We start from the raw sequence: 72,089 nt of genomic DNA on the forward strand, positions 1-72,089 counted from the left end.
GAGCCTGCTCCGCCATTCAATAAGATCTTTTCATGGACTCAGCTCCACTTACCTGCCCGCTCACCATAACCCTTAATTCCTTTACTGTTCAAAAATTTATCTATCCCTGCCTTAAAAACATTCAGTGAGGGAGCCTCAACTGCTTCACTGGGCAGGGAATTCCACAGATTCACAACCCTTTGTGTGAAGAATTTCCTCCTCAGCTCAGTCCTAAATCTGCTCCCCGTTATTTTGAGGCATGCCCCTTAGTTCTAGTATGTTTTTGGACAGTTACCCACGTGACAGTCTAAAAGCTTTTTAAAAGACAAAATTGTACCCCCCTCTAATACTGCCTCTGGCAACTTGTTCCACTCACCATCCTCTGTATGAAAAAATTGCCCCTCTGGACACTTTTGTATCTCTCACCTCTCACCTTCAACCTATGCCCTCTAGTTTAGACTCCCCTACGTTTGGGAAAAGATCGTAAATATCTAGCTGATCTGTGCCCCTCATTATTTTATAGATTTCTATAAGATCACCCCTCAGCCTCCTACGCTGCAGAGAAAAAAGTCCCAGTCTATCCAGCCTCTCAAAACTCCAACCATCAAATCCCAATAGCATCCAAGTAAATTTTTTCTGCATTCTTTCCAGTTTAATAATATCCTTTGTATAATACGGTGACCAGAACTGTACACATTACTCCAACTGTGTCCTTACCAATTAACAAGATGTCCCACTTCCTGTATTCAGTGTTCTGACCAATGAAGCCAAGCATGCCGAATGCCTTCTTCACCACTCTGTCCACCTGTGACTCCACTTTCAAGGAACTGTGAACCTGTACCCCTGGATCTCTTTGTTCCATAACTCTTCCCAATGCCCTACTATTAACTGAGTAAGTCCTGGCCATCACCTCACATTTATCTAAATTAAACTCCATCTGCCATTCATCAGCCCACTGTCCCAATTGATCAACACCTTGTTGCAATCTGAGATAACTTTCTTCACTGTCCACATTGCTACCAATCTTGGTGTCATCTGCTAACTTACTAACCATGCCTCCTAAATTCTCATCCAAATCATTAATATAAATGACAAATAACAGTGGGCCCAGCACCAATCCCTGAGGCACACCGCTAGTCACAGGCCTCCAGTTTGAAAAGCCATCCTCTACAACCACCCGCTGTCTTCTGTCATCAAGATAATTTTGTATCCATTTAGATACCACACCCTGGATCCCGTGAAATTTAACCTTATGCAACAACTTACCATGAGGTACCTTATCAAAGGCCTTGCCCTAGTCCATGTAGACAACATCAACTGCACTGCCCTCATCTACCTTTATCATTACCCCTTCAGAAAATTCAAATACGTGAGACATGATTTTCCACTCACAAAGCCATGCTGACTGTCCCTAATCAGTCCTTGCATATCTAAATGCTTGTAGATCCTGTCTCTCAAAATACCTTCCAACAATTTACCCACCACAGATGTGAGACTCACTGGCCTGTAGTTCCCAGGCTTTTCCCTGCAGCCCTTTTCAGAGGAGATTTACAAGGATGTTGCCTGGATTGGGAGGCATGCCTTATGAGGATAGGCTGAGGGAGCTAGGGCTCTTCCCCCTGGAGAGACGAAGGTTGAGAGGCGACCTGATAGAGGTTTATAAAATGCTGAAAGGAATAGATAGGGTGGATTCTCAGAGGCTATTTCCCAAGGCTGAAATGGTCACTACAAGAGGACACAGGTTTAAGGTGCTGGGAAGCAAGTACAGAGGAGATGTTAGGGGTAAGTTTTTCACTCAGAGGGTGGTGAGTGAGTGGAATCGGCTGCTGTCGGTGATGGTAGAGCCAAACTCGCTGGGGTCTTTGCAAAGACTTCTGGATGAGTATATGGGATCTGATGGGATTGGAAGTTACAGTTAGTTCTATGGCTTGGTAGGTATAGATGTGATCGGCGCAACTTGTGGGCCGAAGGGCCTGTTTGTGCTTTAGTGTTCTATCTTCTATGTTCTCTGTTCTATAGAGAGGTCTGGTGCAAAAGTTAAAGTTCTAAATTGGGGCAAGACCAATTTTGATGGTATCAGGCAGTTAATTGGGAGAGTCTATGAGAAGACAAAGGGGTATCTGGTAAGTGGGAGGCTTTCAAGAGTGAGTTAACCAGGGTTTAGGGCAAGCAGATTCCACTTAAGAGTGAAGGGCAAGGCTGGTAGAAGTAGGAAACCCTGGATGACTTGGGATATTTGAGGCCCTGGTCAAGAAGAAGAAGGAGGCACATGATGTGCATAGGCAGCTGGGATCAAGTGGATCCCTTGAAGAGTACAGAGGGTGAAGGAGTAGAGTTAAGAGAAAAATCATGAGCGCAAAAAGGGGACACGAGATTGTTTTGGCAGATAAAGCAAAGGAGAATCCAAAGAGCTTCTACAAATGCATAAAGGGCAAAAGAGTAACAAGGAAGAGAGGAGGGCCTGTTAAGGATCAACAAGGTTATTTATGTGTGGATCCACAAGAAATGGGTGAGATTCTAAATGAATATTTCTCATGAGTGTTTTACTGTTGAGAAAAGCATGGATGTTAGGGAACTTGGGGAAATAAATGGTGATGTCTTGAGAAGTGAGCATACCACAGAGAAGGAGATGCTGGAAGTCTTAAAGTGCAACAAGGTAGATAAATTCCCGAGATCTGATGAAGTGTATCCCAGAACACTGTGGGAGGCTAGGGAGGAAATTACGGGTCTCTAGCAGAGATCTTGATCAATTGGGCCAGTGGTCTGTCAAATGGCAGATGGCGTCTAATTTAGATAATTGTGAGGTGATACATTTTGGTCGATTGAACCAGGGCAGGACTTACTCGCTTAATGGTAGGGCGTTGGGGAGAGTTATAGAACAAAGAGATCGAGGAGTACACATTCATAGCTCCTTGAAAGTGGAGTCACAGGTGGACAGAGTGGTGAAGAAGGCATTCGGCATGCTTGGTTTCATTGGTCAGAACATTGAATACAGGAGGTGGGACGTCTTGTTGAAGTTGTACAAGACATTGGCAAGGCTACACTTGGAATACTGTGTACAGTTCTGATCACCTTATTATAGAAAGGATATTATTAAAGAGTCCAGAAAAAATGTACTAGGATGCTACCAGGACGTGATAACTTGAGTTATAAGGAGAGACTGGATAGACTGGGGCTTTTTTCTCTGGAGCATAAGAGGCTTAGGGGTGACCTTACAGAGGTCTGTAAAATAGTGGGGGGCATAGATCAGCTGGACAGTCAATATCTTTTCCCAAAGGTAGGGGAGTCTAAAACTAGAGGGCATAGGTTTAAGGTGAGAGGGGAGAGATAAAAGGGTTCAGGGGAGGCAATATTTTTCACACAGAGGGTGGTAAATGTTTGGAACCAGCTGCCAGAGGTAATAGTAGAGGCGGGTACAATTTTGTCTTTTAAAAAGCATTTAGACAGTTACATGGGTAAGATGGATATAGAGTGATATGGGCCAAATGTGGGCAATTGGGATTAATTTAGGGGTTAAAAAAAGGGCAGCATGGACAAGTTGAGCCAAAGGGCCTGTTTCCTGTAAACCTCTATGACTGTATGACTGTCGCCTGCCCTTCCTTATTTCCCAGGAGGAGGTCAAGTTTTGCCCCCTCACTAGTTGGGCCATCCACATACTGAATGAGAAATTCCTCTTGAATACATTCAACAAATTTCTCTCCATCCAACCCTTTAATGCTATGACTGTCCCAGTCAATGCTGGGAAAGTTAAAATCCCCTACAATTACCGCCATTTTTTGAAGCTATCTGTAATTTCCTTATATTTTGCTTCTCAATTTCCGGCTGATTATTTGGGGGCCGACAGTACAACCCTATCAATGTGATCGCTCCCTTTTTATTTCTCAGTTCTATCCATATAGACTCAGTGGGCGAACCCTCAAAAACATCCCCTCTCAGAACTGCCACGATGTTTTTCTTAATCAAAAGGTTAATTCCCCCTTCTCTCTTACCTCCTGTTCTATCTTTCCTGGAACATTGAGCTGCCAGTCCTGTCCCTCTCTTAGCCATGTTTCAATAATTGCTATAATATCCCAGTACCACATACCCATCCGTACACTGAGTTCATCTGCCTTGCCCGTCAGGCTCTTGCACTGAAATAAATGCAGATTAATCGAGAATTCTTTTGCTCTCTGCCCTGTTTTTGCCTGATCTGTCTGATTACGAGGATTACTGACACTGCCTTTACTACTTGGTTGGACTATGAGATTACAGGGACTGGGAACGTCCGAAATGTGGAATTTTTTCAAGGAACAGCTACTGCGGGTCTGCAATAGGTATGTCCCTGTCAGGCAAGGAGGATTTGGTAGGGCTAGGGAACCGTGGTGTACTAAAAAAGTTGATTCGTTGGTTAGGAAGAAAAAGGAGGCTTATGTTCGGATGAGGCTTGAGGGCTCAGGTAGTGCATTAGAAAGTTTTAGATTGGCTAGGAGGGAGTTGAAGAGGGAGTTAAGAAGGGCTAAAAGAGGACATGAGATGACTTTGGCTGATAGGATTAAGGAGAACCCTAAGGCGTTTTACAGGTATGTCAAGAACAGAAGGTTGGTTAGGGCAAGATTAGGGCCAGTTACAGACAGTAGAAGGAAGTTGTGTGTGGAACCGGAGAAGATTGGAGAGGCGTTGAACCAATATTTCTCTTCGGTGTTCACGCAAGGGGACATGAATGTAGCTGAGGAGGACACTGGGGTGCAGGGGTGTAAAATAGATAGTATTGCAGTTGATACGGGGGATGTGCTAGATATTTTAGAGGGTTTGAAAATAGATAAGTCCCCTGGTCCGGATGGGATTTACCCTAGGATTCTCTGGGAGGCAAGAGAGGTGATTGCGGAGCCTCTGGCTCTGATCTTCAGGTTGTCGTTGGTCTCTGGTATAGTACCGGAAGATTGGAGGACAGCAAATGTTGTCCCATTGTTTAAGAAGGGGAGCAGAGACTTCCCTGGGAATTATAGACCGGTGAGTCTTACTTCTGTGGTGGGTAAGGTTTTGGAAAGGATTATTAGAGACAGGATTTATAGTTATTTGGAGAGTAATGAATTGATTAGAGACAGTCAGCATGGTTTTGTAGCGGGTAGGTCGTGCCTTACTAACCTTATCGAGTTCTTTGAGAAAGTGACCAAAGAGGTGGATAGGGGTAAGGCAGTTGACGTGGTGTATATGGATTTTAGTAAGGCGTTTGATAAGGTTCACCATGGTAGGCTTCTGCAGAAAATGCAGATGTATGGGATTGGGGGTGATCTAGGTAATTGGATCAGGAATTGGCTAGCAGATAGGAGACAGAGGGTGGTGGTTGATGGTAAATATTCGTCATGGAGTTCGGTTACGAGTGGTGTGCCTCAGGGATCTGTTTTGGGGCCACTGCTGTTTGTAATTTTTATTAATGATCTGGATGAGGGTATAGTTGGGTGGATTAGTAAGTTTGCTGATGACACCAAAGTCGGAGGTGTGGTAGATTGTGAGGAAGGGTGTCATAGTTTGCAGGGTGACTTAGAAAGGTTGCAGAGCTGGGCCGCGAGGTGGCGGATGGAGTTTAATGTGGAGAAGTGTGAGGTAATTCATTTCGGTAGGAATAACAGATGTGTTGAGTATAGGGCTAACGGGAGGACTTTGAATAGTGTGGAGGAGCAGAGGGATCTAGGTGTATGTGTACATAGATCCCTGAAAGTTGGGAATCAAGTAGATAAGGTAGTTAAGAAGGCATACGGTGTCTTGGCGTTTATTGGTAGGGGGATTGAATTTAGGAGTCGCAGCGTCATGATGCAACTGTACACAACTCTGGTGCGGCCGCACTTGGAGTACTGTGTGCAGTTCTGGTCCCCACATTACAGGAAGGACGTTGAGGCTTTGGAGAGGGTGCAGAGGAGCTTTACCAGGATGTTGCCTGGTATGGAGGGGAGGTCATATGAGGAGAGACTGAGGGATTTGAGGTTGTTTTCGCTGGAAAGAAGGAGGCTAAGAGGGGATCTTATTGAAACATATAAGATGATTAGAGGTTTAGATAGGGTGGATAGTGATAGCCTTTTTCCTCGGATGGAGAATGCTAGCACGAGGGGGCATGGCTTTAAATTAAGGGGTGGTAGTTATAGGACGGATGTCAGGGGTAGGTTCTTTACCCAGAGGGTGGTGAGGGATTGGAATGCCCTGCCTGCTGCAGTTGTAAATGCACCTAGTTTGGGGGCGTTTAAGAGATCTATGGATAGTTTTATGGACGAAAAGGGATTGGTTTAGATTAGTGGGTCAGTGTTTTTTTTAAAAAAAACTGGTCAGCGCAACATCGTGGGCCGAAGGGCCTGTTCTGCGCTGTAATGTTCTATGTTCTATGTTCTACTTAATGTATTCCCTTTAACTCCTGTGTTGTTCTCAACCTTTTCTTCTGTGTCCCTACTACTTTGGGTCCCACCCACCCCTGCCAAACTCATTTAAACCCTCTTGAGTGGCTCTAGCAAATCTCCCCGCCAGGATGTTAGTCTGCTTCTAGTTCAGGTATAACCCATCCCTCTTAAACAGGTCATCCCTTCCCCAGAAGAGATCCCAAAGATCCACAAATCTAAATCCATGCCTCCTGCACCAGCTCTCAAGCCAGGCATTCATCTGCCTAATCTTCCTATTCCTACTTTCATTAGCAAGTGGCAGCAGTACTAGTCCAGAAATTACTATCCTCAAGGTTCTGCACTTCAGCCTTCTACCTAATTCTCCATATTCACACTTCAGGACCTCATCCCTTTTCTTACCTATGTCGTTGGTACCAATATGTACAATGACCTGTGGCTGCTCACCCTCTTCCTTAAGAATAGAACATAGAACATTACAGCGCAGAACAGGCCCTTCGGCCCACGATGTTGCGCCGACCAGTTAAAAAAAACAATGACCCTCTAACCTAAACCAATCCCCTTTCGTCCATAAACCTATCCACATATCTCTTAAACGCCCCCAAACAAGGCGCATTTACAACCGCAGCAGGCAGGGCATTCCAATCCCTCACCACCCTCTGGGTAAAGAATGTCCGACAACCGCTCAGTGACGTCCTTGATTCTGGCAACAGAGAGGCAACACACCATCCTGGAGTATTGATCGCAGCCACCGAACTGCTTGTTTATTGCCCATTCGTTGCCCACCCCTAATTGCCCTTGGACTAAGTGGCTTGTTAAGCCATTTTCAGAGCAGCAGTTAAGAGTCAGCCTCATTGCTGTGTGTCTGGACTCACCTGTACGCCAGACCGGGTAAGGATGGTAGATTTCCATCCCTGAAGGACATTAGTGAATTAATGAGTTTTTATGAAATCAGTGATAGCTATATTACTGAGACCAGTTTTCAATGCCAGATTTATTCATTAAATTTAAATTCCATCAGTTGCTATGATGGGACTTGAACCTGGGTCCTCCTAGCATTAAACTGGGCCTCTGGATTATCGTCCAGTGACATTACCAGTATGCCACTGACTTCCTAATTTACAGCAATTATACTTTGAATTCTATCGACTTTGCACAGATTTGAGAATATCACACAGAAATAGCATATCTGATCTCCCTCTTAAAAAGTACAAAAATATGGACATAAAGATCCAGATATGTAAATATTATGTAAATGGGAGACTTGTCTTTTCTACTGAAGTGTCAGTAACTGGGTTACCAAGGCGTTTTCTGGATGTAATTAAAATTATAGAGATATGTTTGTATTTCATGGACTTGTTCAATTTGTTACTCACCATACATTTATTTTCCAAGGATACTGAACAAATTAAAACAGCATAAAGGGCAAGTCACTGTGTGGCTTCTAAAGGAACCCATTTACCCACAGAATTGTAAGCATTTGCTGCAATTGCTGCTGGGGTAATATCATATAACCTTTAAAAGGTGGATGTAAAATGACTCACCAACCACTATAAATAGCAGCATCCTGTCAGCTATTGGTTTTCATGTACAGATTGTTTCTTTTTAAATATACAGCATTTTGGTTTTGCTGCAGTTACAATGGAGGAGAGGAAAATGATTTGCTGGGCTGACAGAGTTCCATTTACCAGAACTTTAGTAGGCCAGAATACGAGAGAGTTTATTCACTGTGATGTTCGTAGTATTCAAGAGATTTTCATTGGCAATAAAACCCAAAGCTGGGAAAATGATATTTCTCATAACTGCAAGTTCTGTGGTAACATGAGCCACCAGTGAGATACTTGATCATTTGTGGGTTTTAAACACTTTTATCAGCTGTGTGATTATTTAAAGGGAAATTCCACCCTCAGGCACATTTTATGTTAAAAACTCAATTCTGCTAATTCCCACTTCCTAAACTAAGTTATAATTTTACCTACAAAGCTAACATAATTGCTAATGTCGATCTTTTTCATTTACCTGCAAGCAACCATCATTAAAGATAAGGGCGAACCAGTGGATGTGGTATACTTGGATTTCCAGAAAGGTTTTGATAAGGTCTCGCATAAGAGGTTAGTGTGTAAAATTAAAGCATATGGGATTGAGGGCAATATATTGGCATGGATTGAGAATTGGTTAGCAGGCAGGAACAGCGAGTAGGAATAAATGGGTCTTTTTTGAAAGCGCAGACAGTGACTAGTGAGGTCCCACAGGGGTCAGTGCTTGAGCCCCAGCTATTCACAATATACATTAACAGCTTGGGTGAGGAAACCAAATGTAATATTTCCAAGTTTTCTGGTGATGCAAAACTTGGTGGGGCATGAGTAGTGAAGAAGAAGTTTAGAAGTTTCAAGGTGACTTAAACAAGTTGAGTGAGCCAGCAAGTACGTGGCAGCTCCAGTATAACGTGAATAAGCATGAAATTATCCATCTCAGTGGGAATGGCAGTGAATTACTTAAATGATGATAGATTGGGAAATGTTGATCTGTAAAGATAAAGGTTTATGAGTGTCCTTGTACACCAGTCACTGAAAGCAAGCATGTAGGTACAGCAAGCAGTTATAGATAGAATCATAGAATCCTACAGTGCAGAAAGAGGCCCTTCAGCCCATCAAGTCTGCACCGAACACAATCCCACCCAGGCCCCACCCCCATACCCCTACATATTAAACCCACTAATCCCTCTAACCTACGCATCCGTGGACACCAAGGGGCAATTTCTTAGATGGCCAATCAACCTAACCCGCACATCTTTGGACCATGGGAGGAAACCGGAGTACCCGGAGGAAACCCATACGGACACAAGGAGAATGTGCAAACTCCACACAGACAGTTACCTGAGCTGGGAATGGAACCCAGGATCCTGGAGCTGTGAAGCAGCAGTGCTAACCATTGTGCTACTGTGCCAGTTAGGTAGGCAAATGGTATGTTGGCCTTCATTACAAGAGAACTTGAAAACAGGAGCAAGAATGTCTTACTGCAGCCAAACAGGGTCTCAGTGAGACCACTCCTGGAGTATTGTGTGCAATTTTGGTCTCTTAATCGAAGAAAGGATATATAGAGGGAGCGCAACAAAGGTTCACCAGACCGATTCCTGGGATGGCAGGATTGTTGTGTGAGGAGAGATAGGGCCTGTATTCACTGGAGTTTAGAAGAATGAGAGGGGATCTAATTGAAACATATAAAATTCTGACTGGGTTGGACAAACTGGATGCAAGGATATTGTTTCCTCTGGCTGGGGGGGTCACAGTCTCAGGATACAGGGTAGGACATTTAGGACTGAGGTGAGGAGAAATTCTTTCACTCAGAGGATAGTGAGCCTTCGGAATTCTCTACCACAGAAAGCTTTGGAGGCCAAATCAGTGAATCTATTTAAGAAGGAAATGGATTTCTAGACTTTAAAGGTGTCAACTGTTATGGGGAGAATGGTGATAGAGGATCAGCCATGGTCATATTGAATGGTGGAGCAGCCTCGAAGGGCTGAATGGCCTAACTGCTGCTCCTATTTTCTATGTTTCTATTAGGAAGAATAGCAGAAAATTTATTTTCATTTAAAGATGGTCAGACTGCAAATTCCTCATTTAAACCATTGAAACATTAGAAATGTTCTATTCCAGATAGTCAGCAGGTGAAGAATACAAGTGAAACCTCAACTTTACTTGTAAGCTTTTATTTACAAAGGCAGAGGAAATGGGCGAGGTATTAAATGAGTACTTTGTGTCAGTATTCACCAAAGAGAACATAAGAACATAAGAAATAGGAGCAGGAGTAGGCCATCCAGCCCCTCGAGCCTGCCCCGCCATTCAATAAGATCATGGCTGATCTGTCGTGTCTCAGTTCCACATTCCCGCCCTCTCCCCATAACCCTTAATCCCCTCGCCTATCAAAAACCTATCAACCCGCGTCTTAAATATATTTAGCGAGGCAGCCTCCACCACTTCAACGGGCAGAGAATTCCAGAGATTCACCACCCTTTGAGTGAAGAAGTTCCTCCTCAACTCCGTTCTAAACCGCCCCCCTTTTATCTTGAGGCTGTGCCCCCTAGTCCTACTGTCTTTTTTGAGCGGGAAGAGTCTCTCCACCTCTATCCTATCCATCCCATTCATCATCTTATACGTCTCAATGAGATCTCCCCTCATTCTCCTAAACTCTAACGAGTACAAGCCCAGTTTATTCAGCCTCTCCTCATAGCAGCGAGGGGGATTGAATATAAAAGTAGGGAGGTCTTGCTGCAGCTGTATAGGGCACTGGTGAGGCCGCAGCTGGAGTACTGTGTGCAGTTTTGGTCGCTGCACTTATGCAAGGATATTTTGGCCTTGGAGGGAGTGCAGAGGAGGTTTACTAGGCTGATACTGGAGTTGAGGGGGTTGAGCTATGAGGAGAGGCTGGATAAACTAGGCTTGTACTCGTTAGAGTTTAGAAGAATGAGGGGAGATCTCATTGAGACGTATAAGATGATGAATGGGATGGATAGGATAGAGGTGGAGAGGCTCTTCCCGCTCAGAAAAGATAGTAGGACTAGAGGGCACAGCCTCAAGATAAAGGGGGGGCGGTTTAGAACAGAGTTGAGGAGGAACTTCTTCACCCAAAGGGTGGTGAATCTCTGGAATTCTCTGCCCGTTGAAGTGGTGGAGGCTGCCTCGCTAAATATTTTTAAGACGCGGGTTGATGGGTTTTTGATAAGAGAGGGGATTAAGGGTTATGGGGAGAGGGCGGGAAAGTGGAACTGAGCAGCGACAGATCAGCCATGATCTTATTGAATGGCGGGGCAGGCTCGAAGGGCTAGATGGCCTACTCCTGCTCCTATTTCTTATGTTCTTATGTAATGAAGGCCAGCATCCCATTCGCCTTCCTGACCACCTGCTGCACCTGCAGGCTGGGTTTTTGCGACTCATGCACAAGGACCCCAAGGTCCCTCTGCACCACTGCCTGCTGCAGTTTTTCGCCACATAAGTAATAGTCCTTCCTACCATTATTCCTACCAAAGTGGACCACCTCACACTTGCCAACATTAAATTCCATTCGCCAGTTCCTGGCCCATTCGCCCAGCCTATCTAGATCCCTCTGCAGACTCTCCACACCCTCCACGCAATTTGCCGTTCCACCAATCTTGGTGTCATCAGCAAATTTCGACACCATACACTCGGTTCCCTCCTCCAGATCATCTATATAAATGGTAAATAGCTGAGGCCCCAGCACCGACCCCTGGGGCACTCCACTAGTCACCAACCTCCAATCTGAATAGCACCCATTGACTCCCACTCTCTGCCTCCTATTTGACAGCCAATCCCCTATCCACGCTAACACCCTACCCCCAACTCCATGCCCCCTGACCTTCTGCAATAACCTCTTGTGAGGCACCTTGTCAAACACCTTCAGAAAATCAAGAAACACCACATCCACCGGCTCTCCTCTATCCACCGCCTAGACACATCCTCATAGAACTGCAATAAATTCGTCAGACACAACTTCCCCTTAACGAAACCGTGCTGCGTCTGCTCTATCAAACAATTCTCCTCAAGATGCTTCGCTATTTTCTCCTTGATCACGGATTCTAACATTTTACCTACAACAGACGTTAAACTAACCGGCCTATAATTCCCTGTCTTTTGCCTGCCACCCTTCTTAAACAATGGCGTAACATTAGCCGTTTTCCAATCTAGAGGGACTTGGTGGATGATGAGTCTGGGAAAGGATGTGTAGACAGTTTGAGTCATGTTGAGATCGAAAAGGAGGAGGTATTGGGGTTCTTGAGAAACATTAAGGTAGACAAGTCCCCAGGGCCTGATGGATATACCCCAGAATACTGAGAGAGGCAAGGGAGGAAATTGCTGGGGCCTTGAGAGAAATCTTTGTATCCTCACTGGCTACAGGGGAGGTCCCAAAAGATCGGAGAATAGCTAATGTTGTTCCTTTGTTTAAGAAGGATAGCAAGAATAATCCAGGTAATTACAGGTCGGTGAGCCTTATATCAGTGGTAGGGAAATTATTGGAAAGGATTCTTTGAGACAGGATTTATTCCCACTTGGAAATAAGTGGACGTTTTAGTGAGAGGCAGCATGGTTTTGTGAAGAGGAGGGGGTCGTGTCTCACAAGCTTGATTGAGTGTTTTGAGGAAGTGACGAAGATGATTGATGAGAGTAGGGTAGTGGAAATTGTCTACATGGACTTCAGTAAGGCCTTTGACCAGGTCCCTCATGGCAGACTGGTGCAGAAGGTGAAGTTGCATGGGATCAGAGGTGAGCTGGCAAGGTAGATACAAAACTGGCTCGGTCAAAGAAGACAGAGGGTAGCAGTGGAAGGGTGTGTTTCTGAATGGAGGGCTGTGACAAGTGGTGTTCCTCAGGAACCAGTGCTGGGACCGAGATCAGTTGGAGACTTGGGCAGAGAGATGGCAGATGGAGTTTAATCTCGACAAATATGAGGTAATGCATTTTGGAAGGTCTAATACAGATAGGAAATATACGGTAAATGGCAGAATCCTTAAGAGTATTGATAGGCAAAGGGATCTGGGTGTAAGCAGTGGCAATGCGGGTAGAGAAGGTAGTCAAGAAAGCATACGGCATGCTTGCCTTCATTGGCTAGGGTATTGAGTTTAAAAATTGACAAGTCATGCTGCAGCTTTATAGAACCTTAGTTAGGCTGCACTTGGAATATAGTGTTCAATTTTGGTCGCCACACTACCAGAAGGATGTGGAGGCTTTGTAGAAAGTACAGAAAAGATTTACCAGGATGTTGCCTGGTATGGAGGACTTCAGCTATGAGGAGAGGTTGGAGAAACTTGGTTTGTTCTCACTGGACTGATGGAAGTTGAGGGGAGACCTGATAGAAGTCTACAAAATTATGAGAGGCATGGGCAGAGTGGATAGTCAGAAGCTTTTTCTAATTATCTGAGGGTGGAAGAGTCAACTACTAGGAGGCATAGGTTTAAGGTGTGAGGGGTAAGTTTTGAAAGAGATGTACAAGGCAGATCTTTTACACAGAGAGTGGTAGGGGCCTGGAACACATTGCCATGGGAGGTAATGGAAGCAGATACGATAGTGACTTTTAAGGAGCATCTTGACAAATACATGAATAGGATGGGAATAGAGGGCTATGTCCTCAGAAGGGTAGAGGGTTTTAGTTGAATCACAATCACAAAGAAGAACAGTACAGCACAGAAACAGGCCCTTTGGCCCACCAAGTCTGTGCCAACACAAACGCCTCTCTAATGTAATATTTTCTTGCCTCTATGTGGTCCATATCCCTCTAATCCCTACCTGTTGATTTATCTATCCAGATGTCTCTGGATAGATACATGTTTCCACCACCACCTCCAGCAGTGCGTTCCAGGCATTCTCCACCCTCTGTGTGAAAAATTTGCCCCATACATTTCTTTTTCCCCTCTCACTTTCAACCTATGCCCCTGTGTAATTGACCCTTCAAATCTGGGAAAAAGACTGACTATCCATCTATCCAAGCTTGTCATAATCTTGTAAACCTCTAGTTAAGTCAGGCAGTATGGTCAGTGCAGGCTTGGAGGGCCGAAGGGCCTGTTCCTGTGTTGTAATTTTCTTTGCTCTTTGTTCTTTGTACATATGTTACAAACATGCACCTCTAAGCCCAACAACCAGTTTTGCTCTGCTCCTGTGTACACTGAATAATATGCACCACCCTCACCCCCACCCCATCCCCTACCCACACCCTCACCTCCACCCATATCCCCACCCCCATGCAATGGGTGGGTGCCCAGGTGGGTATCCGGGTGGGTGTCTGGGTGGGTGCCCCAGTGGGTGCCTGAGTCAGTGCCCACACTCTATTACAGGCCTCCATAAGGGAGGCATATCCGCTGGAGGACACTTGAAATGTCGCCTAGGGGCACAAGTGACTCCCCTGTTAATATCCACCTCCTAAATACAACCAAATGTTCAATTAATATACAAATATAGGGTTCTTAAAAATCACCCTCTGTAAAACTTCCTTCCTTTGCAAGGCAACGAAGAAGGTTAATTTCTGTGTTGATTAGAATCCTGTGCACTACTTGAAAACAAAACACTTGTAAAGGTGCTGAATATTTTGTTTATACGCAGTTACTGAGAGATGTCCGGGTGGAAGCTCACTGGCAATATCATACTTGCTGCTGGAATTAGAATAGTAAAAAGTCTGACAACACCAGGTTTTAGTCCAACCTATTTATTTGATAATATTCTCACTAGCTTTCGAGGGGACAGCCTCTTCGTCAGGTGAATGGAACTCTCCATTCACCTGACGAAGAGGCTGTCCCCTCGAAAGCTAGTGAGAATATTATCAAATAAATAGGTTGGACTAAAACCTGGTGTTGTCAGACTTTTTACTGTGTTTACGCCAGTCCAACGCCGGCATACCCACATCATGACTACTATCGGAATTAGAATAGGCCAGAATAACACTGGGTACATTCCTGGCCTCACTTGACACTGTCTCTCACCCACTGTTTAAATACCTGAACGTTTATACAGTTTAAATTGAAATGAGCTGGCTTATAGAATGCTGGGACCCAAAGAGTGGGGGCTCTGCTCCAAACCCTTCTCTGCTTATCGTTCTGGAAGTGGGGGGAGAGGAACACAGCTCCTCGAGATGGTAGTATGGTGCCTGTGTTTATTTAGACTAAAAGCCACAATAGACTGGATCAAGAATCAGGTTACCCTGTTTATCGAGGTCCCTAAATAAACTGACTAACATTGCATCCGGCTGCCTGTCTCTGCTCTCAGTATCTATAGTAAGAAGTCTCACAGCACCAGGTTAAAGTCCAACAGGTTTACTTGTAGCAAATGCCACTAGCTTTCGGAACTGGCTGTTCTTTCATCAAAAAAGCGAGTGGCGTTTGCTACAACCTGTTGAACTTCAGCCTGGTGTTGTGAGACTTCTTGCTGTGTTTACCCCAGTCCAACGCCAGCATCTCCACACCATGACTACCATCAACTCAGTATCTATGACAGACAGGTGGCATTGTAGGATTTGGAGGAAGATCAGGCAAAAGGAGAAAAATTACCATCAGAATGTTGCTGTATTGACCAGTAAACTGCTGTGATACTCGCGATTTACACCCTGGGCAGCTGGCAGCTGTGTGAGTTTACTCCTCTAGTGACTGTTTCATTGCATTAGCAATTCAGACGCCTAGACAAATACTCCAGAGAGTTTGATTATAAATTCCTCCCTACAGCTTCAGTTAAAAAATTGGTTACCAAGCTGTAAAAGTGACTGTGAAACTTTCAAGTATTGTTACAACCCACCATGTTGACATGACAGGCTGAGTGGCCTCCTTCTGCACTGTAAAGGGCCTATGATTTTGTTTTATAATGTTCTCTTGAAGGAGCTGTAACGCTTCCCCTGCCTGGTCAATATATAACCCCACCTCAGCATCAGTGTGAGGTGATGCAACACTGCCCCTGGATTTTACCTAGCGGTTATTAATTATAGATGTCCCAGCCAGCCATCCTCCCCATCCCTAATACGATTCTAAAATACTGCTACTTCCCCAGCCACAGTACCGGCACCTCGCTTTTGAATTACTGACCTGTTCGAGAGGGATGGGTTACATCTGAACTGGTGGGGAGATTTGCTAGAGCCACTTGGGAGGGTTTAAACTAGTTGGCAGGGGTGTGGGATCCAAAGCAGTAGGGAGACAGAAGAAACGTTTGAGGATAGCACAGAAGTTAAGGAGAACATATTAAGTAGTAAAGTCAGTGTCAGTAACCTTAGTACCAGACAGATCAGGCAAAAGCAGGGCAGAGAGCAAGGGGAGTCATAAGAACATAAGAAATAGGAGCAGGAGTAGGCCATCCAGCCCCTCGAGCCTGCCCCGCCATTCAATAAGATCATGGCTGATCGGCCGTGTCTCAGTTCCACATTCCCGCCCTCTCCCCCTAACCCTTAATCCCCTCTCTTATCAAAAACCTATCAACCCGCGTCTTAAAAATATTTAGCGAGGCAGTCTCCACCACTTCAACGGGCAGAGAATTCCAGAGATTCACCACCCTTTGAGTGAAGAAGTTCCTCCTCAACTCCATTCTAAACCGCCCCCCCTTTATCTTGAGGCTGTGCCCTCTAGTCCTACTGTCCTTTCTGAGCGGGAAGAGCCTCTCCACCTCTATCCTATCCAACCCATTCACCATCTTATATGTCTCAATGAGATCTCCCCTCATTCTTGTAAACTCTAAGGAGTACAAGCCTAGTTTATTCAGCCTCTCCTCATAGTTCAACCCCCTCAACTCCGGTATCAGCCTAGTAAACCTCCTCTGCACTCCCTCCAAGGCCAAAATATCCTTGCGTAAGTGTGGCGACCAAAACTGCACACAGTACTCCAGCTGCGGCCTCACCAGTGCCTAGAGTCCAGATTAAACTGCATTTATTTCAATACAAGAGGCCTGACAGGCAAAGCAGATGAACTCAGGGCATGGATGGGTACATGGGATTGGGATATTATAGCAATGACTGAAACATGGCTAAGAGAGGGACAGGACTGGCAGCTCAATGTTCCAGGGTATAGATGCTATAGGAAAAATAGAACACAAGGTAAGAGAGGGGGGAGTTGCACTTTTGATTAGGGAAAGCATCACGGCCTTACCGAGGGGGGAGTATCTGAGAGTTTGGCCACTGAGTCTATATGGGTAGAACTGAGAAATAAGAAAGGGGAAATCACTTTGATAGGGTTGTACTATAGGCCCACAAATAGTTGGCGGAAATTGAGGAGCAAATATGTAAGGAGATTACAGGTAGCTCCAAGAAAAATAGCGTATTTTGAAAGACAGGATCTAGAGGCATTTAGAGATGCAAGACTGATTAGGGACAGTCAGCGTGGCTTTGTGAGTGGAAAATCATGTCTCACATATTTGATTGAGTTTTTTGAAGGGGTAGCCAAGAAGGTAGATGAGGGCAGTGCAGTTGATGTTGTCTACATGGACTTTATCAAGGCCTTTGACAAGTTAACTCATGGTAGGTTGTTTGCATAAGATTAAATCTCATGGGATCCAGGATGAGATATCTAAATGGATACAAAATTGCCCTCTTGACAGAAGCCAGAGTGGGGCTGTAGAGAGTTGTTTTTCAAACTGGAGGCCTGTGACCAGCGGTGTGCCTCAGGGATCAGTGCTGGGTCCACTGTTATTTGTCGTTTACATTAATGATTTGGATGAGAATATAGGAGGCATGGTTAGTAAGTTTGCAGATGACACCAAGGTTCGTGGCATAGTGGACAGTGAAGAAAGTTATCTCCAATTGCAATGGGATCTTGGTCAATTGGGCCAGCGGGCTGACAAATGGCAGGTAGAGTTTAATTTAGACAAATGCGAGGTGATGCATTTTGGTAGATTGAGCCAGGGCAGGATTATTCAGTTAATGGTAGGGTGATAGAGTTACAGAACAAAGAGATCTAGGAGTATGTGTTCACAGTTCCTTGAAAGTGGAGTCGTGGGTAGACAGAGTGGTGAAGAAGGCATTCAGCATGCTTGGTTTCATTGGTCAGAACATTGAATACAGGAGTTGGAATGTCTTGTTGAAGTTGTACAGGACATTGGTAAGGCCACACTTGGAATACTGTGTGCAATTCTGGTCACCCTATTATAGAAAGGATATTATTAACTAGAAAGAGTACAGAAAAGATTTACTAGGATGCTACCGGGACTTGATGGATTGAGTTATAAGGAGAGGCTGGATAGAGTGGGACTTTTTTCTCTGGAGCGTAGGAGGCTGAGGGGTGATCTTATAGAGGTCTATAAAATAATGAGGGGCAAAGATTAGACACATAGTCATTGTCTTTTCCTACAAGTTGGGGAGTCTAAAACTAGAGAGCATAGGTTTAAGGTGAGAGGGGAGAGATACAAAAGTATCCAGAGGGGCAATTTTTCACAGGGCATGGTGAGTGTCCAGAACAAGCTGCCCGAGGTAGTAGTGGAGGTGAATACAATTTTGCGTTTAAAAAACATTTAGACAGTTACATGGGTACAGTGGGTATAGAGGGATATGGGTCAAATGTGGGCAATTGGGATTAGCTTAGAGGTTTTAAAAAAAAAGCACAGCATGGACAAGTTGGGCTGAAGAGCCTGTTTCCATGCTGTAAACCTCTATTTATTCTATGACTAATTCAGAAAATTATATATTTCATAAACTTTTGTCGTCAGTGAATGGGTCAAATCTTTGGAGCATTTTCATTGGATGATGCTGCACACCAACCGATGCCATAATGTTGATTTGATTTTTTGTGTTTCTGAAACAAGAAAAACCTTGTCTTTAAGTCAGCAGCCTTCTTAACACTTGTAATAGCCGGAAGAATTGGAGTTATGATCAGAACCTTTCAATGAGGAAGTGCAGCTGAGAGCCAGCTCTCACCACAGACATCAATTACAAGCTTTGCAGTCCTGAATGTCTCAATGACATTTCAAATTTATCTTCTGGCCTCAATATTTCTCCTTGGAATTATATTAAATACAATCGGACCTGGGTCAGAGGGAGAGCTAAAAATGGAAAATAAATATTTCTACAATATTTAAATATGTAATAACAAAGTAAAATGATCTGTGAACAGTGTCAATACATTATTGAGCCATAGAGTTTTAAATTCCAGAAAAAGGCCCTTTGCTCCATGTGTCTGCACTGGTTATTAAGCTCCAATCTATTCTAATGCCATTTTCCAGCATTTGCTCCATAGCCTTGCACGCTTTGGCATTTCAAATGCTCATCTAAATGCTTCTTAAATGTGAGGGTTCCTGTCGCTACCACCCTTTCAGGCAGTGAGTTCCAGATTCCCACCACCCTCTGGGGGGAAAAGGCTTTTCCTCACATCTCCGATAAACCTCCTACTCCTTACCTGAAATCTACACCCCCGGGTTATCGACCGTTCTAATAAAGGGAAATGTTTCTTCCTGTTTACCCTATCTATATCCCTCATAATTCTGTACACCTCAATCCGGTCCACCCTCAGCCTTCTCTGCTCTAAGGAAAACAGCCCCAGCCCAACCAGCCTCTCTTCATAGCTGAAACTCTCCAGCCCAGGCAACATCCTGGTGAATCTCCTCTGCACCTTCTCAACTGCAATCACATCCTTCCCTTAGTGTGGTGACCAGAACTGCACACAGTACTCTTGCTGTGGCCTCAGCAGCATTTTATACAGCTCCATCATAACCTCCCTGCTCTTATATTCTCTGTTATGATGTGGATATGCCGGCGTTGGACTGGGGTAAACACAGTAAAAAGTCTGACAACACCAGGTTTCATATGCTTTTGTCTGAGGCCAGAACTCTCCATTCACCTGACGAAGGGGCTAACCCGAAAGCTAGTGAATTTACTATCAAATAAATCGGTTGGACTGAAACCTGGTGTTGTCAGACTTTTTACTTATATTCTCTGCCATGGCTAATAAAGGCACATATCCCGTATGCCTTCTTATCATTCTCTTAGTAGGAATTGCTAGCTGAAATATTTTGGCTGCAACATTCCCTCTTCAGGGTATCAGAATTTGACAAATGCAGCAAGTCCCTGCTCCACTTTAAAGGAGCAGTATCCTGTAGCACCAGCCTCTGGTGACACTGGACTCTGTTAATACTGGACTAAGAATACACTGGACTGAGATAACACAGGAATCTGTGAACACTGGGCTCTGTTAACACTGGGCTGAGCTAACACTGGAGTCTGTTAACACTGGGCTGAGCTAACACTGGAGTCTGTTAACACTGGGCTGAGCTAACACTGGAGTCTGTTAACACTGGGCTGAGCTAACACTGGAGTCTGTTAACACTGGGCTGAGATAACACTGGAGTCTGTTAACACTGGGCTAAGATAACACTGGAGTCTGTTAACACTGGGCTGAGATAACACTGGAGTCTGTTAACACTGGGCTGAGCTAACACTGGGCTGAGCTAACACTGGGCTCTGCCCATACCTGTGCAGCCCATTTTATAATTTTAATCGGAAATTTTTGAAGAATTCATTATTTGAGTCAAAATTGAGCATTTAAACATTTTTAGATTGGTTGATGTATTTTGAGTACCACTTAAATTGAGCTCAGTGTTTTGACTGTAGCATTATCATATCAATGATCTGTTTGACATTAGCATCAAGTTATTTCAACATCCCAGCTGCCAAATTCACTGCTGAATAAAATTGATGTCTCATTTTAACATTAACTTCCTGTGAATGTTTGTGGGAGATTCCTGTCATTATAAGGCCAAGACTTTCCTCCATATTTATCGAAAAGCATTATCATATAATAACCGTAAAACGGTCATAACTTAATGACATATTTAGAGGTTTTGGATCAGAATGAGTTGGTTAAAGGATTATGGACATATTGAGAGACTTTTATAAGACCTTTCTGCTGTTCAGCCACAAGTCAATGTTTCACAAAGTCAAATTGGGACTTTCAGCACTGTCTGTCAAACCTTTATCAACCTGACCTTTTAATAAGATTCCTGGGATCCCTGAGAATGGCTAAGAGAATTTTTCAAATGAATTTTACAGTAAATGCCAAAATAGTTCCATGTAACCCCTCTGTCTGCCAGAGAGTCCCTGTACTTGGGAAATGGACAACACTGTTATTCACTGGCCATACCCATTGCTCTAAGGAGGTGGGGATGGACCTTGTCCTTGGCTAACTGCAGATGGAGTTCCCATGATAGTAAGGAATCCCAGGACAGTGGCCCAGTGACAATGAAGCATGGTGATATACACTCGAATCAGATGCTACGTGACTTGGAAAGGAAATGTCGTTGCTGGTACTCTGAGCTGTGACCTGATCCTTCTCATCCTTCGCAATGGTAGAGATCACCGGTAGAGCTGAAGTGGTGAGTTGCTGCTTTGCATCTCGTAGATTGTTCTTCAGCTGTTGTGTGCTGGTGACAGCTGAAAGGAATATCCAGCTCATTGAAAGGGCTTTGTTGTACAGTGTTAGTTAAGCTCATTAAGCCAATGAGACTTCAATGGAGGACTCTTTATAGTCATATGTAAGTTAACTGTAAGTCTTTATTGACTTGGTTGGCTGTTTTCTAAGTGGCCAAAGTAATCTATTTAGGCTACTGAATAGATGGCAAGTGGTTACGTCCAGTAGGGGATAAAGTAAAAGCCATCAAGGAAGCATCAACCCTTAGGAACAACACAGAGTTAAAATCCTTTTTGGGATTCTTCAACTATTATGGAAAATGTATCCTGAATTAGGCTCCCATGCTGGCCTCCTTGCAATATCCTACCATGAAAATACCAGAGATGATCCTGGGAAGCTCAGAGTTTGTACATTTGTAATAATAATGTTCATGAGTTCCTCCCTCTCTTTACTTGCCATTATTAATCGAGGCATAGAGTATACGATCAGGGAGGTTACGATGCAGCAGTACAAAATACCCGTTAAGCCACAGTTAGAATACTGTGTGCAGTTCCGGTTGCCAAACTAAAAGAAGAATGTGATGCACTGGAGAGGGTGCAGAGGAGATTCACCAGGATGCTGCCTGGGCTGGAGAGTTTCAGCTATGAAGAGAGGCTGGTTGGGCTGAAGCGGTTTTCCTTAGAGCAGAGAAGGCTGAGGGGGGGGGGACCTGATTGAGGTGTACAGAATTATGAAGGATTTGGATTGGATAGATAGGAAGGAATATTTCCCCTTATTAGAGGGTCAATAACCAGGGGGCATAGATTGACGGTAAGGAGCTGGAGATTTAGAGGAGATTGAAAGAAAATCCTTTTCGCCCAGTGGGTGGTGGGAATCTGGAACTCGCTGCTTGAAAGGGTGGTAGAGGCAGGAACCCTCACAACATTTAAGAAGCATTTAGATGGGCACTTGAAACGCAATAGCATACAAGCCTATGGACCAAGTGCTGAAAAATGGGATTAGAATAGATAGGCTTTTGATGGCTGACACAGACATGATGGACCGAAGGGTCTCATTTTATACTGAAGACCTCTATGACTTTATGACTTAACTGAATTTGTGGGTTCATGTGAGTCACTTCAGATTTCCATGCCCTCATAATTGCCCCCATTTAATTTTTCTCCCTCAAATGATTCTGAGATACAGCCATAACTTAGTCTCTGCTATCTAGGAGCACCTTCACTCTGAGATCATGAATTAATCCTATCTCATTGCATAATGCCAGGTCTAGTATAGGCTGCTCTCTGATTGGCTCCAGAACATGTTGTTTATAGAAACTATCCCCAAAGACGTGCTGTGAATTCCTCAGGTATGCTACCTTTGCACACCTGACTTTTCCGGTCTATATGCAAATTTAAACCCCCCCACCCATGATTATCGCCGTGCCCTTCTAATAAGTTCCAATGATTTATTTTCCTTTATGCTCCACCTTACCATGTGGTTACTGCTAGGGGATTGATACACAACTCCCAGCTGATTCCTTGTCTTTGCCATTTCTCATCTCTACCCAAACTGTTCCCACATCCATTGTTTTTGTTTCTGTCTTCACGGAGGAGGACGTGAATAATTTGCCGGGTGTTAGTGATGGAAAGGTGGTAGGACTGGAGGGTCTTAATGACATTACTGTTACTAGAGAGGCGATGCTCGACAGACTGGAGGGGCTGATTGTGGACAAGTCCCCAGGACCGGATGGAATGCATCCGAGGGTCCTGAAAGAAATGGCAGAGGTGATAGTGGATGCCTTGGTGGTTATTTTCCAGACGTCGCTGGATTCCGGGGAAGTGCCGGAGGATTGGAAAACGGCTAATGTTACGCCGTTGTTTAAGAAGGGTGCCAGGCAAAAGGCGGGGAATTATAGGCTGGTTAGTTTAACGTCTGTGGTAGGTAAAATGTTAGAATCCGTCATTAAGGAGGAAATAGCGAGGCATCTTGAGGGGAATTGCTTGATAGAGCAGACGCAGCACGGTTTCATTAAAGGGAAGTCGTGTCTGACAAATTTACTGGAGTTCTATGAGGATGTGTCTAGGGCGGTGGATAGAGGAGAGCCGGTGGATGTGGTCTTTCTGGATTTTCAGAAGGCGTTTGACAAAGTACCTCACAAGAGGTTATTACAGAAGGTCGAGGGACATGGAGTTGGGGGTAGGGTGTTAGCGTGGATAGAGGATTGGTTGTCAAATAGGAGGCAGAGAGTGGGGGTCAACGGGTGCTATTCGGATTGGCGGATGGTGACTAGTGGGGTGCCCCAGGGGTCGGTGCTGGGGCCTCAGCTTTTTACCATTTATATAGATGATCTGGAGGAGGGAACCGAGTGTAGGGTGTCGAAATTTGCTGATGACACCAAGATTGGGGGAACGGCAAATTGTGCGGAGGGTGGGGAGAGTCTGCAGAAGGATCTAGATAGGCTGGGCGAATGGGCCAGGAAATGGCAAATGGAATTTAATGTTGGCAAGTGTGAGGTGGTCCACTTTGGTAGGAATAATGGTAGGAAGGACTATTACTTACGTGGCGAAAAACTGAAGCAGGCGATGGTGCAGAGGGACCTCGGGGTCCTTGTGCATGAGTCGCAAAAACCCAGCTTGCAGGTGCAGCAGGTGGTCAGGAAGGCGAATGGGATGCTGGCCTTCATAGCGAGGGGGATTGAATATAAAAGTAGGGAGGTCTTGCTGCAGCTGTATAGGGCATTGGTGAGGCCGCAGCTGGAGTACTGTGTGCAGTTTTGGGCGCCGCACCTGCGCAAAGATATTTTGGCCTTGGAGGGAGTGCAGAGGAGGTTTACTAGGCTGATACCAGAGTTGAGGGGGTTGAGCTATGAGGAGAGGCTGAATAAACTGGGCTTGTACTCGTTAGAGTCTAGAAGAATGAGGGGAGATCTCATTGAGACGTATAAGATGATGAATGGGATGGATAGGATAGAGGTGGAGAGACTCTTCCCGCTCAAAAAAGACAGTAGGACTAGGGGGCACAGCCTCAACATAAAGGGGGTGCGGTTTAGAACGGAGTTGAGGAGGAACTTCTTCACTCAAAGGGTGGTGAATCTCTGGAATTCTCTGCCCGTTGAAGTGGTGGAGGCTGCCTCGCTAAATATTTTTAAGACGCGGGTTGATGGGTTTTTGATAAGAGAGGGGATTAAGGGTTATGGGGAGAGGGCGGGAAAGTGGAACTGAGCAGCGACAGATCAGCCATGATCTTATTGAATGGCGGGCCAGGCTCGAAGGGCTAGATGGCCTACTCCTGCTCCTATTTCTTATGTTCTTATGTTCTTATCCTGATTTCTGGGACTTAAGGCAATCTGTTGTATTGTGTTAATACCATCATAAGTTAACAGAGCCGTTCCTTCACCTTTTCCTCGCTGTCTGTCCTAAGTATTCTTCAATATTCAGGCACCAATCCATGTCCTCCTGCAGCCATATCTCCATAATCACGATCAAATCAAACATTTCTATTTGCACTCTCAGTTCAACTGTTTGGTTTTAAATTCTTCATGTATTCAGATACAGAGTTTTTAACTTTATCCTTTTATTCTTTTTGTAACTTCTATTCACATCTGTTGATTTATTGTTAGATTTGTGATCATTGTCCCTTCCTGTAATGGGCTGTTTTTCATTTCCCGTATTAATGCCTTTATCTTTTGAATGTTCTTTGTTCTTTGATTTACCCCACTATCCCAATTTAATCCCTTGTCCCCACTATTTAGTTTAAAAGCATTTCTGCTTCCTGATATAGATCCCACTTTCCCAATACTGGTGCCAGCATCCCACAAACCAGCACCCACATCCCCCATACCAGTCAATTAGCCACACGTTCATCTCTCAAGTCTGCTTTGTTTACGTTTAGAACTTTAGTGTTTGATGAAAATCCTGAAACGATGTTTAAAGACACATCTCCAGCACAGTGCTGCCACCATTAGTTGTCTGGCAATTTGCCTTAAAGCCCCGCAGAGGTTTTTCTTATTTGTGATGCTGGGTGAAACACAAGGGAGACCCAAGTAGAATCTATAGAATTTGATCTGTTTTTAAAAGGAATTTTTTTAAAGAAGTACAGGGAATAGCGAATGAAGAAACTGCCATAGTAAAGAGACATTTGGCCATCTCTTGGCTAAACATCAGATTATAACAGTGCTCAGAGTCTTCCACATTGGCAAGTGGAATTGAAAGCTCAGGAAGTTTTGGAGCACACAGTCAGGTGGTGCCGATCATTGGTAAAAGGATTGCAATCTCTGCGCCTTCATCAGACACATCATTAGGATTTGAGGCCACAGCAACTGGACAGAGCTACGGACATGAAATGTAACTGATGGACATGTAGGTGGCGATAAACCTGAGAACCATAGAATCCCTACAAGCAAAAGGAGGCCATTTAGCCCATCGAGTCTGCAGCAATTCTCCAAAAGAGCATCTTACCCAGGCTCACGACCCCCCGCCCTATCCCCATAATCCCACGCATTTAAACAAAACACTTTAGTCTTGTAATGGATGTAAATGGTAGACTCATTGAAGAGTTCTGACTAATGGAAGTGTTGTATGTGCATGGTGATGTATTGCACAGCACTCCACATCATAACGAATTGGTTTAACTATTGCTCCTGCATCTTTGAATCGATTTGAATCTTTGTCAGGGAGCACACAAGATTTGTGTGAGATACTAAATACAATGTGCAGCAAATCCTATTTACAATATTGTGAATAGACTAAGAAGTAACTTTAACCTTTAGATTAGTAATGCCGTTACACTTCATTTGTAGTCATGCTGTGTTCTGTTGCTTCTGCTTGCAAATATAACAGCTTTTATATAAACAACCACATCTCACCAACACAGAAGTCCAAATTCTTGCTGCAGCAAAACATTTAATACTTGAAAGAACTTTTAATAATTTATCATTAATGTGAGAAGCTTCAACATGATTAAATTTCATAAAGGCCTTAATAGCACATACAAATTAAAGCAAGGTCTTTGTTGTGTCAATTAGTTGATTAACTATCAGATGGTCTGTGAGCTGAAGCAATTTGATCTGTTTTTAAAAGGGATTTCTTTAATGAAGTACAGGGAATAGAGAATGAGAGAATTTCAATTAAATATTGGCATGCATTGAATGACAGTATATATTAGATATTAAAGCTTTTAGTCTAATTACATGCAGTTTCATTAAGGGATGTATTTAACAAGAGGATTCTACACTTGTCAAACAGCCAACAGTATATCATCTGCTGGTGCGATCTTTCTCCAGTATTTTTTGGAGAATTGTCGTGCTCATTAATGCAAGTCTTGTCCATCACAGAGCCAAGTGCAAAGGAAAAACCCACTTCACAATGTATCCAGAATTCCTCTTTTAATGAAAAATATTGGAATGTTTTACTTTCTATGTAGTTATAAAATAAGTCACAGTAACAGGTTGTTTTGAAAGGGCAATTTCTCAGCAGAATTTCATTAGCAAATCAATAAATGCAGAGAAGGTTATGCATTTTCCTGCATCCATGAGAACTTTCACTCTGAATATGTGTTAGTATCACCCCCAAAAGAGAAGCCTCCATTGCATTCTGTAACATTTCCTGTACACACACCATCTGCCATGTGACTTCTCTGAATGAGATTGACAACTTGGTGTTCTAGCGCTATCAACAACACTTAAGAAGTTTGACACCATCTGAGTCAAAGCTCTGTCAGAACTCCACCAACCACACTGAGCATTCACTTCATCCTTCACCAATGCCCACTGGCAGTGGTGTATGCCATCTATAAGATGCACTGCAGCAACTTGCCAACATCTTTTGACTGCACTTCCCAAACCCATGACCACCACCATCTAGAAGGACAAGAGCAGCAGATACAGGAACACCACAACCTACAAGTTCCCTACAAGTTACTCACTGTTCTTACTTGGAAGTACATCGCCATTTCTTTACTGTCGCAGAGTCAAAATCTTTCCTAACAGCACTGTGGATGTACCTACACCACATCAACTGCTGCAAATGAAGAAGGTGGCTCACCACCACTTCCTGAAGGGCAATAAATCCTGCCTTGCCTCAAATGCTATGAACAAATGAAGAAAACCACTCAAATTTGGCATAAATATAAGGTTCATAGTGGGAGATATAGGAGGGATGTCCAAGGTAGGTCCTTTACTCAGAGAGTGGTTGGGATGTGGAATGGACTACCTTTTGTGATAGTGGAGTTGGACACTTTAGGAACTTTCAAGCGGTTATTGGATAGACACATGGAGCACACTAGAATGATAGGAGTGGGATAGCTTGATCTTGGATTTGGACATAGCTCGGCACAACATCGAGGACTGAAGGGCCTGTACTGTGCTGTACTCTTCTATGTTCTATGTTCTAAATTGTAGGTTCACCAAAATGATGCCAGACCTGGCACCTTGTAGATGGTGCACAAGGCTGTCACTGTGCGTTGCTGGTGGAGGGAGTGAGTGTGTCAGGTGGTGAATTGGGCTGTTTTGTCCTGGATGGTGTTGAGTTTCTTGAGTGTTGTTGGAGCTGCACTCATCCAGACAAATAGTGGGTATTCCAACACACTCCTGACTTGTGCCTTGTAGATGGTGGACAGGCTTTGGGGAGTCAGGAGGTGAATTACTCGCCGCAGTATTCACAGTTTCTGATCTGCTTTTGTAGTCACAGCATTTATGTAGTTAATCCAGTTCAGTTTCTGGTCAGTGGGTGAATCCCACAATAATGACGATGAGAGATTCAGTGATGGTAATGCCAAGGGGTGGTGGTTAGATTCTTTCTTGTTGGAGATGGTCATTGTGTGGCACAAATATTACTTGCCACTTATCATTTGAAGCCAGGGTGTTGTCCAGGTTTCCCCCAACTCACCTGACTTCCAACACACCAGTTTTTCAGGGTTAATACTGCCCCCAACATCTCAATAAAATTCCAAAATTGAAACCATCCTTTCAAAGATAATATTAAAATCCTGACAGACTTTAGTGTGTTCCAACTTCAGACTTGTTTCCTGTTATCAGTTAACTAATCAAGCTGATTTGTAAAAACATTGTCCTTTTTAAATTTTACGATTAGAAAACCTATGGGTGGGACAGGCAAAAGGCAGTAAAATTCCAGCCTATTGCTTGCATGTAGGCCTGATCGGAGCTCTGCATTAGTGAATGGAGAAATTCGATCTCCACCATCACCATCTATAGCTCCAGGCTTTACAAGTGGGGTATAGAATATAAAAGCAGGGAGGTCTTGCTACAACTGTACAGGGTACTGGTGAGGCCGCAGCTGGAGTACTGTGTGCAGTTTTGGTCGCTGCACTTGCGGAAGGATATATTGGCCTTGGAGGGAGTGCAGAGGAGGTTCACTTGGCTGATACCGGAGATGAGGAGGTTAGCCTATGAAGAGAGACTAAATAGACTGGGTCTGTACTCGTTGGAGTTTAGAAGGCTGAGGGGGGATCTTATAGAGACGAATAAGATAATGAAGGGGATAGATAGGGTAGAGGTAGAGAGATTCTTCCCGCTTAGAAAGGATAGCAGGACTAGAGGGCATAGCCTCAAGATAAGCGGGGGACAGTTTAGATCAGAGTTGAGGAGGAACTTCTTCACTCAAAGGGTGGTGAATCTCTGGAATTCTCTGCCCATTGAAGTGGTGGAGGCTACCTCGCTAAATATATTTCTGATATATATAGATTTCTGATAGACAAGGGAATTAAGGGTTATGGGGAGAAAGCTGGAAAGTGGGACTGATCCACTTCAGATCAGCCATGATCTTATTGAATGGCGGGGCAGGCTCGAAGGGCTAGATGGCCTACTCCTGCTCCTATTTCTTGGCTTCTTATGTTCTTAAGTGTGTAAAGGTGCATCTTGCCACAGTAACTCAGACTCCTTGGAGGAATGGTTGATTCATTTGGCTGGACAGCTGGAGTGGGTCTAGTTGATGCGAACGGTATGTTCTATCTGGTGGATTCAGGACCTTTAGCCTTGCTCTACTCGGGGTGGAGACTGTGATGCTCGGGGTCAGCCCTGACTTCAGACAGAGACTTCCAGAAGAAATGAGTGGGTTTCCAGTGTATTAAAATCCCGTCCAAGAGGGTCACGAGATGTGAGTGCAGGATTGGCTCTGGCTCTTCTCCGCCTGAAATCCCTTCATTTATTGCATTTACACATACTTACCTAATCCTGGTGTGAGAACTCCATATTGTGTTCCTGGAAGATTTCTGGTTAAACGTTGGTGACAAAATGCTGAGAAGTATCAAGAAAATTACAAAAATACTAAAATTAAAGTCGATAAAGGAGAGTAGTCAGGAGTAACTGGGGTGGAGCTGACACCTTCCACATGGTGACTGAGTGAATGAACAGGCTCTCAATCCAGCACTCTCACTCAACTGGCAAAGGCATGGGCATCGATATGCGAGCAAGTGGGCTCCTTGGATGTTTGAAGAACATGGTATCAAATTCACCTTCTTCTTCACTCCCCACCAATGCAATACTGGAATTGATTATTGTTTCATTCCAAAAACAGTATTACACTCAGTGAACAAAGAACAAAAAGTAGTTAAGCACAAGAACAGATCCTTTGGCCCTCCAAGCCTGCGCCGATCACGAAGTCCTAACTAAATTAAAACTATATGCACTTACAGAGTCCACATCCTGCAATTCCTGTTCATGTATTCCTCTAGATGCCCCTTAAATGCCACTATCGTACCTGTTCCCATACAGAGAGGGGGTATGGTAAGAATCTCGAGAGAAAGTTTGAGGGAGAAAGAGAGGGAGTGTGGTAAGAATCCTAGCCATTCAATGCTAAAAGAAATAAATGCAATCCAAATGGCACTGGACTCCTTGCCAACTCAATGTGCTGAGAGGAGTATAAAATCCGCCATCAAAAACTATACGAGTTTGGAAATAAACCGAGTAGGTATTTGACTCTCTTTACGAAGAAGAAGGCAGACTCTAGCATTATTTCCTAGATTCTAAGGGTAATAGGATGATTAAGACAGGGGATATTAAGGCAGTTAATGGCTTTCATGCCGATTTATATGAAACAGATCAGTCTGGAGATACACTAGTATATATGGAACATTTCTTATCTTCCTTTAAACATGCAACAATTTCTAAAGATCAAAAGTTGACCCAAAATGCCTCCATTTCACAGGAGGATGTGGTTTTTGCATTGAAGAATCTACAGTAAGGTTCTGGGGCCTGATGGTTTTGGGAGTGAATTTTATAAGGTATTTAAAGACTTGCTAGCAGATCAGCTGGTTGGTGTGTAAAACCATTCATTCAAATCAGGTCGGCTGTCTCAGTCACCTTGAGAAGCAAATATTTCCTTAATTTTGAAGGCAGACAAGAACCGTGAGGAATGTACATCCTATTGGCCAATTTCACTCCTGGACGTAGATTGAAATTGTTGTCTAAAAACTGGCATTATGTCCAGAAAAAAAAACCCCTCTGATTATCCAGGGCCAAAAAAGATAGGCTCATAAAGGGCTGGAATTTATTTGTTCAGTGTATACAGGTGCTTTCTAAAAATCTGTTACAGATCAGATCATCTTAGTCTTCACCGAGGGATAGGCAGGGTTGCCAGTTATCCTGTTATTGTTTGCAATAGCTATTGAGCCCCTAGTGGAGGCATTAGTATTTGGGTTGTCTATTGATGGAAAACAACACAAAATCATGTTATATACGGATGGTGTGTTGCTATTTATGACGAAGCCAGATGCTTCAGTTCCTGCTATTATTGATACTGTGGGTCTGTTTGGCTCCTTCTCGAGGAATTAAATTAATTTGGCAAAATACAAGGCAATGGCTCTGGGAAGGCTCAGAGGGAGAACTCCCCCCTCCCCTCCCACCCCTTCCCCTATAGATGGTTCCTCTCAGGGTCTACTTATTTGAGTATTTCTGTCCAACAGTTATATAATGCAAATATTCCCACCTTTTACTTGCGTCTATTAAGTGGGACCTACACCGTTGGCCCTCCTTACCAATATCAGGCTAATGTGTCTTTACTTATTTGATTTGAGTTCATCCATACAATTAGCTTCAATAACTCTGCTGAGACTGTATTTCAATAATAACAGCAACACTCACTGCTTAAAAACCAACACAAACATCAGCTAAAATGCAAAAGCCATGGCCTGTGCTACGATTCTTTCTCATGTTCACTGCTGGTGCCAAACAGGAGAAATGAGTGAAAAATATTTCCTGTAAAAAGTTAAATCTTTGTCACTACTTTCCTTGTAATTCCCTCCCTATTTTTAACCTTCTCATTCATTGAGACACGACAGACTGATATTGGGGGATTCCACTATTCAAATAGCTTCTTTTAATCTCTGGTTATGGCTGAGAGGTGCTAATCATGCACTCATATCCTCTCATTTTCTGGATCTGATTTAACTTTGAATAATACGCTTACATCTGTATTATCTTATGATTGTGCTGATATTTGACTTTTGGAAAGTCCCCAAGTCAATATAAATGACATGGATATAATCAGCTGCAGTGAAGGAATTAGCTCAGTGCAAACCTAAAGGGGTTGTTCTGTAGCCCTCTCCGAAACAAAGGACATGTTCAAATACCGCAGATGCAATCAAATCCCAAACAATAATCCTAACTCTAAAACTAACCCTAACCTTATTCCTAATTCGAACCCTTTTCCAAAAAAAAGATATGTTGAAAAACTCAAAATGTAGCCATAACTAGCCCTAATCCTAACCCTAATCCTAACCCAAATCCTAACTTTAACTCTAATCCTAATCCTAACCCTAAATCTAACCCTTATCCTAACTCTAACCCTAATCTTAACCCTAACTCTAACCCGAATCCTAATCTGAATCCTAATCCTAATCCTAATCCTAATTCTGATCTTCCATCCATCATTGATGAAACCACCTATTGATGTAATTAGATAATTTTGGAAGATTATTGGCTGTTTTATTCTTGGCAAACGATTTGACCAGAGGCAAATATCTTTTCTTAAAGTATTTTTATTCACATACTCCACTATTGGCAGGACTACAAAGCCTAGGACAGAGCAACTGCTCATCTTTCAGATTCCCCTTACCTGTAGGTAAAGTTCAGGCAGCAAAGGATCTGCTGAGGGTGACTGCAGAGTGATGAATTGGGCCTATTGGATAGTGTGCCAAGTTCATAGCACAAACCAGCAGAGAACACTTAGCCTGATGTCAATAGTGGGGAAACTTCTACAGTCCATTATTAAAGCAGAGCACCCAGAAATCGGACAGAATCAGCATTGATTTACAAAAGGGAAATCATGCTTGATAAATTTGTTGGAATTCTTTGAGGGTGTAAATAGTAGAGTTGATGAGAGGCAACCAGTGGATGTGGTTTATTTGGACTTTCAGAAGGCTTTCAACAAAGTCTCATGTAAGAGATTAGTGTGTAAAATTAAAGCCCATGAGATTGGGAGTAGTATATTGAGCTGGATAGAAAACTGATTGACAGTCAGAAAACAAAGGGTGGAATTTTCCCGTCCCACTCACCATGGGAATCATAGTGGGCAGGGGTGAACCATGCAAAGATCCATTGGCCTCGGGCAGGATCTACCTGTCTTGGGGTGAGCGTGGCTGGAAAATCCCATCCAAGAGGAATAAATGGGTATTTTTCCAAAAGGCAGGCAGTGACTAGTGGGGTACTGCAGGTACCTGAGATATTAATGATTCAGATGAGGGAAGTAAATGTAATATTTCCAAATTTGCGAATGACACAATGTTTGTGGGAGGGTGAGCTGTGAGGAAGATGCAAAGGTGTTTCAGTGTGATTTGGACAGCTGAGTGAGTGAGTAGGCAAATGCATGACAGATAGGGGCATAGGTTTAAGGTTTAAAGGAGATATACCCACACAGAGACTAGTGGGTGCAAGGAACTCGTTGCCAGGAGAAGTAGTGGAAGCGGATACAGTACTGACTTTTAAGGAGCATCTTAAAAGTGCATGAAGAGGATGGGAATAGAGGGGTATGGTCCCCAGAAGGATAGTGGGTTTTAGTTAAGTCGGGCAGCATGGTCGGTGCAGGCTTGGAGGGCCGGACCTGTTCCTGGACTGTAATTTTCTTTGTTCTTTGTTCTAGATTCAGTAAAATGTGGAAAAATGTGAGGTTATCCGCTTTGGTAGCAAAAATGGGAAGGCAGATTATTACCTGAATGGCTGTAAATTGAGAGAGGGGAATGTGTAATGAGACCTGGGTGGCCTTGTAACCAGTCATTGAAGATAAGCATGTTTTCAAGAAGCACTTAGATATATCTCCTGGGGCAAAGGGGATGAAAGGACATGGGCCGGGGGGGTGGGGGTGGGGGGGTGGGGGGGGAGGGAAGGCAGGATCAAGTTACTGAGTTGGATTATCAGCCATGATCATAATGAATAGGGGAGTAGACTCAAAGAGCCAAACAGCCTCCTTCTGCTCTGAGTTTCTATATTTCTATGCATTGTAATGTTTTGATTTCTGTTCAGAGAGTTTCTAGTTCATTGCTGTAATCAATGTGGGTCGGATAGGAACTCTTGTGGCTGTACCTCGTCTGCTCTTTATAAAATTGTCCTGTCCCAGGACCAGCATTTATGGTCTCAGATAAATTCCATGTCACAGGACATTTGCCTTTTCACCCTCATAGCTATGGCCTCTCCAGAAGGCATCCTGCAGGCAACATTGTGCAAATGATACTCATTGGTGCAAATGATTACCACAGCGCTGAGTCTTTACACCACTCAGTCCTTCCAAACTGATGCCAGTGATAAAACCAGGCTGGCAGTCAGCTTAAGAACATAAGAACATAAGAAATAGGAGCAGGAGTAGGCCATCTAGCCCTTCGAGCCTGCCCCGCCATTCAATAAGATCATGGCTGATCTGAAGTGGATCAGTTCCACTTTCCCCCCATAACCCTTAATTCCCTTGTCTATCAGAAATCTATCTACCCGTGACTTAAACATATTCAACGAGGTAGCCTCCACCACTTCAAGCGGCAGAGAATTCCAGAGATTCACCACCCTCTGAGAGAAGAAGTTCGTTCTCAACTCTGTTCTAAACTGTCCCCCCCTTATTTTGAGGCTGTGCCTTCGAGTTCTGGTTTCCTTTCTAAGTGGAAAGAATCTCTCTACCTCTACCCTATCCATCCCCTTCATTATCTCGTAAGTCTCTATAAGATCCCCCCTCATCCTTCTAAACTCCAACGAGTACAGGCCCAGTCTATTTAATCTCTCCTCATAAGCTAACCCCCTCATCTCCGGTATCAGCCTGGTGAACTTTCTCTGTACTCGCTCCAAGGCTAATATATCCTTTCGCAAATAAGGGGACCAAAACTGCACACAGTACATAAGAACATAAGAAATAGGAGCAGGAGTAGGCCATCTAGCCCTGCGAGCCTGCCCCGCCACTCAGTAAGATCATGGCTGATCTGTTGTGTCTCAGTTCCACTTTCCCGCCCTCTCCCCATAACCCTTAATCCCCTTGCCTATCAAAAACCCATCAACCCGCTTCTTAAATATATTTAGCGAGGCAGCCTCCACCACTTCAACGGGCAGAGATTTCCAGAGATTCATCACCCCTTGAGTGAAGAAGTTCCTCCTCAACTCTGTTCTAAACCGCCCCCCCTTTATCTTGAGGCTGTGCCCTCTAGTCCTACTGTCCTTTCTGAGCGGGAAGAACCTCTCCACCTCTATGCTATCCATCCCATTCATCATCTTATATGTCTCAATGAGATCTCCCTTCATTCTTCTAAACTCTAACGAGTACAAGCCTAGTTTATCCAGCCTCTCCTCATAGCTCAACCCCCTCAACTCCGGTATCAGCCTAGTAAACCTCCTGTGAACTCCCTCCAAGTACTCCAGTTGCGGCCTCACCAGTGCCTTGTACAGTTGCAGCAAGACCTCCCTGCTTTTATATTTTATCCCCCTCGCGATAAAGGCCAACATTCATTCGCCTTCTTGATCATCTGCTGCACTTGCAGACTGAGTTTTTGCGACTCGTGCACAAGGACCCCCAGGTCCCTCTGCACTGTAGCATGCTGCAACTTTTCACCATTTAAATAATATTCCATCCTACTATTATTTCTTCCAAAGTGGATAACCTCACATTTGTTAACGTTGTACTCCATCTGCCAGGTCCTCGCCCACTCACTCAGCCTATCCAGATCTCTCTGCATACTTTCCACGTCCTCCACGCAATTCACTTTTCCACTCATCTTCATGTCATCAGCAAATTTTGTTACCGTACACTCAGCCCCCTCCTCCAGATCATCTATGTAAATGGTAAACAGTTGAGGCCCCAGCACCGATCCCTGCGGCACTCCACTAGTCACCAACTGCCAACCAGAAAAGCACCCATTTATTCCAACTCTCTGCTTCCTGTTAGATAACCAATCCTCTATCCACGCTAACACCTTACCTTCAACTCCATGTACCCTAACCTTCTGCAGCAACCTTTTGTGAGGCACCTTATTGAACGCCTTTTGGAAACCTAAAAACACCACATCCACTGGTTCCCCTCTGTACCGCACTCGTCACATCCTCATAGAAATACAGTAAATTTGTTAAACACGACTTCCCCTTCATGAATCCGTATCTGATTTGTGCATCAGGTACATCACATTGTAATGAGTTTAACGCGGCCCACCATGTGGACCTCTGACAATACAAAGCTCTCAGATGAAGCCAGCAATGGCCTGTCCAATCAGAGAGCCCTGCATGTGTAGATAATGTGTCAGGGTTACTGGCACTCTGGGTTTATACTCCATAGCAGAAAGTACCTGTCTGAGTATTGCTGACTATGTAAATAAATCTAAATTTGGTGAAGGGACACTGGCCTCGGAGGAGTCATTTCACCTGCAATGTGCAAGCTGTCAGAGAATTCAGGTTCTATGTTTCCCATGGACTGAAATTCTGTGGTGGCTGTTCAGGGTTGGACTGTAACCCCAGGAGGATATTGATGACCCTTCCCCTAATCCCCACCCAGACATAAGGCTTAATGTTCACTTTCAGTCGTTTATGGCAGTACGATGGCACAATGGTTAGCACTGCTGCCTCACAGACTCGATGGCCTGAATGGCCTCCTTCAATACTGTGGGAGTTCTATGATTTCCCAGGAACTCTGCTACTGTCAGGGGAGTTATTTTTGGAGACTGTGTGCCGTTTCAATTTTTTACCAGGCAATACCCTCTCACCTCATCCCCACACAAGCAGGCAAAAGTTGACATATTAAACACCTGCTGAAACTTTATAAAAGCTGAAATGATGTCTGTACCCGTATTTAGTCAGTGACCTTTAAATGACTGCTAACATGTTTCAACTTTTATCAGATGCTTTCTCATATTTTACACAAAAGACAACTCTTAAGGAAGAACTCTCATTCCCAATGGTCTCAGATTTGATGGGCGTAAAGTAAGCTGGCATGAATGAGGAGGAACAGCAGACCTGCTTACTGTTACTGATGTAGGATTCTACTGTGTTCCTCAATTTTTCCGAGAATGATTAATATCAGTTACTCCGCACATGTTAGTATCAGACTGAAAGAGGTTCATTCTTAGGCAATGATGGTCAGATGTAAGCAGCTGTTAAAGACAACTCAAATAACACATTACTTTGGAATGAATTCATGAAAGAGTTAAACAGTTCCATGAATTGGTAAAAATGAGTTACCAATTGCCTTTCATAGTCCCATGATATCTGGGACTTTACAGCCAATGATGTACTTTCTGAATGTACTGTTGTAATTTTGGAAATGTAGCAGCCAATTTTAACACAGCAAGCTCCCACAAACCCCAGTGAGATAAATGAGCTGATAATCTAGTTCAGTAATGTTGATGAGGAATAAATGTTGTCAAGGTGGCAGGAAAATGTTCCTCTTCAAACACAGATATAGGGCCATTTGTGCTGACCTAAGAGAGCAGGAATGATCTCAGTTCACCTGTAGGTCAGTAGAAGTTCATTTTTGTGAAATGGTGAATACAGGCGTTGAATGGTTGCTGTAGTCATGAAAACTGCTTGTTTGAAAGTCTGGAATTTCAGCCAGCAATTCTGGGACTGAATGATGATTCCTGGGGAACTTGCCAGGAAACATTAAAACTAACACTTGCAGAGTTAGTACCCCAGAACACTTCTGTAGGAGTTCCTCAGAGTAGTGCTGTGACCCAGTCATCTTTATCTACTTCATCAGATGTCTCCATCAGAAGTTCAGAAGTAGGGATGTTTATTGATGAATGCACAATACTCAGCACCATTTGCTACTGTTCAGATAATAAAATAGTCCTTGCCCACATTCAGCAAAGACGCCAGGCAATGAAATGCTTCAAGACACTTTGTAGAAAATTTGATCAAAGCATCCCCTAAATTCATGTTATTATCCACCCACCTATAAGACTATAAGAGGGCACAGGTTTAATGCGAGGGGTGGTAAGTTTAGGGGAGACAAAGAACAAAGCACAGACCCTTCGGCCCTCCAAGCCCATGCCGAACATGATGCCCTCATTAAACTAAAAAAAACTTACTGCCCTTACACAGTGCATATCCCTCTATTCCCTCTCTATTCATGTACCCATCCAAATGCCTCTTAAATGTTGCTAATGTGCCTGCTTTCACCACCTCCTCTGGCAGTGTTCCCAGCCACCCACCACTCTCTGCGTGAAAAACTTCCTCCTCACTTCTCACTTAAACCTTGGACCTGTGCCCCCTTGTAATTGATATTTCCACCTTTGGAATAAGCTTCTGATCATCCACCCTGTCTATGACTCTCATAATTTTGTAGCCCCCTATCAGGTCTCCCCTCAGCCTCCATCCATAGGCACATGAACAGGAGGCCAACAGTGCGATAGAAACCAGCTGTCGGCGCAGGCATGGTGGGCCAAAGGGCCTGTTCCTGTGCTGTATAGTTCTTTGTTCAGCTTGATCCATTTGTCTTGTCACCAAAGGGTCATCACCTGAAAGAGTAATGACCTTCTCTGTAGTTATATTTTCATGAGCTTCTTCAGAAAACCAAGGCACTCTGTAGCTTGCACAGCAGCTAGTTGAGATGAGTGAAAGTTTCACTATGATCTTCTCTTCCCCTTTGCTGAGAAAACATTAACTTTCTGTAGCAACTACAATTTCCTACCCACTGTTGGTGAGCTCCCAGTCAGAAGTGTTCCTGAAGCATGAAACCCCCTCACAAAATGCTAAGCACGTTGAACCCATAACGATAGGACAATTCAAGAAACTAAGATCACATCAGTAGATGTGGACCCAATTCCAGAAATGCCACAGTAGTAACCCCGGGTGCCTGGAGTCACGCAAACTATTTCCAACAATAAATTCTGTTGCATACAAATATAATGTTCATTAGTTTACATATTGGAATGGAACATTCCTTTCTGTATCATCAATCCCCTGTATCAATACACATGGAAAGAAGAGAAAAGGTAATCTTCAGGGGATTTGAGCTCTGTAATTCCCTCCCTAAACTTCTCTACCTCTCTACCTTCCTCTCCATCTTAAAACCCTCACTCAAATCTACATATCAGACCAAACTTCTGGCCACCAATTTAAATTGCTCCACAGTGGGTTCATTAATGTCCTTTAGGGAAGGAAATCTGCTGTCCTTTCCCAGTCGGGCCAAATGTGGCTCCAGAGTCACAGCAATGTGGTTGACATTTAACTGCCCTGTGAAATGGCCAAATGAGAGACTCAGTTCAAGGGCAATTAGGGATGGGCAGTAAATGCTGGCCCAGACTGCAACACCCACATCTCGTGGAAGAACAAATTTTAATAATTTTCAGTTGCCTGCCCTGAATTTTGACATTCTCTCATCAAATCTTCCTGGGGAATGAGAAAAGTTCCCCAAATCTTCCTGCCTCTCTGTCTCCTCCTTTTAAAATTCTCCATAAAACCTGTGTTATTACCAAGCTACTGGCTACATAATTACTCTTTATGTGGCTGAATGCTGTTTAAAAATGCACCTGAAAAGGGCTTTGGGATATTTTTCCAGCTTAATAGTATATAAATACCAGTTTTTGTGGAGATAATTGGGGATAAATCAATCAAAACCATTAATGCATTTTTTTTTGCATCTACAGCTGGTAGGAAGTAAATTTCAGCGGTTTTATTTTTAATCAAATATCTGCTTGAGGTTTGGTTAATTTAAAGATGTTTCCAAGAGCGACATTAATTGTGCTGTTTATATTGCTGATTCAATTCGCAGAATGAAGGTTACAACTGCATTATAGCATTTGCTGTACTATTCACATCTTTAAACAAACATCGCAGGGTTAATGTGCTAGTTGGTAAATCTTATGTAATGACTTTATTCATAAAGACAAAGGTTGAAACCTACAGTATAACAAAACAATTGTAAAAATATCTACCTTCCATTGTGGTCCCGTAGAAGCAAGTTGATGGAGGGAAGATGAAATAGTGTGTCATGCACACATCAAGTTATTGAACCAAGAAACAATAAAGCATTTAAACCTGAATTCCCTGCTGCCATCAGACTTTTGAAGGGACCTACCTCGCACTAAGTTGATCTTTCTCTACATCCTAGCTACAACTGTAACACTATGTTCTGCGCTCTCGCCTTTTCTTCTCTATGAATGGTATGCTTTGTATAGCACGCAAGAAACAATGCTTTTCACTGTATCTTTATACATGTGATGATAATAAATCAAATCAAATCAATTTATTTACATTTATTTGGGTCATTCTTTAGTAATGACCCTAGAGCAAAAACCATTTAGAAAAATTTTTAACATTCAGGTACATCATTTTGACTTTGACAGCAATGAATCTTATGGTTCAATCCTAATTCTATAGGTCAGTGATTTAACACAACCTGATTCCACTCCTGGTATTGGATTAATTGTTAATCCTCAGATCTGTGTGGTCTGTAGAGTTGAAAGCATATTTCTGATCCTAAGGAATGTGACCTGCTAATGCAAATTGTTGCCAAATTGTTGAATAGGAAATCGGTGCGAATCATCCTGGACTGTTCACATTGGTGACCATCACTTAAAAATAATCACTTCAAAACTGACCAGGTTGTTAAATGTTTAATCAAAGTGAGGAAATAATAATGATATGAGGACAAAACCAGAAAGATTTACAAGGTGAGATTGATAGTAAGGAGAGACAACATAAATGGAAGATGGAAAGTTCCAGATTGTGAAGGGAATGAGCAGATTCCAGGTGGGAGGAAGGATCTGAAAGAGGAGTGTGATGTTAAATGGTGCAGAGTGAAACCAGTGGAAGAGAGGCTGAAACAAAAGCTCAAACTGGTAACACAATGAGGATCTGACAGGACCAGTGAGTGACGTCTCACCAATCCATCCCACAATGGAGTGGCATGGTGGCACATGGTTAGCACTGCTACCTTACAACGCAATGGCCTGGGTTCACTGTCTGTGTGGAGTCTGCATGTTTTTCTGCATGTGTTTCCTCCAGTGCTCCGGTTTCCTCCCACAGTCCAAAAGACCTGCTGGTTAGGTGCATTGGCCATGCTAAATTCTCCATCCGTGTACCCAAACAGTCCCTGGAATGTGGTGACTAGGGGACTTTAACAGTAGCTTCATTGCGGTGTTAATGTAAGCCTACTCCTGACTAATAAGTAAACTTTAAACACATAATTAGCTGCTTTTCCTCATAATCACAGGGAAGGGAATAACACATCGATTCAATCTCACTCCTAGAAGCAGACCAGAAGACAGTAATCATGATAACTAAAAATAAAATACTATGAATGCTGTAAATCTGAAATAAAACAGAAAATGCTGGATAACCTCAGCAGGTCTGGCAGCATCTGTGGAGAGGGGGAAAGTTTAAGGGAGATTATGTACATGGGACTTAATAGGATTGAGGGTTATAGATAGGCCTAGTAGGAAGAGATATGATCAGTGCAACTCGTGGGCCTTAGTTTTTCTATGTTCTGTGTTGTAGATGTGTGATGGATGTTTTTCACACAGAGTAGTGGGTGCCAGGAATGCACAGCAGTGTCTAGGCTGATACTTACGTGCAGTACCAAGGAAATGCTGTACTGTCAGAACTGTCATCATGTGGATAAGATATTAGACTGAGGATGTGTCTGTCCATTCAGCTGGATGTAAAAGATCCCATTGCAGCATCACTGGAGGAAGGGCAGGGGAATAATCCAAACCAATATGCACTGGCAAGGAAGTATTTCCACAAGCTCAGCCATTGGTTGGCATGGGGATCTGGCAGAAGATCAGTAAAATCCCATTTACATTTTCATTGAAGTTACAGCGACAGAGTGGGAGAGAAACCCCCCCACCCCGCCCCCGGCAAATATCCAGTCATTTATCTCATTTGATACTGTCTGCCCTTGCCGTCTGCATGGTAGCTATGGCATTTACCTCGATGTTAACAGCCACTACAATTTGCGACTAATTCCCAGCGCAGCTGTGAGGTGCTTTGGACATGATGGGAACATGTCAGATGCTATATTAAGTAAAAATTTCCACAGAGACGTTAATAAGTTGGGGGTGGAGGGGAAAAGAAAATTGATGGAGAAAAATGTGGTTCAACTGTGACTTGTCAAATTGGGGTTAGATAAGAGAAGCGTGTGGGGTATCGAACAGGTGTCAGCTGTGCCACAGTTGGTAGGTGCAGAGGAGGGGGAGGAATTCTCAGACACAACAGTTCTAACACTCGCAGCTCTCAAGTGCTTTTTGCAGTGACTGAGAGCAATGTCATGGATTTCTCTTCCTTAGGGGAATTTTTTTGACGTGCTACATGTACTCAAGCTGTTTATTTCTAATAATTCACTGGGAGGATGCAGAGAAGGGCTGTCACATTCAGTTAACAGGACAAACCAGCAGGCAGCTACTAAACCCTCAAATTATGATGCAAGGTATGAAACCATGGTGTTCTGTGCAATCATAGAAAAAGTATTTAGTCAGCAAGTAGCAGGAGTGATGTCGCAGAAGAAATAGTGATAGGAATAGATTTAATTAATGTGGCAACTGTGGCTTTTTCCCACACAGAACCACACTGCCTGACAAGAACTATTTCCAGATTTAATTAATGGAATGTTTGTGAGGTGTGTCATTATAAAGCTGCCAGAACCAATCAACTGGAGCTGGAATAATAAAGCTGAGTTTGTGATATGAAACCTTGGAGTTTGTGTTCTGTTTTTATATATTTATCTGGGATGATCTTATAGTGGAAGCAATGATAGGGTCTCAATAGTGTGAGGAGTTCAAATTAATTCAGCCTTCAGATTTGTGAGTTAAGTTTGCAAGTTTCCAATCTTTTTCAGTAACTGTGATTTCCAGAATCATTTCAGGGAATAAGGTGCCCACCTCAATATGTTTTCTATCCATTAAGATCAGGGGAAGGAAGTGCTTAATCTATCAGTACGTTCTCCAGGAAGGGATGCCCCTGAATTCACCTGCTGGTCCCACCCCTGCTGTGGGTTTCCTGGCAATGTGGAGTGCAGGCAATGGGAGATCCCATTGACAGCAGCAGGAGCAGAAGATCCCACTGCGGGCAAACGGCATGCCACCTCCCACCACAAGAAACACGCCACATGGAGGCCAGAGAATCTCCCTATTATTCCCTTGCTGAAAAAATGGATGAGCTGTTGAAGTTTTCCATCATGCAAAACACAAGAATACCAAATTTCAAGGAAAGTCTGCAATGTCTCGAACCTAGCCAGCAACACCGACATCCTGTGAAAGAATTTAAAAAGCTGCCAAAATCAACTGTTCTCACCCAAATAACTGGCTAGCTTGGCAAGGTACCTCATCCACTGAGGCTATGGAGTGGTTCATACATTTCATAGATTTGTTTAATTGAGTTAACCCCACATTGATTCTTATAGAGCTCTATGGCTTTGAGACTGAAACTATTCTGGACACCATTTTGTTGCCATGGTGATTGGTAAGACATTCTCTTTCTGCCACAACTTTCAAATTTTACCCATAACTTTATCCAAAAGTGACTGGGGGATTTTCCTTGATTTATTGAGGCAAATTGAGTTAGCATCAGCTCACAGGGTGAGAAGGTTCTTGGTCTTTAACCTCCCTGGGCTTGTAAATAATTTTCAAAATTAATTTTGAAATTTCTCATTGGCAAATTCATCCACTTTATAGATTCATTTGTGTTTTAAAAATGCCTTTGTGCTGAGTAGAGAACACTCTTGATTTTGAATGATATAGAACAGTTCTATCTTTATATATGCACTTTGCTATTAGTTGGCAGCTGCTCCACCAAGCCAGGGGAATTTAATAGATGAGGGTTGTAATCTCACACAAACCCCTGCTCCTGTGTCTAGTTTTAAACTCTGTGTGGTGTCCACTTTGAATGTAGTGCTCCATAATTTGATTCCAGTATCATTTATCTGTCTCAGGAGGTACTTGTGGATCTTCCATTTCTTGTATCTGGTTTTGTTTTCAAATGTTCTCTTTTCACAGATTGCCAGCATTTTTGAGCGATAGCATTTTTTTTAATGGGGCGGCACGGTAGCACAGTGGTTGGCACTGCTGCTTCACAGCTCCAGGGACCTGGGTTCGATTCCCGGCTCGGGTCACTGTCTGTGTGGAGTTTGCACGTTCTCCTCGTGTCTGCGTGGATTTCCTCCGGGTGCTCCGGTTTCATCCCACAGTCCAAAGGTGTGTGGGTTAAGTTGATTGGCCATGCTAAAATTGCCCTTAGTGTCCTGAGATATGTAGGTTAGAGGGATTAGTGGGTAAATATGTAGGGATATGGGGGTAGGGCTTGGGTGGGATTGTGATCGGTGCAGACTCGATGGGCTGAATGGCCTCTTTCTACGTTGAATGGTTTCTATGATTTCTATGTAATGGCCTTTTTGTTTATTTTATTTTACACAGGATGTTAGCTCCACTGGCTAGGCCAGCAATTATCCATCACTAGTTCTTGAACTGAATGGTTTGTTGGGCTCTTTCAAAGGGCAGTTAAGAGTCAATCATGTTGCTGTGGCTCTGGAGTTACATGTAGGCCAGACCAGGTAAGGATGGCAGATTTCCCTCCCTAAAGGATAGTCTCATGATCACCATTACTGAGGCGAGCTTTTAACCTTTACATCACTCACTCCCTTAATACAAGCAACAGGAGAGGTTTATGCAGCCTGAGGGAGTTAGATAATGACCTTTAGAAGGACAGACAATTTGAATCACTAAGTGGAGAACAGTGAATGTTGGAGCGGGAGAGGAGCATGACTTTGCTGACCAGAAACATGTTTGTTTGGATGCAGTTTCTGGGATCTGGAGCAGTGTAGGCCCTGCTGATAAACAGGGATCCCTGACTGAGCATGACCTTATTATGGAGTTATTTAGACCATGCAGAGTGCCTCTAATGCATAAAAACAACTATTCAGGAAACCAAAATCTACAGTTGAGGAAATCTGCAGGAAGCTCTATACATTGCAGCTCACCACATATACAGTTAATTCCTCACATTAAGTTGTAGTTATGTTCCTGAAAATTGCAACTTTAAGTGGAACAATTTTAAGTGAGTCACATTTTTCCATTTCCTCATTAGAAGAAATAATTATACCCAATAATTATACCCTGTAGCTGAAATACTTTATATTGCTAAATTTCTATATTGGTAACTGAAATAACTTTTAAATTAAAATACATTCAAAAATACAAATGGAATACAGTATAGTAATTATCTACTTACCTCTATCTACCAATCTACTTATCTCCCACTCTCTTCCTGAATCTTTTGTTCACCGCTCAGCCATTCTCTCAGCTTCCTGCAGACACTACCTCTTGCCCACCCTCCAGTTAGTGACCTCTCCCCCTCCCTAACTCAATCTCCCATTGATCATGACAGCCAGTGGTGAGTGGCCTCCACTGCTGGAAAACCCACTGTGGGTGGGGCAGGGGGGCAGTGTGGAGGTGGGGGGAATGGTGTCTGTGGGGGGACAGTATGGGGATGGGGGTTAAATCCATTTCAGACACTTGATTTCCTTATTCCTGTTCGATAATGACTTTGAAACTTATAGAGTTATGGGCACAATCCCCAAGATGCTGACACTTTGACCATTGCCCATTTCATTCCCTAAGATTAGGTCCAGCATTGCCCCATCCATGATCGGACTATCTACACACTGGAACAAAAAGCTCTCCTGAATGCACTTTAAAAATTCCACTTGGTTTAATTCTTTCACATGATGGAGATTCCAGTTAATATTGTCAAAGTTGAAACCTACTCCTCCTATAATCCTTTTCCTCTCACACCTCTCTGTGATTTGCCTACATATTTGCTCCTGTATCTCGCTCTGACTGTTGGGAAGCCTGTAATATAATCCCAGCAAAGAGATTGTCCTTTCGTTTATTTCTAAGCTCCACCCATATGGCCACATTTGGAGAGCCTTCTAAGACATCCTTCCTCATTACTGCAATGATGGTCTCTTTTATCAAGAACGCAATGCCCCCTCCTCTCTTACATCCCCTCCCCCACATCATGACTGCAACTTCTATACCCTGGAACATTGAGTTGCCACTCCTGCCCTTCTTTCAGCCCTGTCTCCGTGATTGCAACAAAATCATATTTTCAATGCTCTAAATTCATCTGCCTGACCAGACAGGCTCCTCGATTAAAATAACCTTCCAATCTTCCCATGTGCCTTATCGTATCCATGTTTTCTTTGCCTGCTGGACTGACCTAGTTTTCCTTCTGTATTTGACTGGATCTCACTCCCAACTGTACATCTACTCTGTGTCCCATCCTCCTGCCAAATTAGTTTAAAACCTCCCCAACAATATGAGCAAACCTCTCAGCAAGGATATTGGGCCTGTTCCAGTTCAAGTGCAATCAGCTTGTGCAGGATCCTACTTATCCCAGAAACTGTCCCAGTGATCCAAAAATCGAAAGCCCTCCCCCCCGCACCTTTAGCTACATGCATTGATCTGACCTGTTTTCCTATTCCTATAGCCTAATGTGAAAATCTTTAAATCTACTTTCCCCCCTTATCCCCATAACTCTTGATTCTCTTACTGATTAAAAACCCGCCAGTCTCAGCCTTGAACATTTTCTCTGTAGTGAGAAAACTGCACATATTTACTGCCTTTTGAGAGAAGAAATTCCTCCTCATCTTTGTCTCAAATCGGCACCCCTTTAATCTGAGATTATTCCCTTCCCACAAGGGGAAACAACCGCTCAGCATCGACCCTGTAAAACCCTCTCAGAATCCTCTATGTCTCAATAAGGTCACCTCTCATTTTTCTAAACTCCAATGAGGACAGGCCCAACCTACTCAACCTCTCCTCATAAGAAAATCCCTCCCGACCCAGGATCAACTGAGTGAACCTTCTCTGGGCTGTCTCCAATGTCAGGATATCTTTCTTTAGATAAGGGGACCAAAAATGTTCAGTGTTCCAGATATGGTCTAACTAGTGCCTTGTTTGCTTTTAGCGAGACTTCCCTATTTTTGCTAATCATTAATAATCATCTCAGCAGATGTGAGCAGGGATGTGTTTGGAAAGGAATGATGGAAGCCAATTCACTTTCCAAACCCATGAGCAAGATTTTACAGCCACGCTCGGGCAAGACTGGAAACTCCTGCCCAAGGCCAATAGAGATTTCCGTTGTTAGACTCTCACCCGCCATGGAATTGGAGTGTGTAAGGTACTAGAGTTCCAGCCATGATCTCTCCCACCTAGTAGGACAAGGGCAGTGGATGGGGGAGACAGTGGCATAGTGGTAATGTCACTGGACTAGTAATCCAGAGGTCCAAGTTTGGGCACATGGGTTCAAATCTCACTATGGCAGCTGGTGGAATTTAAATTCAATGAATAAAATGTGGAACTGAAAACTAGTCTTTGTAATGATGACCAGGAATTCTTATAAAAATGCACCTGGACCAATCTGCCATTCTTACCTGATCCTATATGTGGCTCCAGAACCACAGAAATATGGTTCATCTTGAATAGCTTCTGAAATGTCACACAGTTCAACGGCAAATGGGGATGGGCAACAAATGCTGGCATTGCCAGCAACACCTGCATCTCATGAAACAATAAATAAAAGATGCAAGGGAACACTATCCCTACATGTTCCCCTCCAAGTCACTAACCATCTTGATAAATCAATTGTTAAATCAATAACTGTTACACAATTCGTACGCTATGACAGTGTTATTGATTTTTTGAAAATATTCTTAATTTTTCATCTGCAGCCTCGATATTAATGTTTCCAAGCGCATTGTGAACTAAATAACTGATTTTTTGGAAAAGATGTATTTATCTCTTCCAGTAGTTTGTGCATGATTGTGCTGAGGACAGTTCATCAGAGGAGATTGCTTGAAAATAATGACCACAAATATAGAATGCAGTGATCTCATAAACAAATGATATTTTGTTGTTTTTAATTGGGTTCGTTTAGCCAAGATTTATTTTTTATTCATTCATGGAATATGGGCATCACTGCCTATAGGCCAGAATTTATCTTTCAGAAGGTTCATGGTGAGCTGCCGTCTTGAACCGCTGGAGTCCCTGAGGTGTAGGTACACCCACCATGATGTTAGGGAGAGAGTTCCAGATGACAGTGAAGGAATGGTGATATATTTCCAAGTCAGGATGGTGAGTGACTTGGAGGGGAACTTCCAGGTGGTGGTGTTCCCCTATATCTGCTGCTCTTGTCTTTCTAGATGATAGAGGTTGTAGGTTTGAAGGTGCTGTTGAAGGAACCTTGATGAGTTGCTGCAGTGCATCTTATGGCTGCTACACAAGGCTGCCACTGTGCATCAGTGGTGGAGGAGGTGAATATTGAAGGTGATGTATGGAGTGCCAATCCTTTGGGCTATTTTGTCCTGGATGGCATCAAGTTTCTTGAGTATTCTTGAAGCTGCACCCATCCAGGCAAGTGGGGAGTATTCCATTACACTCCTGATTTGTGCCTTGTGGATGGTGGATAGGCTTTGGGGAATCAGGAGGTGAGTTACTCACTGCAATATTCCTAGCCTCTGACCTGCGCTTGTAGCCACTGTGTTTATGTGGTGAGTCCAGTTGAGTTTCTGGTTAATAGTACACAGTTAGCACTGTGCGTCAGTGCTGGAGGAAGTGAATGTTGAAGGTGGTGGATGAGGTGCCAATTCCTTGGGCTGTTTTGTCCTGGATGGTATCAACCTTCTTGAGTGTTTTTGAAGCTGCACCCATCCGGAAGGAATCTGCTGACTTCAAAGTCAACTCTTCCAATATTCTTCCTGGTGATCCTAGCTCACACTGGGAGGGTACCATTTCTCTGTATTCCCTCAGTCAAATTACCATTTGTTGCATGAGCTTTGACAGTGAAGTTTGGCAGTTTATCAGATCAAATAGACCATCAAAAGTGAGCACAACCATGTCATTATGTGACAAACACAGTATTTGGTTTCCATTGAATGGTTATCAGATGGGGAAAACCTCTGACCCCAGATTGTTCAGCTGGATTCTCAATGCCCCTGATTGACGTTAGTTAACATGATGGGAAATGGTGAGGATTCCTGAGATCTCCAGATCTGTATTGAGCAGTTTGAATCCTGGCTGCTGTAGCTTCAACTGGCACCCAACTAAAGTTCAGGGGTGGTGATGCTCAATTAAGTTTCACTTTCTTAGAAAATGAATGGAGAGTAAATCAGAAATATATCATTGTACAAATATCTGAAATGTCTTTCTGGGTGACATGAATCATAGAGCATCATGGAAAATACAACCCTACTCACAACACTTGCTATTGGATGATAGCGTGTAGGCTGAGAGTGGAGATGGAATGTTGCTGTATAATTGCGCTCCCTTTGCACGCACTGCCATTAACGCTCATTAATCCTTTCGATGTTTTGTGGTTTTTTTCTATCTTTAGATGTTTCGCAATTTTGAAGCACTTTGGGCAGAATATAGTTCCTGTGACGTAGGAACCTCCACTGGTGGAAGCTCCGTCTCGCTTCCTTGGTGGGAGGTTCAATGAAATTTAATTTCACCAGACAGCACTGGGCCTCCTGGGGATTAACGGCTTTGGTGGGCATTAATCCCATATCCAAGAGCTGGCAGCCCACCAGAGACCCAAAACTAGCCACTGCCAGCAATGCCACTCGGAGTGGGGGCTGCTGCCAGCACTGCCCTCAGACCCACCCAGGAGATGGTTGCTGGATCCCTGGAGATAGGTGGGTGGGGTGGGAATATAAGAGAGGGGGATATCAGGGAGGGGGATTGTCGGGGGGGGGGTGGGGATTGTTAGGGAGGGGAATTGTCAGGGAGGGGGCCTGGGGAGTTGGAGATAAGGGCAGAGGGTAGCTTTCAGTGGCTCCCCACTTCCTGGTGTGGGTTCCACAATCAGGCACTTAATGCCAATGAGTGAGGGAATACCACCCTGCCCCCCTGTAAGAAAAACCCTGACCCAATCACCGGAAGCCATGGCATATCTAGGCTAGCCCCATTTAACCCTTGAAATGCCACACATTCCAGGGGGCTCAGTGATAACTGGTGTTAAGTGGTTCTTTAATGAGCTTAACTGGCTTCCCACCACCAGCAGGGAGTATTCCTGTCCAGCCAGGGTCCTTCCTACTCTTACCTTAACTGGGGAGAGTTTTCCCAAGGCCGAGGTTCAGACACAGGTACACAGCGAGTGGTTAGGATGTGGAATACACTGTCACACAGTGTGACAGAGGAACATTCAATCATGGCATTTAAAACAGAATAGGATCAATATCTAAAAAGGAACACTGTGCAGGGTTATGGGGGAAAGGAAGGGGATTGGACCAAGTGGATTGGTTATGCAGAATGCCAGTAGAGATATGATGGGACAAAGACCTCCTCCCACATTGTAACCATTCTGTGAGCAGGGCAGGATTCTACAACAACTGGTTATAAAAGGAAAGATTTTTGAGAAAAATTATTTTTTTAAGAGTCATAGGTCAGACCTCTGCCTGCCTAACATGGAATCGGTGCGTGTAAGGATCCAACAACGGAAATCTCCACTGAACACAGGCAGGGACTTCCGGTCTCACCTGAACGTGACTGTAAAATCCTGCTCATAGAATCAGAGTTTTACAGAACAAAAAGAGGCCCTTTGGCCCATTGTGTCTGTGTCAGCCATTAAGCATTTATCTGTTCTAATCCCATCTTCCAGTACTTGGTCCATAGCCTTGTATGCTATGGCGTTCCAAATGCTCATCCAAATGCTTCTTAAAAACAAAGTAAAAGCAAAGAAAATTACAGCACAGGAACAGGCCCTTTGGCCCTCCAAGCCTGCACTGACCATGCTGCCCCACTAAACTAAAACCCCCTACCCTTCTGGGGACATATCCTACTATTCCCATCCTATTCATGTATTTGTCAAGACGACCCTTAAATGTCACTGTTGTATCCGCTTCCACTCCCTCCCCCAGTAGCGAGTTCCAGGCATCCACCACTCTCTGTGTAAAAAATCTGCCTCGTACATCTCCTTTAAACCTTGCCCCTCGCACCTTAAACCTGTGCCCCCGAGTAATTGACTCTTCCACCCTGGAAAAAAGCTTCTGACTATCGACTCTGTCCATGCCCCTCATAATCTTATAGACTTCTACCAGGTTGACCCTCAATTCCTGTTGTTCCAATGTTGTGAGGGTTCTTGCCTCTAACACCCTTTCAGTGAGTTCCAGATCCCCATTCTCCCTCTAGGGGAAAATGATTTTCCTCAAATCCCCCCTAAAGCTCCACCCCCTTACCTTAAATTGCTGCCCCTGCTTATTGACCTCTACTCTACTCTTCCTATCTGGCAGGACTGACATATGAAGAGAGATTGGATCGACTGGGCTTGTACTCACTGGAATTTAGAAGAATGAGAGGGGATCTCATAGAAACATATAAAACCCTGATGGACAGGCTAGATGTGGGAAGAATGTTCCTCATGTTGGGGAAGTCCAGAACTAGGGGTCACAGTCTAAGAACGAGGGGGAAGCCATTCAGGACTGAGATGAGGAAGTTCTTCTTTGCTCAGAGAATTGTGAACCTGTGGAATTCTCTACAACAGATAGCTGTTGGGGCTTTGTCAGATATTTTCAAGAGGGACTGGATGTGGCCATTGTGGCTAAAGTGATGAAGGGGTATGGAGAGAAAGTGGGAGTGGGTTGATCAGATTGCCATGATCAGATTGAATGGTAGTGCAGGCTCAGAGGGCTGATTGGCCTACTGCTGCGCCTATTTTCTATGTTTATTCTATCTATATTCCTCATAATTGTGTACACCTTGATTAGGTCCCCTGTCAGCCTTCTCTGTTAAGAAAAGCAATTGCATTCTTGTTTAATCTCCTTGCAGTGGCAGGAGGAGTACTGGTTCCCCAGTTTCACAGTCATTGAGATTTCCCCAATAATTCCCTTTCCTCACTCTCTCCACACCAAACCTAGTTTGATTGATGGCCTAACATTCTTCTCAGTAAATCTGTGAGCTGTTGCACCTCCAGGTGTTCTGGGAACCACTTTGGCAGATGGTGAAATTTTAATTCAATAAAAATCTGGAATTAAAAGTTTACTGATGACCATGAAACCATTGTCAATTGTGAAAACCCATCTGGTTCACTAATGTCCTTTAGGGAAGGAAATCTGCCGTCCTTACCTCGTCTGATGGAATGTAACTCCAGACCCATAAAGATATGTGACTGACTCTTAATGCCCTCTGAAGTAGCCTAACAAGCCATTCATTTCAAGGGCAATTAGGGATGGGCAATAAATGCTGGCCTAGTCAGCGGTGCCCGCATCCCATGAATGGATAGCAAAATGTAATTCATTCCAGTGTCAGAACCTACATCTGGGAGTACATGTTCACAGCTCCTTGAAAGTGGAGTCACAGGTGGACAGAGTGGTGAAGAAGGCATTCGGCATGCTTGGTTTCATTGGTCAGAACATTGAATACAAGAGTTGGGACGTATTGTTGAAGTTGTACAAGACATTGGTAAGGCCACACTTGGAATACTGTGTGCAATTCTAGTCACCCTATTATAGAAAGGACATTATTAAACTAGAAAGAGTTCAGAAAAGATTTACTGGGATGCTACTGGGACTTGATGGTTTGAATTGTAAGGAGAGGCTGGATAGAGTGGGACTTTTTTCTCTGGAGCGTAGGAAGCTGAGGGGTGACCTTACAAAGGTTTATAAAATAATGAGAGGCACAGATGAGCTAGATAGTCAATATCTTTTCCCAAAGGTAGGGGAGTCTAAAACTAGAGGGCATAGGTTTAAGGTGAGAGGGGAGAGAAACAAAAGTGTCCAGAGGGGCAATTTTTTCACACAGACAGTTGTGTGTCTGGAACAAGCTGCCAGAGGTAGTAGTAGAGTTTTGTCTTTTAAAAAGCATTTAGTTAGTTACATGGTATGATGGGTATAGAGAGATATGGGCCAAATGCGGGCAATTGGGATTAGCTTAGGGGTTTTAAAAAAAAGGGCGGCATGGACATGTACATAGAACATAGAACACTACAGCACAAACAGGCCCTTCGACCCACAAGTTGCGCCAGTCATATCCCTACCTACCAGGCCTATCTATAACCCTCAATCCCATTAAATCCCATATACTCATCATGTAAACCTCTATGTCTCTATAAGACATCCCATAGCTCTTCACAGACAGAAAGTATCATGGCAAGGCAAAATAGATTCAATAATGAGGTAAATTGGATTAGTAAGAATAGTAAGAAATGATTCAGAAATATTGTCTAGTGCCCTGGGACATAAGCAAAGGCCTCTTGCACAGTTACTGACCACAGCCATTTTTCTAGGAGCTAGCTGCTTTTCTCTGAAGGTCTGAAGGGGAACTTTCCTGTGGTGGTCATTGCATTAAGTGAGGCTGGGGGCCTCATGCTGAAGTTTGGAGGGGGACACGTTGGATCAACAAGGTAAAAACTGAGAGGGGAAAATGGGCATTGGTCCCTCATTCAAAATAAGAAATGGGATTAAAACACTAAAATAAAAGCCCTCAGTATGGTGAATATTTCAATATTCCACAATGCTTGTGGGAAAATGATGATTTTTGATGAATTCCCTGATTCAGATGGACACTCCTGGTTATTCCTCCTCCAGATTGCCCGTGTATAGCAAGCAGAAATCATGGTGTAGCTCAGGTATTCTTTATATTTCCTTCTGTCTTGTAGGCACTAATTGTATTCAACCTTTGTCTTCCTTTTTTCAGAAAGCAAGCCATCGCTATGGCAACCACACATCTGTAGACTCTAGAAGCTAATTGGTTTGGAGGGATAGCAGGCAGAGTGTGATCACAGAAAGAATATGGAATGGAGATAATATTACTGAACCCTGGGCAGTGATTTCACAGCCAATATTACATTCAGCCAGATTTTTCACACATAATTACTGTCTTCCTGTGAGCACCAGCACTGCAGCCCTCAGGCGAGTGTGCAAGTATTACTGTAGAGACTGTGGTGCAATAATATTACATCCATTACATTAAAAGAACTGGTTATCATTAGCTTTATTGGAGACTTTGAATAAAGATCATGCATGAAGCTAGGCTTTCTATATTTTTCCACTTATAGTAACCCTTTGAACACCAAATATCATTTGTTACTAAACCACTTTTAGTTTAACAACCTTAACACCAAATGAAATCATTTTATTTTTGCTGTCCATTTATTTTCATCTCACCCATTAATATTTTACACCAGCGAAAGTCAAATTTATTTTAGAAGTGTTATTTTCTTTTGCAATGCAAATTCCTAACATTGACCTGGATTTTCACAGAGTTGGGAAGATCCTTTAAAAATGGCAGCCTGATTCCAGGATTGCCGATCTCTTTCCAGGGAATTCTGATTTTCAGTCGTGCCATTTAAGAGTGTGAGCTGATTCTGGTTGTGAGCCAATGTCCTGCACTTACATCCTGGCTGGCTCCCACATCTTTGTCTTGTGTAAATGGACATTGTGAAATTGTCAGCATAGATCAGAGTGTCAGAGCTATCAACCGAGTAATGTTTTATCTGGGCTGCAAGTGTTTCAACAAGTGCAATAGATTACTGACCTCTCAGGAAAGTCTCATTACGTAAGAGCAGAGACATCTATTAGAATACTAAACATGAGCTCCAAGAAAATATTTGTTTGACTGACAGCTCTGTTTATCTGATCTATGTTGTCAATTTCACAATGTTTATTTACATAAGGTAGAGAGGTCTCAATTGCTTGAAGTTTCAGCAACTGAAACTTTAAAGGGTCTGAACGATTGGCACTTTTATTAGACTAGTAAATAGGAATAGTTTTTCAGTAAAGAGGAATTTATCAATGAATGACTTTTTAAAAATTGGGCTTAGAGAAAAATGGAGTGAATTTCTGGGACCTTTAGGGATAAGCAGCCTTTATCTTTTTCGGATGAATTCTATTACAGATTTCACTCAAAGGTTTATGCCAGATAATCACTAATGTCACAATGTGTTACCTTTGTTCTCTTCTACTGTACAGTTCACTCAGCTATTTTTTTAAAAGGTTTATTTTTAATATATTTATTAAGAATGAGAGACTTTTACTCATTAATGAGATGAAGGGCAGGGTTCTCTGGCCTCCCGGTGTTGTGTATCTTAAAGCGGGAGGTGGCATGCTGTTGGTCGGTGGCAAGATCTTCTGGTCCCAACGCTATCAATGGGATTTTGCATTGATTCTACCCCTGATCAGTGGGAAATTCCTGGTGCAGGTGCACCCTCAGTGGGGCCAGAACATTTCGCCAGCATGAAGAGCTGGAATGTTCTGGCCATAGAATATGAAGTTAGTACCTGTTTCTGCTGACAGTTTTCTGAGCTCTGAACTGGAACACACACGGGCTCAGAAAGAAATCCTATCCAATATAGTTGTGAAAGAAATTGGATTTTAATGTTAAAATATCAGAGATTTCATTTTAATTTTGCAAAATGCAGCAATGCATTTTTGGGTTTTGACTTTATTTTTAGACTGTTTACAACAACAAAAATCTCAGAGCCTCGGATCAGCTACAGAGTTACTGCGGTCTTGTATGTACAAACACAATGTTTCATTCCTGAAGTAAAGCTGATATAAAAGGAGCCAGTGGATTCGACATGCAGTTTATGATGTGTTCACTCCGGATATATCATGTCCACTTGAAGAAAGCTCAAGTTCCTTTGTTTAGGAAATATATGATGGCGAATTTTGCATTGATCACTGTAGTGATTTCTTTCAGTTATGGTACTGAGTGCAATTGTGACTGGAAATATTTCCTTCCTCTGGGATTCATTTACTCAGTTGCCAAGCAGCATAACTAGACAAATTAAAAAACAAAGTGTGAGTGCAGAGGACGAAAACATCTGGGCAGAATTCTCCCACTTGGGGACTAAGCCCCGCAGTGGGGGGCTGCATGGATGTTTCTTGCTGTGAAGGCTGAAGGGGAAACATGCTAAATCTTCCTGCTCTGACCTCATTAATTATGCATAGAGTGTTTTATGTCGTATTCCGTGATGGGGCAGGTTTGATGGTGCTTAGTCCAGTGTCCTGTCCAGGCGCCATATTGAGATGCCCAGAATCACTCATCCACTGATGAAGAAGCAGCTAAGGATTAAGATTGGTATCCAGGGGCAATCTGAGACTGCAAACCAACCCTCCCCAGGACACCAAGTCTGGAAGACCCACCCGCACATACTCTCCCTCCAGGGGGGCCCAGGCTGCTAAGGGCCTCCATCCTGAACTCCAGAGACATCAGCGGTACTGTTCAAGTGAATCCCAACATCCAGATGTGTTTCACACCAGCGAGAATTGGGCCTGGGTGGGCAGACTGCGATCTGCACCCCATGAGTGGGATGAAAACAAGTTTGCCATCGGCCTCCAGTGGGTTTCCCAATCTACCTTGACAGCCACCAGCAGAAGATCCTGCTATAACTCCTCGCCGGCGAATTCTTCCCCCCTTTCACCCTCCACTGAGCCCACTGGCAGGCTCCTGAGAAAATTCCACCCATCTATTTCCTGCAATCTGTGCCACGATCAAATACACTTAGTCCATCAGAGGTTGTGCTCTGAGGCCACCCTGCAATTTCTTACACAGGAATTTAATTCCTAAATACCTTGACACAGGCCTACATTTAGACCACTTTGCAGACAAATTAGAAGTGAAAATGCTTGGAATCATATCTCGGAGTGAGCAGGTAAAGACATTAACGAGTGAACTGTTTGGGGTTTAAGACATTCCGATAGCTTCACACTTGTCCAAATTTTTAAACAGTGTTCACTTTTTCATATTGCTCGGAAAAGATTTGAACTCACCTTCTATGCATTATTATTCCAGTAATATAACCATGCACTAGTGTACTATGAGAGAGAGAGAGAATGAGAGGCTGAGAGAGAGACAATGAGAAAGAGAATGAGAAAGAGAGTATGAGGGAGAGAGAATGAGAGGGAGTGAGAAAGTGAGGGAGAGAGAATGAGGGAGAGAGAGAGAGAGAATGAGAGGGAGTGAGAGAATGAGAGGGAAAGAGAGGGAGAATGAGAGAGAGAATGAGAGGGAGAGAGAGAATGAGAGGGCGTGAGAGGGAAAGAATGAGAAAGAGAGAATGAGAGAAAGAGAGAGAGAATGAGAGGGAGTGAGAGAGAGAATGAGACAGAGAGAGAATGAGAGAGAGGGAGAATGAGAGATGAGAGAGGGAGTGAGAATAAAAGGGTGTGAGAGGGAGAGAGAGGGGGAGATTTCTCTCTGGGGCACCTGTCATTGAGCTTCTCCTTGAGGTCTGTTCTGAAGCAGTAAACCAGAAGTGGTATCTTCTTGGGCTTTTTTCTATTAAAAATCTATCTCAGGGAGGGCAATACTTTCGACTTATTATTCCACTTTAATGAATGCCACAGAGGCTATTTCTAGACAGTGAACTGATATATTATGGATGTCTGTAGCTGTGAAACTCATCGCAACCTGACCAATGTATTGATTTCTCTGTTTCAGAAGCGTTGCATACTCAGCCTATCATCTGAATCTATGTTGGAGATGAATGCTTTCCACTGGGTTGTTTATTTTCTTTTTCTGTGAAAAGTTTCATAACTTCAGGCGTTCTAAGCCCAGTTTATTAGACATTTCTGTGCTAAGTTTGAAAACTTGACAACAATGATCTGTGTTTACACTGTTTTATCCTCTATCACCTTGTGTCAGGGTACCGTGCTTTCCTTTGTGAGTATCAAACGTCACCCTTTCATGATGTGTGGCCTGTAATTCTAACAATACTACAGACTATTCCATAAAGCTGACCCTCCTTTACCTATTATCCAATGGGAATTCTTGCAGTAATGACCAGTATTGAGAACTAACCATGGACTTTTCTTCTCTCTATTTCAGACACTAACTGCCTGACAACTGGCTGAGATCCAGGATTCGCCATGTCCGTGACATCTCCCTTTCAGTACAATTACCCGGTGAGTTATTAGAAAACTCCAATGCTGGCTTGACTTATTTATTTTAACTCTGACAATAAAATCTTCCATTGCAGATTCTGGATACTGCCCTTGAATGTTTACTAATTAATCAGCTCCAGCCCTGGATTTGACAGTGAACAGGCTGAGCTCAATTAGCAGATTTACACTCACAGCCCCCGCAGACACAACAACTGCTTAAACTTTCACTGAAGACTTTGGGTGGGATTTTCCAGCCACGCTCATCCCAAAATCGGAAAATCCCGCCCAAGGTCAATGAACTTTTGCATGGTCCGTCCCCTCCCCCTCCCCACTACGATTCCCGTGGCAGGCGGGACGGGAAGATTTCCCACTGTGAGTTTAGTAGCTGAGCTTCCCATTTAGCAATCATAGGGAATAGATCAAGATTCAACTTATTTGTTAGATGTTAGCTTTGGAAGTTGCCAATCATGACATTTTAAAAAATATAATCTTCCATGGGATGTGAGTATCGCTGACTGGGCCAGTATTTGTTGCCCATCCCTAATTTTCCTCGAATTCAGGGTCTGCCACTTCCAGAGTACAGGTGAAAACAACCGCATTGCTGTGGATCTGAGTCACATGTAGGCCAGACAGGTAAGGTGGGCAGATTTCCTTCCCTGAGGAACATTATTGAACCTATGGGTTTTTACAACAATTAGCAGTGCTTTAATGATCACTATTAGTGAGACTAGCTTTTAATTCCAGATTTTTAATTAACTGAATTTAAATTCCACCAGTGACTGTGGTGATATTTGAACCCGTGTCCCCACAGCGTTAGCTTGGATTCAGTCAAATTATCTGGATTTTGGTGCAAAACAAATTACCAAGTAAAATAAATCAAATGAACTGAGAGAAATGTTTTCAGCTCAGCCGATCCAGCCACAGAATGGTTAACCATCTACTGGGGTGGGATTCGAGCCTGGTGCCCAGAGCACAGCCCTAGGTTTGTCAGCTCAGTGACTGATATCACTAGACCCCAGGAGGAACCGTCCTGTCACATTAGCACCATGCCAATGTTAGCCCCAGCATTGATATTCAGCATCTCTGTCCTCTGTTCATTCATTCTCTGCTTGCCCATTTTAAGAACATAAGAACATAAGAAATAGGAGTAGGAGTAGGCCATCTAGCCCTTCGAGCCTGCCCCGCCATTCAATAAGATCATGGCTGATCTGTCGTGGCTCAGTTCCACTTTCCCGCTTTCTCCCCATAACCCTTAATCCCCTCTCTTATCAAAAACCCATCAACCCGCGTCTTAAAAATATTTAGCGAGGCAGCCTCCACCACTTCAACGGGCAGAGAATTCCAGAGATTCACCACCCTTTGAGTGAAGAAGTTCCTCCTCAACTCTGTTCTAAACCGCCCCCCCTTTATCTTGAGGCTGTGCCCCCTAGTCCTACTATCCTTTCTGAGCGGGAAGAGTCTCTCCACCTCTATCCTATCCATCCCATTCATCATCTTATACGTTTTCCCAGAGAATGTCAACTCTCCCAAGTTCAAAGGTGAAGAGGAAGTGGGTGGGACCCTGGACTTTGGTTCCCTTCACATTGCCTCATTTTTTCTAAGGCTTTTTCACGTGGGTAGTAGTGTTTTCATCTGGAACAGACTCAGACCAATGTATGAAGAAAAGGCAAGAGATCCAATCATGGGTTCTCAAATATACTGCAGCCTCAAGATGCTGAATTGCTTCTGGAAGAGCGTAAGGGGCTTAGCAGTGAGAAGATGCTGCTCTTTAATGCTGGATGGATGATACCTTGGGCCCGTCTCACTGCTGTCCTCCAGCAGCAACCAACAGCTCCTTAAGATGCTGTGCAAGGCTGCAGTTGCAGGAATTCTGTGCTTCTGCTGCTGTTTCCCAGTATAGGGTTCTATCAGACCTGATAGAATGTTAATCACATACTGGGAGGCCTGAGCATAGGGCAATTAAAAAATGTGCCTTCCTGTGCTTACAAAAGTTGTGAAATATTTGAAGCCAGGTCATATCCCTAGTCTATGCTGAGTAAGGGATGTGTGAGCATTGTGCTATTCTCAATCAATCTGTTACCTCCAGTTAAACAGTTTGCTGATACTCATTGTTCAGGCTCACACAAAAAGCATAGTCAGTGGATTGCTGCTATCCTTGGAGATTCAATCAAATCTCCAATGTTAGGACATGGATTGTTGGAGAGAATTTCCTTGGATTAAGAAAAGGGCAGATTCTGTAAGGGGAGAGCTGGTGTTTCACCCCATTGGCATTCAGTAAGTGCAGGTGTAAATCTGTTCCAGAGTCTGCAAAAAATTAAGTCAAATCATCAGCAATAAATACTAAAAATTCTTTTTTTAAAATAAATGTTCACAATCAGAGAGAGTGAGTCAAGGCCAGAGGAGGATTACTGACCATTAAAATTGTAAGCATCCTGGAAAAGGAGGATGCAGTAATAACCAGTGCTGAAGGGGAGACAGGAACTCTCCCAGGAAGCCAGCGAGGATGTTCTTGAGACTGTTAAAAAATTCGAGTTGATTGTTTTCCAGACAGAGGGGGAAAAAGAGAACGCTGAAGTAATCTTAAAAATGTTAAAGGGGAGGCGGTTTAGAACGGAGTTGAGGAGGAACTTCTTCACTCAAAGGGTGGTGAATCTCTGGAATTCTCTGCCCGTTGAAGTGGTGGAGGCTGCCTCGCTAAATATTTTTAAGAAGCGGGTTGATGGGTTTTTGATAAGAGAGGGGATTAAGGGTTATGGGGAGAGGGCGGGAAAGTGGAACTGAGCCACAACAGATCAGCCATGATCTTATTGAATGGCGGGGCAGGCTCGAAGGGCTAGATGGCCTACTCCTGCTCCTATTTCTTATGTTCTTATGTTCTTATGTTGAGAATATTCCAGTAAAAAAAAACATAATCCTCAATAGACACTATTTATCAATGAGCAGATGGATCAATACAATATTCTAAAACCACCCTGAAAATATTGGCAAAGAAAAGTGTGTTTGGAGCTCTCACTGATGAACTAATCAGTGATCAAATAGTTTGCGGAATTCACTGTAATTTAATCCAAATGAAGTTGCTGCTAGAGACGGATGTAATATTACAGATAGCCATTAGGATCAGCATGCTGAACAAACAATCAGGTAAAGGAAGCAGAGATTTTCAACCTGAAACAGAAGTGCTCCAATTGCTCTGGCCACCATCTTCAGAACAGCTTGTTTTACATATGGTAAAAGATGTGGAAAATTGAATAATTTTGCAAAAAGCTGCAGATTTAAACCACAGCAGCCTTTAGCAACATGGTAATTGGTCAGTCCTTGACAGATAAGAGTGTCTGCAAAGTGAATGAACCTGGACTCAGTTAAAGCAGAGAAATCACTGAGCCTCCAACAACACTTTTATTGTGTGAGTGTCAACACTGTCACAGAAAAGGGTGAAATCTTCACTACTCTCAACTTGGTTTTCAGTAACACAAAACTGAAGGTAAAGATTGACGTTGAGAAAAGTGTAACATATTATCCAGCTGAATGCTACAGGAACTAGATTCCCAGTCAGCAATGGACCCCAGTAACCAGGTGGACCTTGTGGCCTATAGTGGACAAACCATCAACACTGAATGTGTGGCTGCTCCCCACTGCACACAGGGTAGCTCCAAGTTCCAGAGAATTGACCAGAACATGAGGCCACTGCTAGGACTTTGGGACATCATCACACTGGGACTCATCCAGCTTGGTCCAGAGCTTCATCCTTTACAACACCAGGCCCCAGAAATGAGAGAGTACAGAGACCTCTTCAACTGTGACTCATTGGTAAACTGCCCGGTGTAAACCACATGAGACTTGATAATTCAGTATCACCAACAGGCTGTGCTTCTAGAAGCGGATCAACAGCTATGAAGCAGAAAGAGCCAATGAGCTGTATCAGATGATGGCACTGGGTGTGATAACTCTGATAGATGAGGCCCCAGGGTTTCAGTAATGGTGGCTGCAGTAAAGAAAAATGGCGGGCTCAGGATTTGCGTTGAGCGAGTTCTCTCAAACAAGGCACTGCTCAGACCACATCACCCTGTGAAGACAGTGGAACAAGTGATAGCAGACATGCCCAATGGCAAGGTCTTCAGCATTCTTGATGTGATATGTGGGATCTGGCAGATCCTGTTAAATGGAAAACTCTCAAAACTCACATTCATGTCTCTAATGGGCAGATCTTCTATTCTCCGAAGTTCTACTTCAACCTTGTGATGCAGTGATACGATACTGAGAGAGCCCAAAAATATTTGATGTTGTCTCTGGATTCAGATAAATTTTGCTTTGATTCCTTTGAGTCATCCCAGTTCCTTTTGAAAGGCCTCCAAATATTTACACATTAACTCCTCAAAACATCCATCTTTTGGTTTAATCTTTTCAACCAATCTAATTCCAACCATTAGGCAAAGTCTGTGACCCTCAATCTCTACAACAGGTAGTTGTGTTGTTTGGTGTCTGTCGGAGGCAGTAACTACTACTGACCCTACTGTCTTCAGTGTCTCCCCTATATATGGAGATAAAATGGTTCCTGACTCACTCAGTCTCAAGGATTGAAGACCCTTTTGCAGGTAATGAAATGCCTGCTTCCATATGACTGTGCCTGTGGCTCCTGTGTCAACCTCCATTTTAAAGGATTTTCCATTTACTATCAGAGATATCTCCTATAGGAGGCACTTTGTTTAGTTAGATCTGGTTTAGGGTATATGACTCAAGTCCTTGTCAGGTTCCTCGTCCAGTCTTCTCAGCAGAGTTTTATGAACCATTGTTGTTTTTTTGCATATTCTGAGTTGTACTTTCCTTCTTTATAACTTTGACATTCAATCTCTCCTCCTGCCAGCTGCACACTGTGATCTCCAACAACTAACAAAAAGATTTTCCTCGTGCCAGTCAAATAACTTCAAAGGCGACTGGTTGGGACTTCAAGTTAAGAAAGGTTTATCACCAACAATATATTTAGATATGTACGTGTAATGGTCAGACAGAACTAAAGACATGATTACACGCTCCGCAGCCCACCACCCTGCAACCCCCCAACCCAGCTCCAACTGAGGTTCAACCCCACTTCTGAACTATGCTCTTGCTCCCAATTGGCTCAGGTTTCCATGCTGACTCTCCATAGTGTTACATGGCTCTCAGAGATTGCCCCTTAAAGGGGCTATACCACCACACCCTCATTATAATGCATGCTGAGAACATTCAAATATTGTCACATGGTAATGGAAGAATGGGTTTTAAAATTCAGAGTAATATGGGGGAATCAAGCAGTAGATAGAGAAGGAGGATCTCCAACCCTTCTAGTGGAAAGAAAGGGATATGAGACAGCTTGTTACTAAATTACATTCCACACAAAGCAAGCGGGCAATGTTTCCACTAAAATATTTAAGAAGAGTGGATCTCTGTCAGGTTAAATTAAGACAATTTTCATAATCTACAGAGTGATTCAATTTTGATCAGAAGAGATTAGTCACATTTTAGCAATGAGAACGTAATGGGTGTTATTACTGGATTTGTAAGACAAGATGGAATTTAATTCCCACCATACCAAGGTGCCAAATTAATTTTAAAAAAGTGAATAATTTATGTGTCTGAGCATTGAAACATGGTAGTCCATTCAGTTAGAACATGGCTAATCTGTACCACAACTACAGTTACTTGCCTTTCATCCATATCCCTCAATAATCAGACCTTAAAAACATCTAGCCCTCTTCTGCTCACACATTTCAGATAATCCATAGGCTTTTCTTTTGGGGTGAATCACAGGATTGTTAAGGGGCAGAAGGAGAACATTTTGTCATTGTCTCTGCATGGGTTCTCTGAGTGAGCTTTTCATTGAGTGCCATTCCCCTATTTTGTCCCTGTAACCCTGTGGCTTGTTTCGTTTCAGATAATCATCGAATTCCTTTCTGCATGCCTCAATTGAACCTACCTCCAGCACACTCTCAGACAATAATTCCAGATGCTAACCACTCGCTGTGTGAATCTGTCTCCACCACACTCTCAGACAGTACATTCCAGATCCTAACCACTCGCTGTGTGAATCTGTCTCCACCACACTCTCAGACAGTACATTTCAGATCCTAACCACTCGCTGTGTGAATCTGTCTCCACCACACTCTCAGACAGTACATTCCAGATCCTAACCACTCGCTGTGTGAATCTGTCTCCACCACACTCTCAGGCAGTACATTCCAGATCCTAACCACTCGCTGTGTGAATCTGTCTCCACCACACTCTCAGACAGTACATTCCAGATCTTAACCACTCGCTGTGTGAAAATGTTTTTCCCACTTTGCATTTTCTTCTTTTATCAATGATTTTAAATCCACCTCCCTGGTTCTCGATCCTGCCACCAATGAGAACAGATTCTCTCTGTCTACCTTGTGTATTGTGAAGCTGTCATGTTGTTATTAAAGACCTAACTGGTTTGCTGATGTCCTTTAGGCAAAGAAACACAGCATCATTACCTTTTCTCTCTTCGCGATTCCAGTCCCACAGCAGCACACGGATGATCAGAAATGCCCTCTTTGGCAGCCTGGCAAATCATTTGACTGCATCAAAACTGCTACAAAGACAAAATAAATAGATAACTGAACAGGAACCAGATACACTGCAGCATTCAACAAGAAGGTCCAGCACTCATTTCTCAAGCTCTACTTGAGATATTTGACCTATTGAAGCATGTGGTATTTATCATCATAAAGATTGTGGAATTCATTCCCACAGAAAGTAGTCAAAGCCAAAGCATTGTGTGATTTCAAAAGGAATTAGATGTAGCTCTTGAGGCTAAAGGGAGCAAGATTATTTCGTTTTTTCTCAGTTTATTTATTAGTGTCACAAGTCAGCTTACATTAACACTGCAATGAAGTTACTGTGAAAATACCCTAGTCACCACAGTTTGGCGCCTATTCAGATACACTGAGAGAGGATTTTTTAGCATGGCCGATCTCCCTAACCAGCATATCTTTGGACTGCAGGAGGAAACTGGAGCACCCAGAGGAAACCCATGCAGACACAGGGAGAACATGCAAACTCCAAACAGACAGTGATCCAAGCCAGGAATCGAACCTGGGTCTCTGGTGCTGTGAAGCAGCAATGCTAACCACTGTGCCATCAGGTGGGATCCAGATATTGCATATGATCAGCCATGACCAAAATGAATGGTGGAGCAGGCTCGTAGGTCCGAATGGCCGACTCCTGCTTCTAATTTCTATATATGTTTCTATGTGGAGAAGTAGGCAAGGTGTTAGGTAGGGAATTGCAGAGCTTGGAGTCCAAGCAGCTGAAAGTACAGCCACCGATGTTGCAGTGAATGAAATTAGCAATTCGAATTTGATGAGTGCAGATACTTTGAATGGTGATGGGGGTGACGGAGATGGAAATGTGAAGCCAAAGTGGAATTGCGAAACAGGAATGAGGGTTTTAACATGGAGACATTGTTTGATCAGTGGTCAGTGAGCACAGAACTATTGGGTGATTGGAACATGGTGCTGGTTCGGACCCAGGTTGCAGCGTTTTGGACAGCCTCCAGTTTCCTCAGGTTAAAATCTGAGAGGTTGCCCAGGAGTGCATTGGAATGGTTAAATCTTGACATAGTGGTGCCATTGGATAATGGTTTGAGCAGCAGATGAACTGAGGCAACATTCTGGAAGTGGAAACGGCCATGGACACTTCAGCAGGAACTGATACTGAGGCCAAATGTGACAATAGGAGATGACAGGAAGAGGTTAGAGAATGGATTAAATAGATTGGCTGAGGAAACATCAAGCTTCAATGTTGGAATAGTCTCCTCCCATTGGCTAGCTCAGCCCACAATTGTAGTGAAGAATTAGAGAGAATTTCGCACAAAGAACACAAGAAAAGCATCCAGCTATTAACTCTGCCATTAATAACAACATCAACCAACTCTCCGAGACACAAGAGATTGGCCTCAATCTATGCATTAACTGTAGTCAGCATGAAACTATGGCAAAATTATTCATCATATCCCTGTACTGACAGGAACAAAGAAATCCTGTGTCAAGCTATCAAAATCCAATCCCCCCTCATTATCCTCTTGTAAATTAGAAAAAGTCTTCTTGATTCTATTTGTATTTGTATTTGTTTCTGTATGATTAATGCTTAGCTCTTGCCAAGAAAATTCATCTTTTTCTCTGTTAATTATAATGAGGGTAATTAATCATTTGCAAACTAATAAGTATGAGTAATGGACGTCAGCTGTGGAATTCACCAGGGATGTAGAAAGGTTTTTACACGAGGCACATTTACAAACATTTATATATATGTGTGTGTATGTTTATAATATATATCAGTAAATACACAGTATGGATATATAATATATATCAGGAAAAGAGCTGGTGTTTACATTGTGCACTTCAGAACCTGAGTCACTGAATTACAAGTAAACTCTGTCAGTCATGACACCAGCCCAGCACTTTTACCTGTAGCCACAACGCTGTGGGTTCAAGTCTCATTCCAGCGACTTGAGTGCAAAAATCCAGGCAATCATGCCCCATTGCAGTGCTGAGGGAGTGCCGCACTGTCAGAGGGTCAGTGCTGAGGGAGCGCCGCACTGTCAGAGGGTCAGTACTGAGGGAGTGCCGCACTGTCAGAGGGTAATTACTGAGGGAGTGCTGCACTGTCAGAGGGTCAGTACTGAGGGAGTGCCGCACTGTCAGAGGGTCAGCGCTGAGGGAGTGCCGCACTGTCAGAGGGTCAGCGCTGAGGGAGTGCCGCACTGTCAGAGGGTCAATGCTGAGGGAGTGTTGCACTGTCAGAGGGTCAATACAGACGGAGTGCTGCACTGTCAGAGGGTTAATACAGAGGGAGTGCCGCACTGTCAGACGGTCAGTGCTGAGGGAGCGCCGCGCTGTCAGTGTCTCTAAAACATTGTGCGGAATTCTCCAGCCCCCCACCCCCAGCTGTGATGGGTTTTCCACTGTTGCCGGCGGGCTCTTCCAGTCCTGCCAAAATCGATGATGTATAACACTCCTCCTCCATACTGCCATTGGAAACCTATAGCGGGGTTTGACAGCAGCATGACTGGTGGGCAGTGGGAAAGGCCAGAGAATTCTACCCACTATCTGACCATCATCAGAGTACTGTCTGTGAGTGCTTGCTGTGCACAAATTGCCGCTGTTTTTCCTACATTATTACAGTGACTACACTTCCAACGTATTTCATTGGCTGTGAAGCACTTTAGGATGTCCTGAATGATGAAAGGTTTTAAATAAATGGAAATATTTTTGTCATGAAGACAAGCGAAGCAGCCAATTTGTGCATAGCAAGATTCCACAAATAGCAATGAGGTCTCTGATCAGCTCAGCAATGTTAGTGCTACAGTTGCGGGATAAAAGTCAATTGAGGAAAATCCTCTGCTGTTCTTGAAGAAATGCCATAGAAATATTTACTTCCATCTGCGAAACTGAGCTGCATCTTCCAGAAAGTGCTATATAAAAGACAACATGTCCCTGTCTACATTAATGGGAACGTAGTAGAAAGGGTCGAGAACTTCAAGTTTCTCGGTGTCCAGATCACCAACAACCTGTCCTGGTCTCCCCATGCTGACACTATAGTTAAGAAAGCCCCACCAATGTCTCTACTTTCTCAGAAGGCTAAGGAAATTTGGCATGTCAGCTACGACTCTCACCAACTTTTACAGATGCCCCATAGAAAGCATTCTTTCTGGTTGTGTCACAGCTTGGTCTGGGCTCCTGCTCTGCCCAAGACCGCAAGGAACTACAAAAGGTTGTGAATGTAGCCCAATCCATCACACAAACCAGCCTCCCTCCACTGACTCTGTCTACTCTTCCCGCTACCTCGGCAAAGCAGCCAGCATAATTAAGACCCCACACACCCCGGACATTCTCTCTTCCACCTTCTTCATTCAAGAAAAAGATATAAAAGTCTGAGGTCACGTACCAACCGACTCAAGAACAGCTTCTTCCCTGCTGCTGTCAGACTTTTGAATGGACTTACCTTGCATTAAGTTGATCTTTCTCTACACCCTCGCTATAACTGTAACCCTACATTCTGTACTCTCTCATTTCCTTCTCTATGAATGGTATGTTTTGTTTAGCACGCAAGAAACAATACTTTTCACTGTATGTTAATACATGTGACAATAATAAATCAAATCAAATCAAATAGTTGTTGTTGAATTGATCAAACAAGAGAACCATCACATGATTCTTGAATCCATCTTAACTGAATAAAAAAAGAAATAAGATTTTTTTTTAAAAGAGACAAAGCAATATAATTGAGATTAACACTGACTGAAAATAAGGCAGAAATTATTGGCTAATGGTAAAAGCATTACATTTGCTTTTTTCGGGACAATGCCGATACCTTCTGATTGTGGCATGGATAAAATGTTATTAAAATTCATTGGTTGCCATTAGCGGTGTGATCAGGAACACCTCACTGTACAGGTCAGTGGAGGTTTCCCTCCTGACGATTGCCTTGCTGCTGTACAGCAGCAGGTAAACAAGGCACTGCTCAAACGGATTATTCCTCTCCACTTTTCAGCGGCACCTGTTAAACGTGGAACCTGATAACCGGAACAGGATAGGTTACAAAAACGCTACAATTAATACAGTATCAATTAATTACAGGATGGCGATGGATGGAGGAGGGATTTGTCTGGAACAAATCTCTGTCTAAGGTCCGGTCTCAAATACTGTAATTCGTTCTTGTAAGATTCCTGATGAGTCAGTTTTTATGATATCTGCTGACTTGTGTATGAGCCAGCGCCTCCGACAAACACTGATAGCAACTTTCTCCCTTAGAAATATCAGCACAATCAGCAGACAAATGCACCACTTCAATCTCACAAGTTCAGTGTCGGGAAAGGAAAGATCGCATTTCGATAAAACATCTTTCATGTCTGCAGGAATTCACTGACCATGCAAGCATCACTTGTTTTAGGTTCAGTACGATCCCAAACACGTGAACTCCGGTGTGTGATCAGGTGATTTACAATCTGCTGATGTGTGAGGGAGCATTACAGGCTGTTCAACCAAAAGAATTCCCAGTTTTCCTTCGATATTGTGCTGTGGGATCTTTTATGTCCACCTGACGTGACTCAGCTGCGACTCGGTTTTGGAACACTCTGCATTGCAAAGTTCTGGCTTCAGTTCCCACTGTAAGGAGTCTCACAACACCAGGTTGAAGTCCAACAGGTTTATTTGATAGTAAACCCACAAGCTTTCAGAAATGGTCTCCCTTCGTGTGAGAACCTTCCACACACCTGATGAAGGAACAGTGTTTCCGAAAGCTTGTGGGTTTACTATCAAATAAATCTGTTGGACTTTAACCTGGTGTTGTGAGACTTCTTACTGTGTTTACCCCAGTCCAACGTTCAGCTCCCACTCCCAGTTCCAAAATCTAGGTCAGAGGTGCGGCCCTTCAGGTGAGCTGCTGAACTGAGGTCACAGTCGGCTGGTTGCAAACAATCCCATCACATTCTGCTGAAGAGGAGCTGGTGTCCTGGCTCATATTTATTCCTCAAACAACATCACATAAATACTGATGATCTGGTTATTAACATACAGCTGCTATTCATGGGAGATGAATACACCCTACATTGTGTCAATAACTACACTTCAAAAGTGTGTCATTGGCTATAAGGCATTTTGAAATGTCTGAAAAAGTGTGGTGAAAAGCACTATATAAACGCAACTCTGTTCCTCCTGTGCATCAGTTTAATACCTCACCTAAAAGATGAAAGAATTTGAATACAAACTTTAACTTCTACATTTCTGATGCAGACTATCAAATCACACAATTACTTCTCATGCGTGCAGAACCAAGTTATGAGTTAGTTTAACACGAGACACTAGGCTATTAGAATGGTTCTGTACAGCTCCTGTACAATGTGATTGTTTTGCTTAATTAGGGAGGGAGCTTGGAAGCAGTTAGCTGAGCAGATTGCTGGCATTCTTCCTTTGCTCCTCCCCTCAGTTAGCACTGGCACTCGTTCCCTCAGTTAATGTGTTAATGTTGGCATCGTCGCCCACTCTGGCATTCTTCCCCTTTTGATTAATGTTGGCACTAACCTGCTTCAGTTAATAATGGGACTCAACCCCAGCTTATATTGGCCATCTCCACTTCTTCATTTAGGGGATTTCTTCTCCAGGGTTTTGTCAGTAACTTCATTGCAGTGTTAATGTGACACTAAGAAATAAACTTCTCCATCTGAAGCTGGGTCTCTTTCATCCAATGGTAGAACCCACTGGTTTGTCCAATGCTGTTTCTCTGTTCGGACATCATCTCAGTGTTCACGCTGTCCGTGCTATTCATGATAGGATGCATCCTTATGCCCACTTTCAAAGTCCCACCCTTGAGGAAACTCTGCCACCTTATCAAAACTTTGGGTCATGTCTGGCTGATATCTCCTCCACTCAGGGAATGTGAGGTGAACAAAACTCTTTGCTGACACATGAATACACTGCGACCTACCAGATATCTCCTGTGGTAGTTTGGAGGAATCGATATCCTGAAATTCTCCCCATGTCTGGGTGCATTTTTCTGGGTGCTCCAGTTTCCACCGACACTCCAAACTGTGCGGCTTAGATGGATTGGCCATGCCAAATTGACCCTTGTGTCTGGGGTTTAGCAGGTCAAATATTTGGGTTGGAATAGGGCCTGGGTGGGATTGTGTTCGGTGCAGACTCGATGGGCCGAATGGCCTCCTTCTGCACTGTGGGAATTCTGTGAAAGCTTCAGACTGTAATCATCTTCACTTGTTAGGGAAGGGTCCACTCTGCTGCAATTTTTACAGGACATCCCAAAGTGGATGTGAGACCCATGTGACAACCTGTTTTGTGAAGCCGAGATAGCACTCCCAGCCCAATATCATCCAGGGCAGTAACGTCTGTAGACAGATTATCTTAGATGTCACGGTATTTACTGACATCTCCTTATCTGAAGTAGGTAATACTCTGAACAAGCTTCAAGAAATTTCCATTCCACCTGTCTTGACATAAAAGATTGTAGAAATGAGGAATGAATAAAGGAACATTCTGAAAGGAAATGAAAAAGGTAAACATTTGAAAACGGAGGACAATCCAGCAAAACCAACCATCAATTCAACATTCAATTCAGAGTGGACAAAACAAAGTGAATGCATCTCCCCATGGCAACTTCAGTGAAAAGCTGTGCCAAGTTGGTTAAAAGCAGGGAGGCAATTGATATAGCAGGTTGGCTGGACCACGTTTGGAGCACTGTGTACAGTTCTGGTCTCCATATTACAAGAAATTAAAGTACTGGAGAATGTGCAGGCAATACTGTAAACAGTTTTGGTCTCCTTATCTGAGGAAAGATACACTAGCATTAGGGACAGTCCAGAGAGGGTTCAGTAGGTTCATCCCAGGGATGAGGGATTTTCTTATGAGGAGAGGCTGAGTAGATTCTTTTAAACTCATTGGAGTTTAGAAGAATGAGAGGTTACCTTATTGAGACATATCAGATTCTCATGGAGCTTGACAGGGTAGATGCTGAGCGATTGTTTCCCTTTGTGGGAGAGTTTAGGACCAGAGGGCATAATCTCAGAGTAAGGGATTGTTCATTTAAAACAGAGACGAGGAGGAATTTCTTCTCTCAGAGGGGAGTGAATCTGTGGAATTCTTTACCGCAAAGGGCTGTAGAGGCTGGATCATTAAGTATGTTCATGGCTGAGACAGATTTTTAGTCAGTAAGGGAATCCAGGGTTACAAAGAAAAGGCAGGAAAGTGGATTTGAGGATTATCATATCAGATCACTTGTGATCTCATTGCATGGTGGTACAAACCCAATGGTCCAAATGGCCTACTTCTGCTCTTGTGTTTTATGGTCCTATGGAAGATTTGCAATGATACTAGCGTGATTGAGAGAATGGAACTCTCAGGGAAAATTGGGCAGACTGGGGCTCCTTCCTCTGGTAATGAGGTCAGATAGAAATTTCCAAATGAGGATTGGATGGTTATGAAAATACTGAGCCCAAAATGACATAAAGTCCCAAACAGAATTTTGGAGCAATTACATGGAAAAGAGGCAGGAATGCAGAATTCACTCTCACATAGATCCTTTTTGCTCATCTTTCATGTGATGTGGGTGTTGTTGTTTAGGCCAATGTTTATTGCCCATCCCTAATTGTTAAAGTTTATTAGTCACAAGTAAGGCTTACATTAACACTGCAATGAAGTCACTGTGAAAGTCCCCTAGTTGCCACAGTCCAGAGCCTGTTTGGATCAATGCACCTAACCAGCATGTCTTTCAGAATGTGGGAAGAAACTGAAGCATCCAGAGGAAACCCATGCAGACACGGGAAGAAAGTTCCAACTCTGCGCAGACAGTGACCCAAGCCGGGAATCGAACCCGGGACCCTGGTACTGTGAAGCAGCAGTGCTAACCAGTGTGCCACCCCTTGAGAAGGTGAAGGTGGTGAACTGCCTTCTCAAACCGCTGCAGTCCATATTGAAGCAGAGAGTATTGATATATTCATAGAGAGCTTGCAGCCATGAAGCAGAATGCAGAGCAGGACTAAAGGGATGGGGTGTGAGAGTTAATTTATGAGGAGAAAGATTTATGTGAGTATACACTCCACGATAA

The sequence above is a fragment of the Carcharhinus amblyrhynchos genome, chromosome 16, assembly GCF_965287045.1.
Source record: "Carcharhinus amblyrhynchos chromosome 16, sCarAmb.v2.hapA, whole genome shotgun sequence".
In the NCBI taxonomy this organism is placed as follows: Eukaryota; Metazoa; Chordata; class Chondrichthyes; order Carcharhiniformes; family Carcharhinidae; genus Carcharhinus; species Carcharhinus amblyrhynchos.